Source organism: Carettochelys insculpta, chromosome 23, assembly GCF_033958435.1.
Source record: "Carettochelys insculpta isolate YL-2023 chromosome 23, ASM3395843v1, whole genome shotgun sequence".
NCBI lineage: Eukaryota > Metazoa > Chordata > Testudines > Carettochelyidae > Carettochelys > Carettochelys insculpta.
Window position 1 is genome coordinate 2602387 of NC_134159.1, and position 70902 is coordinate 2673288.

The 70902-nt window shown below is 52.2% G+C and overlaps 1 protein-coding gene across 1 annotated transcript; it reads right to left on the reverse strand.

Moving 5' to 3' along the window:
* Positions 1-20103: 20103 nt before the first annotated feature.
* On the reverse strand, positions 20104-50081 carry WNT4 (Wnt family member 4). Its single transcript, XM_075018020.1, has 5 exons — positions 49834-50081; positions 27290-27525; positions 22886-23017; positions 21899-22041; positions 20104-21631 (listed from the first exon to the last, which is right to left on the reverse strand). Exons 1-5 carry the CDS (start codon positions 49908-49910, stop codon positions 21164-21166), a joined length of 1056 nt encoding a protein of 351 aa, XP_074874121.1. The 5' UTR covers positions 49911-50081; the 3' UTR covers positions 20104-21163.
* Between the last annotated feature and the right edge of the window lie 20821 nt (positions 50082-70902).

A 70902-nucleotide genomic window follows, 5' to 3' on the forward strand; every position in this document is an offset into this window, starting at 1 on the left:
AGCTCTGCCCTCGTCTCCTGCCTCTGCCCCTGTGCTCCCCTCCCTGGCCCCTGAGCTGGGTGGAAAGCTGGTTGGGCCAAGCCTGGGGGCAGCTGGGCTGCAGAGTGATGTCTGGCAGCTGTCTCGCTTCCCTGTTGCAGCCAGAACCCCGGTCAAGGCTTCTGCTGCTGCAGGCCCATCCCCTGGCGCATACATTGTGAGCCCTGGTTGGGACTGCCCAGCCGCCTGCCTTCCTGGATCATGGGCCTGCTGTGCCCTGCACCCGCTGGGCCAGTCCTCCCTTCCCCTTCCCCCTCCGCTTCAGTGCCAAAGTCACTGTTAAAAGCCTGCCTGCCCGTTGTCCAACGTGGGATTAAGCACCATCTGTGAAAACTTTGAAGGCCATTAAGTAACTGAGAGGAAATGGATGACTCAAAGGAAGGTTGCGACACAAATCAGCTGTGACCCCGTAACAGCAACGCGAAGGTCTGGAGTGATGCTCTGCTAACGCTGAGGTCTCCATGCAGCCTGGCGGGGACTGCAGCAGAACAGGGCAGCCTCAGCCCCGCAGGGACACCAGGATCCCCTGGAGCTGGGGCAGGACCCCCTGGCTTTTCTGAACCCCGACCCATGGAGCTGCAGGGCCTTTTTTTTGCGAATTTGTTTAAATGTTACAATCTCGCCAGCCGTAGCGGATCACCCAGCAGGGAGGGAGGAAGGGAGGTGTCTGTCGGGCTCCCGTTCCCTGCTACCCCATGGCTGTTTCACTGTAGGACCCCAAATCACAGACCCTAGCAACGTACCCCGAAGATCTGGTGTCTTAGTGCTCAGCCTCTCCCCTCTCACCATCCTCAGTCTGACCCTTCCCACAGGAGCTGGAGCAGCCTGGGGAGTCTGCCCTGGAGTGGCGCCATTAAGGTAAAATTTCTCCTTTCCAGACCTATTCGCATAACAGTGAATATTCAAAATGTTCGCCGAGCTTAACAATTTTTAATTACAAACGCTTCGTTACTAAAGGAAGTAACATCATCAGTGCCGAGTGAGAGATCCTCTAAAGGATGGGATGGGATGGGAATTTTTTGAGTCACTATAGGGGCTCGTCTGCATACTTGCCTTAATCTAATTCTTGACCTTCCCCCCCACCCCTCCACTCTCTGATTTGCTCATCTTGATCATCTTTTTCTGATTTGTCCTCCTTGACTACTGTTTGGTTCTCTGCGCCTTAAATATTGAGTCGGTTCTGGTCTGGCTATGGTCTGAAGAAGTGGGTCTGTCCCACGAAAGCTCATCACCTAACAAATTATTTTGCTACTCTTTAAAGTGCTACTTGACTGCTTTTTTTTTGACAGGCACTAATGATCTTACTTCATTTAGTAACGAAACGGTTGTAATTAAAAATGGCTAAGCTCGGCGAACATTTTGAATATTAAATGGAATTTCCCGAGCTACCTGTTTTTACTTTTATTATAACACTGAATCCAGGAACGAGCCATTACACGGCAATGAGGCCACTTACAAGGCACGTGCCAACCTCGAGATATTTACTGCAGTTTCCAAACTTACTGACTTTCTGTCCAGCCCTGCTCTCCGTTCACGCCCCTGCTGAGGAGAGCTCTTAAAGCGACAATGTCTCATTTCGTCCAGCTAACCAGACAAATGATTTCCCTTTCTCTCCTTCTGACTATTTGATGATTTAGTTTTAAGGGAACCTGCCACCAAAATCAGTATCTTAGTAAGACATAACATCCTTTGGTGTGCCTAAAATCTTGGGAGACATATTTTTTAACATAAATGTGGTACAAGTTGATGCTCTAGAGCTCACACAAAATGTTCCTGTGTTCTAAAAGCAATGAACTTTTGTCATGAACACAGCAAACCACTCTTATAGGCTCAGCAGCAGTAGCAGCTGTGTTAATCTGTGAATTCACAAGCAGTCAGGTACTACGTCAGAGACACACATTTAGGCTGTGTCTGCACTACAAAAATTGCTTCAAAGTTGCTTACTTTGACATGCAACTTCTAGGTAAGCAACTTCGAAGTAGAATATCTACCACCCTACTTCGAAGTTAAACTTCAAAGTAGGGCACTACATTCCCGGGAATGGAGTAAGGACTTTGAAGTTGGGCTCCCTACTTCAAAGTTAATGTCGAACTAAGGGAAAAATGTGTGTAGACTCTCTGCTGGCTACATCGATGTAGTGCCTAACGTTGACGTTAACTTTGAAGTTCGTGTCTAGCGGAACCGCATTATTAGCTCATGCGTGAGTGTTCATGGGTAAGACCCACTTCTTCACATGAAAAAAATTTGCAGGAATGGACCACATCCTACGTAAGTTGTTTCACCAGCTGGTCCTGCCAGAGACAGGTGCCCCCCTCCTTTTTCCCTCCCTCCCACTGTGTAAACAACAGATTCTATGTTTCTGTTCCGTTCCTCTGAAGAAGGTTCTGCTTGGGACTCATGGATCACATCTCCTTGCAAGCGTGCAGTGTCTTGAGGACTGAACGGCTGAACTCAGTGATGCCCGCAGACTGTTGGCTCAAACAGGAGGAGCAGATCCCTGCAGGCAGAGAAGCCTCTGGGGGCACGTGGGCAGTGTGTCCGCAGAGGCTGCTTTGGGCTGCAGTGGGGTGGAATGGATACACTTGTGCTGCTACTGCAGAATTTTAAACCTGGGATGAGAACTTGCTCTTGGATTTGCTTTCTTTACTCTTTGGGCTCAAGGTGAATGCACTCTGCCTTGCATCGGTCGTGGCCCACGCTGGTGTAAGGTTAGAAGCTGCTGCTACTTGGCCATGTTGGGATCGTGTCTCCACTGCTGTTCCGACTATTACATAGCCAAGGCCTGTCCATGTGGAAGATGGAGCTTAACCTTGGTGGCTGACGCTCCTTCTGTGAAGGGCTCAGGGGCAATTTTCATGTCTATCACTGCTTTCCACTTCCATTGATCTGTGGCGCCTCCAGGCCCGCTGCCTTCCACCCTTGGAAGGTTCGTATTAGTGGTGGCTTGTGCTTTACATCTTCTTAACGTCTGCTCCTGGGGCAGCATGGTACTGAGCTGGTCTGGTTGTCTGCAGGGGACAATTGCAGGGATCTACTTGTGGCACAGGGTCACCTGTTCTAAGTGGACAACCAGACCTGTTCTGTTCACAGGATGTTTCAGGGAGGCCACCCCAAGCTTCCTGGTTTGGGGGGCCCTGTAGCAACTGCCTCAACTGTCCTATGGCTGGGAGGGACCCCAGAGGTTGGAGTGGCCCAGCAGCCTGCACCTCTCCACCATGCTGTCTCAGCCAGCTGCATCCCACTTCTCTGCAGGGGTGTGTGTTGTGTTGTGTTGTGTGCATGTGCGTGTGCATACCCCTGCTGCCGCATACACCCCATCCCAGCACCAGAGGCGGGGTCAAAGGTGTCAAAGTGGGCCTTTGCCCACAACTGCTTTTGCTCCACAAAATCTAACAAAAGAACCCAGCCGTCATGTAGCGCCTTAACGGCTCACAAACTACTCTGTCAGGTGATGAGCTCTCGGGGGCAGCCCCACGTCTTCAGATCTGGAGATCCGCCATTTCCAGTCCAGCATGGATGGGTTTATAAGACAGAGAGCAAAAAACGAAATTGAAAGAAGAGCTGAGAAATCAGATACACAGGCCTGGTTAATCTATCAGGTGCCACAGGACTTCTTCTTCTTCTTTTTATAATATCAATTTATGTTCAGAACAAAAAGCTTCAGCGTTCTGCAGGGGCGGGAAACTTTTTTAGGGTCCAGGGCCAGCGATCTACAGAAAAATTGGGGACCACACAAGGGAGAGGCACCCCCCCCCCCCAGAACAAAAAAGCCCAGCCCTCACTGATGTGGCTCCAGCTTCATGTCAGGGGGTGTGTGGAGGGAGGACCGAGTGTCAGGGCTTCCCAAAGATCACGTTTTGCAGTCCCTGGGTTAGCAGCTTTCATGAGCACCCCCCGGGCTCTGGGGTGAGCCCAGAAATGAGGCATTCAGGGTGCAGGCGGGGGCTGCCAGGGAGTGGGGTAGAGATGGGGGTCTGGGTGGGAAGAGGGTGCTGGAGCAGGCTGGGTGTGGGGGCCTGAGCTCAAGGGGGTGCAGGAGAGGATCGGGGGTTGGGGAGCTGGGCAGGAGAGGGGCATGACAGGGGGATGGGGGTGCGGGGGCTGCACGTGACAGGGGTGTGAGGGCACTTATCTGGCCAATGGGTGCAGCAGGGAAACCCTCCCATGAGCCATTTCCAGTGCTGCTCCCCCCCGTTAGGGGGATGGGGGGCAGTGTGCACCTCCACGCTTCTTCTCCCCCAGAGCTGGATCTGGCCTGTGGGGACTAACAGATATTTTGGAGCACTGGGGCAGAGAGACTCAGGGTTTGCCTCCCCGGCCCCTCCACAGCAGGACGCTGGTGCTGGCAAAAGAACCTCAGAAAGGCCAGCAAGGGCTCCCCGCTGTGGGCCAGGGAGGCAAACCCTGAGTCTCCCTGCCCCATTGCAAGGCGGCCATGGCCACCCATGGGCTGTGAACAGCAGTGTGAGAGCCAGGGCACTGATCAGAGCCAGCACGAGGCTGTCACCGGAACTGTGACCAAGAACCCTCGATTATGAGGCCAACTTGCAGTGCTGTGTGGGGCTGGGGAGCGAAAAGCCCATCAGTGTACAGAAGGCTCAGGCGGCCTGTTTAGACGGCAGCGCTGGCCAAGCCAGCCCCATGTGCACCCAGAACTCGCCCCGGTTTAACGCAATCCCTGTTTGCAGCAGCCAGGCGAAGCTGGTGCCCACCCTGGTGTGGACAGTACGGTTTATGCGGCTTGCGTTGCAGTTGCGTAGCGAGGCGCAAGGTTGCACTAAATCAGAATTAACCCCAGTCTGAGTTAAACCAGTGCAGCTTTGGTGTGTCCGCGAGGCCCGAGAGAGACAGGCAGAGGCGCCCCAGCGGCGGCTGACCACACATGCAGCTGTGCTGTACCGAACCGACAGCCGAAGTGGTCAGCGTCTGCTCTGCTGGAGGCAGGCGAGGCCGCTGGTGGAATGGAGCATCCTGCGGGCAAGGAGTCAGCACGTCTCAAGATATTTAGGAACAACAAGAAGTCCTGTGGCACCTTAGTCTCTAAGGTGCCACAGGACTTTGTGTTGTGTTTGAAGATACAGACTAACTTGGCTACCCCTCTGCTACTTGTATTACATTGTTTTTCTCAGCGCCCCAGCCCCTGGCTGCAAGTGATAAGCCAAGAGACTCAGCTCTCATATAAAAAGTAAGCAGCCAGTCCCGGTGGCTGCAGGGCAAAGCGGGAAAGAAAGCACTTATAGCATAGAATCATAGAACACTAGAACTGGAGGGGACCGCGAGAGGTCATCGAGTCCAGCCTCCTGCCCTCTCGGCAGGACCAAGCGCTGTTTAGACCATCCCCGATTGGCGTCTATCTAACTTGCTCTTAAAAATCTCCAGTGATGGAGATTCTACAACCTCCCCAGGCAATTTATTCCAGTGTTTGACCTCCCTGACAGTTAGGAAGTTTTTCCTAACGTCCAACCTAAACCTCCCTGGCTGCAGTTTAAGCCCATTGCTCCTTGCCCTACCCTCAGAGGCCAATGGGCTTAGCAGCAAGAGATTGCATGGTTTTTTCCCCAGTGAATAGCTTGTTTTTGGGGGAGGCCTTACTCTGGTTTGTGACTGCTTGTGGGAGGTGGGGGGATTGCCGCAAATGGGCTGGTGGGGCAGGGCCCTGGGGTTTGCAAGTAGGGCTGAGGTGGGAGGGTTGTGTCCTGGGTGAAGGCAGCGCAGGACACTTTTAAAATCAAGGGGGGATGGTTGGTTAAAAGCTGTGCACTGGGGCAGTGCTCTGGCCTGTGTTAAACAGGAACGCAGAGTGCATGATGGCAGGGCTCTTGTCTGGCCCTGAGATCTAGGACTAGCAAACTGGAGGCTGCTTTTGCAACCCTGGCCCATGTGGTGGCACCTAGATCACTTACACGGAGAACATAAGTGGGTGCAGCCTGGCTGTGCAGCTCCTGCAAGGTGTAGCTGAGGAGTGGCCCAAGCCAGCAGGCAATGGGGCAGGACCTGTATGGATGGTTACGTTACTTTCGCCCTTGCCCCAGGGTGCGGCGAGGGCTATGAATTTGGGGGTGTGCCCATGCTCCCCGGGGCTCTAGGCCCTGGCTGCACACATTGTGGAGAGTCCCAGAAGGGGCTGGGAGTGCAGGGCTGAGGGGATGCCATGCTCCAGGGAGAAAGAGGCAAAGGACCCTGTACTGCAGGGTGTGGCCCAGCTGCCTCCATCCCCAGTGAGTCACTCACTGCAGCTCTCTGTCTTTGCCTCCTGGCAGATGCCGCTGCCTGGGTTGGATGGGCTGGGCCCAACTGGAGAAGGAGGTGAACAGCTACCTAAGCTAACCGCCTTCTGTGAAGCACGCTTGGTGAGTGTGCCCCTGTGTGGATCAGGGCTTGAGGTTGGGTTTTAGTGCCTTAAAGAAACCAGAGAATAATCTTAGGAGGGGATAGTGGGAACAGGAAATAATAATATTAGCGAAACAATGCGCACTAGTCAAGGAGTTGCTGCTTAAGCTAGCTTTACACAGTAAGCAGTCTGAGCTGGGCGGTGATAATACCCCTGATGGGGAGAAATTTTGAGACAGAGCTCAAGTAAAATGATCTGAAGATAGTGATAAGGTGGGTAAGATGCTGGGCCCTTTAATCCATCAAGAAGAGAAAAAGAAAAGCTTTTCCACTCTTCAACTCTCAGCTGGTTCAGTTTCCAGTGACAAGCAAAGAGTTAAAGCAATCTGGAGGGAGTTATTAGTGTTTATCTAAAAGCAAAGGGGCAGGTGAAAGGGATAAAATGACACCCATCCTAAAGCAATGCAATATACTAGAATTATCCCAGGATCAGAAATGGAATTTGGAAGGTAATATTGGAAAGCAGGAAAGGTTAGATGCAAGACTGAAATACACCAGGACTTTTCTCTTGATTGTCATAAAAAACGTTGGAATTACTAGGACTTTACTGAATTTGTTCAATGAAGGGGATTTGGGCCCCTGTGCTAAGGGAGGGTTTTTTATTGTACTTTTAAAACTGAATCAAGACCTTGTGGTATGTGAGGCGTACAGTACAGGACTGTATCCCTCAGCCACATTTGGATGCAAAAATGTTGGCACAGATTGTTGCCTCTTCTAATAATATCTCTGAACCGGGCTTTGTGCTTGGCCAGCCTATAAAATATAACAGGGCCAATCCTGCTAGGTACTGAGATTCTTTGACTCCCCTTTAGCTGAGTTAGAGCTGAAGGTGCTCAGCACCTTGCAGGAGGTGGGTCCTGGTTCATAATTATGTTGAGCTTTCTTAGTGCGCCAAAGCGGATGTCTGATTGGGTGACAGGCAAGAACCTTCCCTTCTGCTGTGCAGTGTTTTCTTTATTTTCAGTTTGACATACCTCGATTTTGGGGCTAAACATGCAGCTGGGAAGAGACTCTTATAGGTATAGTCTGGGACCAGAGAGGGAGCAAACTTCCTCATTTGCACAGGAAACCAACACCCCGCATTGCTCCTGCACAGAAGGCCTCATTCCCGCCAGTTCTGTCCTGTAAGCGCCAGGACGTGGCCGCTGGGCCCAAAGGACCTAGAGAGAAGAAGCTCTTGCATTGCCCATGCTCAGAACCTGGGTTAAAGGAGAGGCATTGCAACTACTCAATCATGAGCATAAAGTCAGTCTGGTCGGGCCTACTGAATCTGAGTGGGATGGTTCACCTGACCAGCATGTTAAATCACTGGGTATGACCTATGTAGGACGGTTCAAGTGGGCAAAAGGGATGGGGGAAGACTCCACATTGACAATGGTATCACCTATTTCATTGTCAGTGATCACTTGGAAGAAAATAATCAGGAAAGCCTGGGGCTCAATTCCTAACTGAGGAAGCACAAGATGGAAGCTGCTGCAGACCACCAGCCATGCTAGGGAACCGGTTGAGCAGCTCTGTGTGTTCATAGCCCCATTATGGGTAGGCAAAAAAGCAGTATGATCACAGGGGACTTCAGAGTGAGTGACATCCTTGGAAGCTGTAACCATGACACTTGCCTAACCCAAAAAGCATTGCAGCCAATATGGCGGAATTCTTTGTTAGACCTTCTACTAACAGAAGAGCTAATCATTGAGCTAAAATTAATGAGAATTTCGGCCTGATCCCCTTTATAAGCAGAATAAAGTCCATGCCAGCAAGGCTGTCTTTACCCACACACACAATATGCAGCTGTGTAGGGCAACCGAAAATTGGGGCACCACCGGGTCTTCATGTCCACCACCCTCCTCTGCCCATCCCTGTTCTGTGGCTGCTGCAGCCTGGTGTGTCGCCGTTCTGAGAAGCTGCCAGACCTATTAGCCCAACACTGAACCTGTGAAAGAGCCACTCAAGTGGTAACCACAAACTCATAGAATCATAGACCTGGCAGGAGCTTTGAGAGGTCATCAAAGTCCAGGCCCCTGCACTCATGGCAGGACCCAGCACCACCTAGACAGGCCGGCCGATGGGATGGGGGGAAAGGGAGCAGCTGCCCAGCAATACTAAAGGGCTGGGAGCTCCCAGCTGCTGCCCCTGCAACTGCAGCAGCAGCAGTGGCGCTGAGGGCTGGGGTGGAAGGATGTGCTGAGTTCTGAGCAATGCTGAGGGCTGCCTGGCCCAGCGCCACCCCTTCTGCCACAGGCCCTGCCCCTTCTGGGAATGCAGACTAGGCTCCCTGCCTTGCCCAGGGGCCCATTGAGTCTTTTGGTCCTGCTGTGTCTAGACCACCCCTGCCAGGTGTTTGCTCTTAAAATCTCAGTGATGGAGAATCCACAGCCTCCCTAGGCAATTTATTCCAGTGCTTCACCATCCTGACAGTTAAGCTCCAACCTAAAACTCCCTTGCTGCAAATTAAGCTCACTGCTTCTTGTCCTGCCATCAGAGGTTAAGGTGAATAATTTTTCTTTTAGGTACTTAAAAGCTGTTATCATCTTCATTCTCAGTCTTCTCTTTTCCAGACTAAAAAAACCTACACCTCTTTCACAGCTCATGTGCTCTAGGCCTTTAATTGTTGTTGTTGCTCTTTTCAGGACCTTCTCCAATTTGGCCACATTTTCCCTGAAAAGTGGTACCCAGAACCGGACACAGTTCTCCTGTTGAGGCATAATCAGTGCAGAGTAGAGCAGACGAATTATATGATGTTTGTTTGTTTTTTTTGCAACACTGACCTTCTTTTTGTGGGACTTCTTTATTTTCGATCATTTAGGGTCTCCTGGATAAGCCAGGGTGGCCTCTTGCCATATTGCCTGTCTTTTGTACACACTGGAATAGCTTGCTTTTGTGCCCTTAATAATGTCTCTTTGAACTTGGGCTTGCATCCCTTCGGACCTTACCTCACCAACTCCCTAAATTTGCTAGCCTTTTGTCCCAAAATCCATCATCTTTATTTTGCTGTTCTGCCTCCCACCATGTCTTACAATCAGAAACTCTGTCCCTTCATGATCACTTTCCCCCGCGCTGCCTTCCATTTTCAGCCAGTTCCTCCCTATGTGTTAAAATCAAATGGAGAACTGCCTCCTGCCAAGGAGCTTTCTCCACCTTCTGAAATAAAAAATTGCCTCCAATGCATACCAAGAACTTGTTGGATACTTGGTGCCCCGCTGCGCTATTGTCCAGCCGATGTCTGGGTCGTTGAAGTCCAGCTCTTGTGCTTTGGATGATTTTGTGAGCTGATCACGAAAGGCCTTGAAACAGTGAAATAAGTGATTTCTGAAAAACCCCGCTGTGCAGACACAGCCAGAGGTGTAAGTGGTTCGGGTGCCACGACATGGGCAGCAGCAAACGGCACCCAGGAGATGTGTGGGCAGCAGGTGTAAGATAAAGGTTTCCTTGCAGTCCTTGCTCTTTAAAGATCTTCGGGGGGGGGGGGGGGGTGTTGCCTCCCTGCCCAGCCCATCTCACAAGGTGCCCACAGCTCAGTCTCAAACGCTCTGCATTCCGCCGAGCCCTCACGACGTTGGGTCGTCTCCCTCGAGCTATGCTACTATTCCGATGGAGTCGGAGCAGCGTGGCTGCGTTCCCGAACATCCCTTGTGCACTGCGCACCGCCCCATTGCCCTGCAGGCCCGTTCTGTCCTTGTCACGCCCCCCCCGCGTGTCTCCTCTGCTGTGGAAACACAACGGTAATGCTGGGAACAGAACTACATGTTCAGCAGCCGGATAACGTGAGCCGGCTAGCATGTAAGCCAGGCTCAGTCTTAATGAAGCCTTATTCCTAGCACATGAGATCACCCATTTGCGACCGGCCGTGGAAAGCCTGGTGCTCCGTCTGAAGAGCAAATACACGTCAAGCTGTCCGCCAGGCCTTTTACACACAGGCTGTTTGACCAGGCAGTGACATGACATGATACAGCCATTGGAGTATGGAAACTGTGCCAGCTGCTGGGCCCTGAGCCACAGATCACACTGGTTGTGATCCTTCACCCTTCCGGGGCTCGACGGAAGTAGTTCTCCAAGAGTCGGACACTGGAAAGAAACGGCAGCTGCCTCTTGGGACCAGACTGGAAAACCGACTGACAAGCAGGTCACCCACTGCAGGCCCCAGAAAGTGCCTGTGCTGGATGGGCACAAGCCACCTCAGACACCTGATTTGGGAGGAGGAAGAGGAGGTACGACCAGGCCAGAGCCTGGTTGACCTGCCTGGGCGACCTAGCGAGGCCTGCCGAGCCTGCACCTTACTGGGGGCTGAGACTTTGTGCTGTGCCTGGTGGGGGCCAGTGCTTGTGGAGTGAGCTGGTTCCAGGGGCTGGGTTCCCCAACCAGAGCAGGTGCAGCCCTGGCGATGACCCCAGCAGCAGAGAAGGAGGTGCCGTTTTGTCTCGCTCAGACTGACCTGGAGTTTCCAGCAGCACAAGACAGGGCCTGAGCCCAAGGGCTCTGCTGTAGCTGTGTGGACTGACTACTGGCTGGTCCTGGTAGGACCCCTGCACCAAAAGCCAGGGGCTGGCCAGGCTTTGTGGCTCCCATGGACCCATTCCCCCTGAAAGGGAGAGATGCCAGCTCCCAGCGGGGAGCTCTGGCCTTGCTCACTGACCTCCACCAGCCAGCTCGAGTTGTGGGCACCCTCTGGAGACAGGGCATTGCAGTGCTGCGTCCTTTCCAGCCCTTTGACAGCGGCTGTGTCCAGTTGTTACTGTGCCGTTACTTAGCTGCTCATTTATCTGGTACCTTGAAACCCCTGCTTTTTCCTTGGCCCTGCTGACTGCCCGGCCCCCTCTGTTTACTCTTAGCTTTCTCAATGGCTGCAGATTCTTGATGTCTTGTATTTGTGCACTGTGATAGCCCAGAGGCCATAGGGAATATCTGGTGGCTTAGGCACTAGCAGTCCTGAGTCACAGGCCACCACCCGCCCTGCGAGTCCCAGTGTGCTCCTGGGCTGAGTACTGCCACTCCCACACTGAACGAGGGCTACCACATTGCAAGTATAGGACACTGGCCGCCAGGGATGGGGGCTGGCTGATGTCCTGTGTCAGGGCTCCTTGGTGATGGGGCAGCTGCCCCACAGTGAGGCTCCAGGGATGGGGCTCTGCAGCCTCCTGATATGGGGGAGTGGAGGATGGAGGCTCCACAACCTCCCTGCAGCGGGATCCCAAGGAATGAAGAGGCTGCCCCATGGCACAGCTCACCGACAGCGGGGGCTGCCTCCATGCGGTGCCAGGGAATGGGGCAGCCACCCAGCAGAGGAGGTCCCTGGCAGTGAGGGCCGCCCCCCTCAAGACAAGGCACCAGCTGCCAGCGAACAGGATCCCCACCAAATACGGGACAATTAGCCCATTTTCTATTTCTCCCACCTCCTCGGCACACAAGGTTTACACTGTGGTAGATAGCAGAAGTTGTGCACAGGGGCCATGAATGTTTGTTTACTGTGTGCCCTGTCTATGCCTTCTACTAAAAATACCCCGGACTAAACCTTAGCCGGACTCATTGCTCCGAAAGACACTGCTCTGACCTGTAACCCCGCTGAGGGCATTTCTGCTGCCTTTCTCCACGCTGCTGCTGGGACTCCTGGAGAAACTCAGCTGATGAGAAAAGTGCAGGGTGGGACCGTCGGGGCTAACAGGGACCTGGAGTCAAATTCAGGTCTGGTGGCATTTCATTGACATGCATAGTCCTACAGCAGGGAGGAAACTGGCCCAGCAGTGCCAAATCCCATAGCATGGAAGGGCTGACTGGCCAAGCAGCAGTTCTGCAGAAGAATACCTGGGCATGACAGTGGATGAGAAGCTGAACATGAGTCAACAACGTGGCCTTGTAGCCTTGCATTTTGGGCTGCATTTGTTGGAGCACTGTCAGCAGATCTAGGGAAGTGTTTATTGCCCTGTATTTGACACTGGTGAGGCCACATCTGGACTATTCTGTCCAATTCTGCCCAGCCACACCATTACAGAAAGGGCATGGACGCATTGGAGAGAGGCCAGCGGAGGGCAAAAGAAATGGTTAAGGGGCTGGAGCACATGATTTACAAACAGAGGCTGAGGGATTTGGGCTTGTTTAGTCTACAGAAGAGAAGAGTGAGGGAGTGTTCTCAGTGGTGGGAGATGGCAGAACAAGCAGCAATGCTCTCAAGCTGCAGTGGGTGGAGGTCTAGGTTGGATATCAGGAAAAACTTTTTCCTTAGGAGGTGGTGAAGCCCTGGAATGGGTTAACTAGAGAGGTGGTGAGAGCTCCATCCCTAGAGGGTTTTAAGGCCAGGCTTGACAAAGCCCTGGCTGGGATGATTAAGATAGGGTTGGTCCTGCTTTGAGCAGGGGGTTGGACTGGGTGATCTCTTGAGGTCTCTTCCAGCCCTATCATACTTAGGTCTAGCAGCCAAGTGTTTACCGTTCCATCTTCTGCATAGGGCCCTGAAGGCATGTGCCACAGCCAATAAAACCAGCACAGAACAGGCACCTGGTCTGTACTGACCCTGCATGAATCACCTTCCTCACATGTATTCCCTGCAGCCCCATTACCTGCTGGGCTCCAGTGCCTGGCTCCCCTACTGCTGGGCACTAACACCAAGTAGATGCCCCATTAAACACCAGGTGTCTGAATGCCAGTTTGGAGCATGTTAACTCCATGGAGGAGCTGAGCTCAAACCATTGTTCTGCTAAAGTGCTGAAGCACATCACTGGCCTTTGTTCATCGTGTACCTATAGCAACACAGGTGAACCTGGTAGAAAGTAAGGCCCCAGACTGAGCCCCAAAGAGGCTGCAACTATGGCTTTGCTTGATTAGTGATTTTGCGGCTCCTGAAGTATTAGGCATCCACTGCAATTTTGATTTTAATTAACTGACTTTGCACAGGCCACAATTTTGCACACATTTTAAAGTTCGCTCTGTACTTTTTTTCCCATGGGTACAGTAGTGCAGCCGATGGCTGCAGGTGGGCAAGCTGCCAGCCCTGCATGTTAATAACTGTACTCTCTTTGCAGCACTATGTTTGGTTATCAAAAAAAAAAAAAAAAAAAAAAGAAAAGAAAAATTAGCAGGCATAATACTTGCGCGTTTATAGCCCCAGTACATTCTGCTTTAAAAACAAGTCTCCTCTGGCTTTTCCAAGTTGTGACAGTTAATACGGGGCCAGTTGTACTTTGCTGAGACTTTCCATGGCTTGTCCACAACTCAGCCACAATTACACGACATTCATCCCACAATTCAAGTTGGGTCTTATCATCATCAAATTGGTCCCAGCAAGGGAGCAGGGAACACGCACAAGTTGTGGAGCTGTTGTGTGCCCAGTCAGAGGTTGTGCTTTCCTAAGCGCTACGGGCATTGGTTTTGTTTTATTGTTTAAAGGGAACACAGGGTTGGAGTATTAATCTAAGCTCTAATAAGTAAAGCAATCAAAATAACAATTAATCAAATAGCAGCAAACAAGGAGCGTGGTGGGCCGCCCGTGAGAAGAGCTGTGCGTGGCCTTTGACAAGGAGGGGGAGATACTCGGAAGTCATGTGGAAAGGACATGACCAGGAAATCTGAGGCTTGGTCATCATGAGCAGCCACAGTGGTGTGTAGCTGGTGACAGCTGGCCTGCAAAGGGATAGGAGGGAGGGGGAAGATGGAGTGTAGTGGTCTAGCTCTCAAGAGACCTGCTCTGCCCCAGACTCCCTGTGAGACCTGACACAAGGCACTGGGGCCAGGGTTTTAAGTGGCTTTTAAAGTGCCTCAATGCTTAACACTGACAGGGAGCCTGCGGGCTTCTAGATCCCATCGCCCTCTTCAGGTGTCGAAATAACCCTAAAGATCTAGCCTTAGGCTCGCTGTGCCTCAGTTCTGCATAATGGGGATAAGAACCTGTCGCACATGGGTGCTGTGACAATAAATATAGTAGTAATGAGGAGGTGCTCAGGTATTATGGTAATAGAATCATAGACAATTAGGCTTGGAAAAGACCTCAGGAGGCCATCTAGTCCAACCCCCAGCTCAAAGCAGGACCAATGCCAACTAAAGTATCCCACCTAGGCCTTTGTCAAGCTGGGACTTAAAAACTTCCAGGGATGGAGATTCCCCCATCACTCTAGGTAATCCATTCCAGTGCTTCACCACCCCCACCGTGCTACACCCCTCTCCTAGAGAAACTTTCTCCTAACATCCAACCTAGATGTCTCCCACTGCAACTTGAGGCCCTTGCTCCTTGTTCTGCCATCTGTCACCACTGAGAACAGCCTCTCTCCCTCCTCTTTGGGACCACCCCTCACTTCAGACAGTTGAAGGCTGCTATCAAACCCCCTCTCTCTCTTCGCTTCTGTAGACTAAATAAGTCCAGTTCCCCCAGCCTCTGTTCCTCAGTCATGTGCCCCAGGCCCTTAATCATTTTCACTGCACTCCGCTGGCCTGTCGTAATTTGTTCACATCCTTCCTTAATGGCGGGGTGGGGCCCAAAACTGGACACAGTATTCCAGCTGTGGCTTCACCAGTGCTGAACAGAGGGGAATAATCACTTCCCTAGTTCTGATGGCAATGCTTCTACGAATGCACCCCAATATGCTGTTAGCCTTCTTGGCAACATATCCAGCTTCTCATGTATTGTAATCCCCAGATCCTTTTCTGCACAACTGCTGCTTCGGGACGATACAAGTGCCACGAGTAGATAGGAGCCAAGGGAGTCACGATTTCAGGCGGGAGGCAATAGCACATTTGAAGGAAGGAGATAAGAAAGTAGGAAGGAGGCGATTCCTGGATGTTGTGCAAGGGAGGGAACAAGGTCGGTCAAGTGGGTCCAACTGAGGGATTCAATGAGGAGAGAGGAGTCAGGAGACAGCTTGGAAAGGCAGATGGCAGCCGTGAAGGAGGAGCAGCCTCAGGCCATTGCCTGCAGAATCTGCACTGGTTGGATGTTCTATTTCTGCAACAAATGGTCACGCTTAAAAAAAAACCCCAAACCACACACAGATGCCAGAATGCAAGAAGTAATCATTTTTATAGTGAATGCCACCAAAATGTGACTCCAAGTATGTGATGGAAAATTACAGCCCATTATATAGTATAAAAATAGGACCCACTAATTCAAAAATAATAGTCAGAGCACCACACAGTTTGGAAAAGCAGCATCCGATATCCTCCATCAACCCAGCCATTAGGCCAGGGATGGGGAACACACATGGGAAGTGGGTTCTCGCTGCAGCCCCAGGACACACAGACACCTCAGCTGGGGCAGCATGGGTGGACACCTTTCCGGGATTACGTACATAAGTAACCGTGTCAATCAGAGATGCTGAGTGTGGTGATATTCAGAATCTGAGGCCTGATGGACAGCCCCACCCTACAAGTGGCCAAGACCCACGCGAGGCTAAAGAAAGCGCACGGGGGGCAGGGGGACTCATTCGCACCGTTGCCCAGGCAGCTGCAAGAAAAGGTAGAGCAGGAATGCTGCTCTGGGGCTAGTTCTCTCTGTGGAAGGATCTCATGGGATGGCAGCTTCCGGTGGCCCTAAGGCTCAGCCTCAGGGCTGGTTCTATAGCCTGGCAAAAGCAGCCCAGGGTTGTGTGTCAAATGCTTCCAGCAAAGAGCGCCACAGCCACTCAGACAGAGAAGGTGCGGCATGGGCCTGGGGCCTCCAGGGACCAGAAACACCTTGGGCCAGTTCTCTTGGGCCTCCACACAGCCCTCCAGGTGGTGGATTCTGAAGTGAGAGCACAGCCCCTGAGCTGTGTGGGAATCAGCTGTGCTTCCCTGGCTTGCTCAGCAGCTTGACAGCCCTGTTAGTGCAGGAAGAAGCCGAGGACACGTCCTCAAAACCAACCTCCCCTGCAGCTCAGGCGTGCCTAGAACAGCTGCTGCCCTTTCCCTGCTCAGCACCACCCCGGGGCCTCATCTGCAGCGCAGGGAGAAGCTCAGCTCTGGCTGCTCCTTGGCCCAGGAGAGCTGGATTTCAGCTTAAGTGGCTCTGGTGATCTAGGAAAGCCTCTTGCATGGGGCTGGTTTCCCTCTCCCCCAGCCACCCAGGGCATCCCAGGGGAAGGGGAAAGGAGGAGAAGTGGAGAACTAGCAACAGCTTTGAATCTCTGCCCCAGGACAAATGAGAGCAGCAAGAGACAGTGCATCAGGTGGAGAGAACTAAGCCACCAGGCACTTGAGCAACTACCACCCACCTCTCCAGCCCAACGTCTCCTACCCCAAGGGCTGGAGACGTCAAAGCTCTAGCCTGACTCCCCAGCTGGGACCCTAGCAGCCGGCTGGCCTGGCTTTCCGGCTCCCTGGCCTGGCTGCACAGCACAGTGGGAGTGGAGCAGGGCACAGAACCTGCAAAGCAGCAGCTGTGCTCATGGTCTGTGGGCTGAGACTGCTGGACCGTACAGGCCTGAACTGATCGTCATCCCCGTGCTCCCAACCACACGTCAGCATGGAGTTACTGAGCTGTACGCATGTGTGGGCAGGGAACGAAGGAGATACACAGGATGACTGGATTCAGTTCCTAAGTGCAGTAAAGACTGACTGGCCCAGTCACTGCTGCCCCGTGCCTCAGTTTCTCCCGCTAAAGCCGGGCTAATCCCCGGCTTTGTAGAGCACGCAGGGGGCTCAGGTAACAGGAAGGATGCAAGCACACTTGTGTACACAGTCAGCACGGATGAGAGGCCGTGGTGGGACATCAGTGATGGGAGAAAGCCAACAGCCTGGAACTCAGGACCCTCCCAGCCCCCCGAACATGCAGCTTCTCCCAGGGATGCTTATCAGGCGACCGGTGCAGAGCCCGCCCACCCCCAGGCATTTCAATGGGCACCAAAACCTCACCCCACACCTTTTTCCCCTTCTAAATGCAGGCGGTCCAGGAAGGAAGGGCTGTTTGCAGAGCTCCCTGATTTGAAATAGCAGCTCCATTGCAGAGGGGGGTGTGTGGGGTGGGGGAGATCCTGCACTAATTTAGCACAAAATCACCATTTAATAGATAAGCAAAACCAGAAAAAGGCACCTTTGCTGTGCTGGTGCTGACACGTACAATTGTGAGAAGCGCCAGAGAGCTGCGGAGCCAGGGGACTTGGGGGTGACATTTCCAGGGATCAGCTTTCATCGCAGTTTGAAAAAAAACCCCGTGCAGAGAGATTATCTCCACACTGATCTGGATTGTCTCGTTCAGCTTTGGCCCTCAGCCTAGCTGGACAACCAGCAGAAAACTTGGCCAACGGCCTGAGGTCAGTGGCCCCCCACTGCATTTGCTGGAAAACAGCACAAAGAATCTTCAGGCACTTGAGAACTCACAGCCTTAACGCTCTGGAGCCCAGCAAACTCAGCCTGGGAAGCCAGCAGCTTGACACGGGAGTTAAAGCGCCGATACCTCCAGGAGGTGACTGAATATCAGAGCACAGGCAAACCAAGGTGGCGCAAATCAGAAACCACTCCCACAGGGCAGGGCAGAGCAGGACAGTGGATAACAGCACCTGTTTAGATCAGAGCGAAGGAACTGAGGCAAGAGATGCTGCATCCCAGGTGGGAAGGGGCTTTAGTCCCCTGGCGGAAGTTTCCTCTTTACCTCTAGGCAGCCTGCACTGCCGGGCAGCAGGTGGGAACGGAGCTGCTGTCTGCCGCTTGGCCCTTCTGCAGGGCACCGAGGTAATTAGCTGTGACAAGACCAGACCCGAGGCTACAGAGGGGGCAGCTGGAGGGGGAGGAGCGTTCTGCCCCACGTTGGGGCTTCGCTCCGTGGGATCCTCTCTTGTCCCACGCTGCACGGAAAGTGCAGGGTGAGCTGGGGCCTGCTCTGGGCACTCAGCTCCCTCTCTGGAGGCGCATCTGCTGCTGCGCTGAGACAGCTGTCAGAAGCGTTCCAGCCGGACAGCGGCTGGAGGCCTTCCAACGCCTAGACACTCCCCCAGCCCATCACTGCCACGGCCCAGATGGGATGGAACGTATGGCTGCATTTCCCACTAACCTTTCCCTTCGCCTCTTCTCTGAGAGGAAGAAGACGACGACGACGACATAATGTGTAGATATATATATATATATATATAGGCCTAAGGTCTGTCTGGATGTAGCACTGAACCCCTGGCCCTAGGAGAACCGACAGAGGCCAAGCCGAAGAGCCTGCGCTTTTCTGGACTGGGGATGACGCGGTTGGCCACACTCCATGGAGGTGGTGGGCTGGCAGCACTGGTCCAGGGCTCCTCTCAGTGAGAGCAGGGGAGTTGTGAGCCAGGGGCAGGATCCTGCTTCCGTCTGGAACAAATGTCTCCCAGCTGGAGGCAGGGGATTCCTCTGCCTCCCTCACCTTCTCGCCCTGCACTTCGCTAAGGGAGGGGGGTGCTGGTTCACAGGCTGCCTCCCCTCCATGCCCCACTGGTTACAGGGCTCGGTCCAGCCCTGAGCCTGGGCGGAAGGTGCGTGAGCACAGCTGAACAGTGCATTAGCCCCCTGGCTGCCAGGAGAAGGCGAGAGTGGGGAGGTGGTCTCAGGTCTCTGCCTTAAGAAAAGCTGAGCCTGCTGGTGTGGGCAGGGCGCTCGTTTAATGACGGTGTTTGTCAAACAAATGGTTGCCACTGAAAGTGCCCCCCAGTGCCCTGCAGTGCCTGTGTCTCGGACTGCAGCCGCGGGCCACTATGCATGTAGTACCCAGGCAACGCTCCCCCCCGCCCCCGGGAGAATCTCTGCCCTCCTCCAAGCCAAAGGCTTAGAATGGCCACAGCTCTGGGCATGTCCAAGGGCACGAGGGTAGCCTGGGAAGCAGGCCCCTTGGGTAGCAGAGATGTGGCGAGCGAAGGGGAGGCCGGGTCTCGAGACCCTGGAGCCTGGTATCGATGCTGATTCAGGTGCAGCAAATGGGAAAACTGAGCCTCAGCTGGCTTCTTGCTAAATGGCTGGGGGCAGATTCTGCCCCTGTAAAGCCCCATTAGCTGCTCTGGACATGGAAATGGATAGAGACTGGCCCCAGAGAACAGCCCCTATGCAGCTGGGCTGCATCTTCCCCTGGTGCAGCCCTCAGCACAGAGGAAGAGCATTTATTGGGAGAGGAATGCAGCAGCAGCCCTGGGAACTGCTCCCACCTAGCTGGGTCCTGGCCACTCCTGCAGAACCAGGGAGGTATAATGTTCCCTTTGCCTACAATTGACCTAGGCTGCAGCTTCTCTGCTGCAACTCAAGTGACCCCAGGAGACACAAGTGAGCTTCAGGATAAGCTGCCTGGGGCCTCTCAGAGGTGTGGGGCAAACTTCCCTGGCAGGATCAGCAGAGGGAGGCTGGCCCCACTGGGCTCAGACCAGGGCCCATGCAGTAACGGCTGGGGTAGGGCTAGGGGCCCTCAGTGGTTCTGAGGCTGTGGAGGATGCGCAGAGCCCTGAGTGGTGAGAGCTTTGCTGGGACACAGTGTGGAGAGAGGAGCCCAGGGTAGTTCGAAGGCTGGGGCTGGGGCAGGAGCCCGCTGTGAGGCAAAAGCTGTGGTAAGGCAGAGGCAGCCCAAGGCAGAGGCAGGGTGGAGGTTGTGGGTGGGCCTGGCAGGCAGAGGCGCTCTTCCCTCTGAAATCAGTAGACACTAAGGTTGCAGTCCGGACGGGAAAGCTGCGAGGCCTCAGTGACCGTGCTGGAGATGCTGGGCTCAGGAATTTACTAGGGGAGAAGGCTGTGGAGGGGTGCGGGGGCCTGGGAAGTGCTCACAGACTTACTCATCAGCACAATTAGTTTTTCTTTTATTTCTAAGCAAGAAGATGCAACCACAAGAGGCATCAGAGGGGAGCGGGGAGAGCTGCCCAAGCCTTCAGGCTCCCCGGCGGTGGCACTGAACAATGAGAGCAGCTATTGGCCCTTGGAAGCAGGGTGACGGGGCGATGGACACCACCCTCACGTGCACATCTCGGGCCCTCATTTCAGCACCTTCGCGCCTGGCTCTGGCGGGGCTGTTAGCGAAACAGCTTCCCCCTTTGATGAAGTAGCTTCTGTGCAGCTGGGTCTCTGTTCCGCTGACTCCTGTGCAGACAGTTGCCCTCACCCCTTCCAGTGGCTTAGCCCCAATGGGAGAACCCAACCGCAGAACAACTGGAAGGGAAGGCAGGCGCCTGGGAACCGTAGCTCTGGTTTTGTCCTTCCTGACATTTTAACGTCTGCACGAAGATCTGTGGCCTGCAGCATCCGCTGGTCTCAGCACATCAGCAGCAGAGGTCGGTCCTGGCGACAGCGCAATACCCAGGGCAGCTGGGGGTACTCCTGGCTCTGTCCCCTCTCTTCTACCAGCATATGGTACAGAATAAGCCAGCAGGAGAACAAAGGCTCCTGGCACCTCAGGCCGGGCCTCTGGCTTGCTTTCAGTCTGAAGTGGCTTGTGATATAAAACACCAATATAAAAGTGCCTAACGCTAGGTGTGGTTTCAGTTTAAAATCTACACCACTTGAAACGCCCTGTCGGTCAGTCTGGGGGAGCCTGTCTGATGGAGGCAGGTGCTTGGGGGCTGGCACCACGAAGGTCCTTTGCCTGGCCCCGGCCTGCAGCAGCAGGGAGTGCACGCGTGACCCCACCAGCACACGCGGCTCGGGAGGCCTCTGGCTTCGGCAATAAATAAATCAGGCAGAAATACACCACTCATGTTGGGAACTTTAAATAGCTTTCTCTTGCACGCCTCGTCTTTGCGCAAGCCTCCCCTGGACGTGTCTGGGTCACCTCCTCCCGCCCTGGGGCGCCGGGCGGGGAGAGAAGGGGCACTTAGAGAGGGGCCGGATGGGAGCGACCATCCCAGCATCATCGGCACGCGTGCATTTCCACCACTCGGTGGCACTGTTTACATTTGACAAAGCAGCACCAGTGGAACTTGCAGCTGCACCTTTCCACCACTTCCACTTGGTCGGTGTGAAAGCCCCTTCCACAGCACATCAGCTCACAGCCATCGATCGCCTTGGAAGTCTTGTTGCACTGCCTGCCGCTGGTCCCCAGGACCCCATTCTTTAGGTCGTGGTCACAGAAGTCCGGGCTGGAGTCCAGGTAGACCAAGTCCTCGTCCGTGTGTGGTTTGAACTGAGAGTTTTTCGGCACCAGGACTTTAGTAGAGCCGATCTTCCTCTGCTCCACCTCTGTCGCCCCGTCGAATTTCTCCTTTAGCACGTTGCCCACTTTGCGGAAAGGTGGCATCGCTTTCCAGCAGGTCTTCACCTCGCAGGAGCCCGACACCCCGTGGCATTTACACTCCACCCGCATGTTGGTCAGGATCGCCTGAAAGAGCACGCAAGCAGAGAGAGAGCTATCGGCCGGCTGCCTGAGGCAGGTGCGCCCACTCCCGAGCACACCATGCAGCGCAGCAAGACCAGGGAATGTGATGCAAGTGGGTGGGCTCGGCCTCTGCCTCCTGGAGGTGAGAGGACAGGGCAGTGAGCACTGGTGTGCAGGAGCCGTTCGCACAGGGGATGAAGGGGACTGGAGTTTGGGCAGCAACCACAAGCCGAGACTGGAAGCTGCCCTGGTGTTCTGAGGAGCGATTACCTTCCTCCCAGCCTCATTATTGTGGAGGTTCATGAGCGCCCTGCTGGAGGAGGCACCTTTGCTTCTCTCTCGGACATCAACGAAAGACTGTGAGAAGGCCACGCCGTAGGCGATGTTATCGGAACAGCCAGACCACTGGAAGCCTAAAGCACAGCAGGGGTTGGCAGCAGAAATCAGGCTGCGGCAGAGCAGCAGGAAAGGGCAATCTGTCAGTTCTGCGGCCCGCCCTCTCCTCCAGTCCCCACCGTCTCGCTATGGAGGAGCTGGCCGCTTCTGGGTCCTCCCACCAAGGGCCTGTTTCCCTTTGAGGTCACACTGGACAGCTGCCCTCACCTCCTGCCTTCAGTGTCTACTGAGGAGGCTTCCTGGACCAGAGCTGCCACTGCGAAGACTGGCTCCCCCACTAGAACTTGGCCATCTATGCACACCTGGGGGCGGGGAATTACCAATGCACCTGCAAAGAGCCCCACAGGCAAACAATCGCTCCGAGGCGACCTCTGACGTTGTACACCTGTGGCACAAGGATGATGGATGATCTTTACCCCGCCTGTGGCTGGCCTGCCTGCCATGCCGCCCGGTGGGCTGTGGCCTTCCCTGAAGTCCCTCTGGTCCCTGGATTCTCATGGAAGTGGCTAGCTGTGCAGTTCTGTCTGAATGCTGGCTTAGCAGGAAGCGCGTGTGCTCTGCTTACCCTGCAGGGCTGGATCCCACCCCCGCCCCCGGAGCACCCAAGCAGAGCCGTGGCATGTGCTAACCAGACCCCCCCGCAGCGTTCGGCAGCGTGGCAGGCCTGGAGCAGTGGCACACCCAGCAGAAAATCACTCGAGGTCATCTGAAAACGAGGTGGTGGCCCGGGAGAGCCGATGTGCCTGAATGGCTGAAGTGTGACCTCCCCACCAGAAAGGGGCACATAGGGAGAGCCTGCCATGCGCCCGCAGGGCCTCGCGCAACCAGCCCCTCCACCCTTCCAGTCCCTGGAGGACTTACCCTGCGGACTGACACCGTGCACAGTCCGATCACAGCCACACTTCTCCAGCTCCCCGCTGCTGCAGGCCCGAGTCACTGCGAAGGCCACGCCTGCCGAGGAAATGGCGTACACAAAAGCTGCTTCCCGCGTCCCTGGGATGACAGTAACAGCGGGGCCTCGTGGGTAAAGACACAGGCACCGCAACAGAGGGCACTTCCCCGGCCAACCAGAGGTGCACCCACCACACTCTCAGGCATGCAAGCGCCCCACGGACAGTGCCGCCTGTCCAGACCCCTCCGCCCCTCACGTGGCCGTGGGGTGCAGAGGAGGCTGCAGGGTACTTGTACTTCGGGCTTACCTGAAGATCCCATGTCACACAAGGGGATATGAGCTGCATACCCCTCCCTGGGCCGAGCTGCAGAAATCCCTCGGCTGCCCCATGAGCCCTCTGTGCAGAGCCCAGCGCTGAGAGCTCGGGGTCCTGAGCCCCTGTCATCCCATGCAGAACCTCCCAGAAGCTCCTGTCCTACTCTCCCACACATACGCCCCACAGCTTGAATCCCTCCCACGCCCCTCCCACAAACACTTTCCAGAAACTAGCAGAGAGAATTTTTGGGACTAAACCACAGATGCCGACGGGGCTGGCCGACGTCTTCCCTCTCACCCCAAACCTGAGGCACAGACGTCCCCCGTCCCCCCGCTCAGACCCCTTCGCCCCAAAACCCAGCACAGGACACTGCTGCTCACTGATGCCTGAAGCCCAAGCCCTGCACAGAAATCCAACAGCTGGAAACCCTGACGCAGACCCAGAACTGAACTGCAGGCAGCTGCTCACTTTTCTTAGTAGCCAGTTGGAACCAGGCAACTGAAGCTCATTGCAAGCAGCTCAACTTGACCATGAGAATCAAAGAGAAGGGACACAGGAATTAAAATGGTGAGAGATCTTTTCATCACTTGGCACCCAATCTCCCAGAGCAGGCCACGTGGCGCCCTCCCACCCCACCCCCCAAGCATCTCCCCAGCAGCCCCGAGCAGGCTCACCCCCGGACAGCCCTGCAGAAGCTCCAGGACTCAATTTGCCCCGACGTTAAGGACCAGCGCAGAAGTGCAGCACCTAGCTAGCAGCCTGGGGCCGTGACGGAGACACGTCAGTGCTCCAAGAGCACAAAGAAGTAACGAGGCAGAAAAGCTAGTCCCCTGTGGCATGAAGGCACCATAGAGCAGCAGTCCTCAGCAAGGGGGCTGGGGCCCTGAGCAGGTTTCAAAGGGGGTCTGCCAAGCAGGGCTGGCTTTAGACAGAAAGTCAAAGCCCTGCCATGTGGGGCAGAAGCCCAGGGACCCAAACCTCGCCCCCTAGGCGGAAGCTGAAGCAACGTAGCTCTAAGGGGCCCACGGCGAGGTAGGGTTAATTGTCCCATTTGCTGTGCTAATGCTGGCCCTGGCTTTGGCAGAAAGCCAGCTCTTGTGGCCCAGGAGTTCTGTAAGAGTGGAGAACCCCCTGCCGGAGAGGGGCTCCTAGCCAGAACGGCTTTGCGCTAATCCCCTTCCGGCCTGTGCTGCGCAGGAAGGTCTGGGAGCTGGGCTGAAGCAGCTCATAGGACACAGGCACCCTAGGGCAGGTAGGTCTGCAGGATCTAGCCAGCCCCAGACAGGCCCAGCTCAGCAGGCCCACCCCCTACCCACCCAGTTCCTGCACTCAGAGCATCTCAGCTAGAGCCCCACTCCATCTTCTCCTCGAGCCCTCACATCCAAACCGCTTCCACTCCGACCGAACCCACACCCAGCAAACCCCACCCGGAGCTGCCTCTGCAGCCTAAGACGCTTCCTTCCCCCGACCAGCGCTAAGCAGCATCCCTGCACACGCCGTCCCAAAAACCCACTTGCAAAATCCTCCTGTGGCTCTGCTCCAGGCCCCAACCCCACGCCTCTGGGCTCAGCGCCCCTTTCCCGCGGCTCTTTCCGGTTACCAGAATGGTTCCCGCACTTCGAGGAAGCAGTTATTTGGGAACGTCAAACCTCTAGCGGGGGAGAAAGCAAACAAGCAGGCCACATGGCCAGGTTGCTGCTGGCTGCTTGCCTGTGCCAGCAGAGACAGGCCTGTGTGAAAGCAGTCACAGAAGAGGGAGCTTCCGCTCCTGCCCCCGGAAAGGTGCATGTCTGAGGTGTGCAAGGGCTCTGTGGCCTTTCACTCCCACTGATAGTGTCTCTCTGCTTGTGTGCGATGACTGTGGGTTTGCGGTTGTCAATTAAGTCTTGCAAACACACAATTCCCTGGCTCCTGTCGCGCTCCGAAGCCAAGGCAGCCAGAACATAACAGGCCCCTCTGTCTCACAACATGTCCCGTAGGCTGAAGGGATCTGCATTTAAAGTCCCGGCGATGCTACTCGGACGCTTGGGGCAGGAGGCCCAGGGTCACTTCCATGGCAGCTGGAATACACTTCTCGTGGACAGAGGCTTGCCCTGCACCTCTCAAGCCCTGGCTCGCAACTGACTGCTCCCACTAAGGGGAGCTACTTTGGTGGTCGCAGGCAGCAAGCTGGCCTGCGCAGCAGTGGCTGGTTAGTGCCCAGCCAGCATGGGACTGAATCACCTCCAAGTTAATCGAGGTTAATAGTAGGATCATGTTGGTTGGTTTGTTCTGTGGCTGTCTAGAAAGAGACGACTTCAGTTTCTGGTATTTCTGGTATTTCCAGTCCTGAACCTTCACAGGCACAAACCTTCACCCCCAGGCCGTGGCAAGCAAAGTCAAACAAGGAGCTGAGGCTTGACTGGGGGAGGCTGGGCCCCCGGTCCTGGTACCTCGGAGCAGAGAGAGCCTGGAGCTTCCGAGACCAGGGGACAGCAGGAGCCACCTCAGAGAAGAGGACGCCAGGAGCTAATCTAACCCACAGAGCAATCCCCCGAGGGAAGGGGGACACTGGAGATGCCTCTGGGAGCCTGTGGGCCAGGAGAGGGACATCTGAGCAAGGGGAAGTCACTGCACCTCCCTTGGCCATCGACACTAGACCTGCCCTCAGGAAAGGGCCACAAGGCTCTGGAAACAGGCCCTGTCAGGCAGCCCTGGCCAGAGCTCACCACTCATCCCGAGCTCAGCCGCAGCGCAGCTACGCAACCCCCTGCTGCTCTAGTCCTGGTCCCAGGCACTGGGGTGCTCATTTCCACCAGCTACAGCTAACTGGGGCACTGCCAAGCTGCTGCTGCGCGGCCCAGGGAACAGTGGAGAGCACAGCGCATGGGAGAGGGGCCAGGAAGAGGTACGGTGAGGCTGGGCCTTGGGAGAGGGGGCAGAGTTGGGGTGCAGGACCCCTAATCCGTGCCTATGGTCCTGGCCGTCTCCTGCCCTGCCACCCCCGGTGCTCTGCTCCTGCGCCTCGATACGGACATGCCTCCCTCCTCTCTGCTCTAGTCCCTCAGCCCTACGGTTTACCCCCTCCCTGCTTTACGGGCACAGCGTTGCCATGGAGTCACACAATGCTCCCAGAGGTTGGGCTGGAGAGAACTTCATTAAGATAGATGGCTCTGGGCCTCCCTAGCTGCTGTGCCGGAGAGCCGTGAGGTTCTTTCTGCTCTCAGGCAGCAGACGGCAACCTCCCCAGGGCTCACCCCAGCCCTCCTCACTCCGGAGTCATAAAGGGCCCAGCTGCACCTGCTGACAGGTCTACCTTATGGCCGATTCACGGACCAGAGAAGAGCCCAAAGAGCTGAAGTACCCACTGGCGCTCCGCGCCCTGGCAAGAGGAAGCTTCTTGGTGAGGCAGATACAGCTGCAGAGCTACTCAAGTAGCTTTACAGGGCCAGTTCCAGCTCACACCCCCTGCACAACAGAGCTCAGCCTCCAGCCCTGTGCTCTGACCTGCAGCCAGGATCTGCAGCACCAGGCAGGGGATGGGGGTTCACCACAGCAATGCAGACAGTTGCTCAGGAACTGGGCAAGCTTAAAAAATGCCCCAGCAAACCCACCCGTTCGGGTGCATGTAGGGGAGCTGCAGGACCAGGCGGTAACATGCATTAGGACCCTCCCGCCTACATCCTCCACAGCCATCGGAGCCAGTCCAGGAGCTGCAAACAGGGCCTGCACCGGAGCACCATGGCTGCACTACTTGGCAGTCCCTGTGGCGGCTGCTTGCTGCCTCCAACCTGCGGCGAAACGGAGGCGTTGCCTCTTGCGTGTCCTTCTCCTGGGAGAGCAAACACGTTGCCCCCCATAACACGGGTGCAGGGCAGGGAGCAGTAGGATTCGGGGCTGAAGAGAAAGGACGGCCTTGGGCAGCTCTGACGCTGCAATGCCCACGCGCGCCCTGCCGGAGCCGACAGAGGGCTGCCCTTGCCCCGAGCTGTGCCACTGCTCCGGCCCCAGCTGGACACTCGTTAGCTCCCCTTACGTTCTCTCCCTTTCCCACCCCCGGGAGGAGGGGACCTCTCACCTTGCGTCACCACCTTGCCGAAGACAGGCAGGGTGTCCAGCGTGGAGCAGTTCCAGCGCCGGCTGCGGAACTGGTGCTGACACTCCTCGATGGCCAGCTGGGCTCCCCGGCGCACCGAGTCCATCACCTCCAAGTTCCTCTTGCAGATCTGCACTTGGCGCTGGATTAACCCTTTCAGCTTCTCGCAGGTCTCCTCCTCCGAGATGCTCCCCACCGAGGACAGCTTTGCCAGGTACCTGTCAGCACACCCGCCAAAAGCGGTCAGAGCTGCTTGTTGGGCAGGAGCCAGAACCGTCCCCGCCTCTGCCCGGGAAAGGCTGCCCCTTCCGTCCCCTCCCCGGCAGCTGCGCGGATTCCGGGACAGCCTTGGTGCAGACCCCCAAAGCCCTGAGACCAGAAGACCCCTGGCCCGGGTAGTGACAACCTGTGAGGCTGGTGAGGTCTCCACCACCTCCCTCCCTTCCTGGATGAAGACACAAGCCACCCTCCCCTCCTCCTTCCTCCCGAGAGCTGGAAGCAGGCGCCTGACTGCGTCCCTCTGCATCCTCGGGCTGGCTCCGACGATGCGGCAGAACGGCCTTTCTGCGTCGGGCCAGACGTGACTAACGCCAGGGGGAGAACGTGGCCCCTGTGCCCGGACACAGCCTGGAAGGCTTTTCCCCACCTCTCAGCAGGGCGGCTGCTCGACATCTCCGCTCTGCTGCCTGGCATGGAGGGGGATATTCTCAGCATGTTCTGAATATGCCCTGTCAGGTCTCCCGAGCACCAGCACATCCGAGTGCAACTAGGAAAAGCCAGAGGTCTCTCGAGTCAGCCAAAGCAATCAGTGCAGGAGCTCGCCTGCCAGCAGCAGCTGCCACACTGCTCCCTCAGCGCCGGCTGTGTTCTCCTCACGACAGCCATTGCCCGCAAACCACTTCCCTCCCCAGTCCTGCTTTTAGCTCCCCTGCCACCCTCGCAAGGGGATCCAGCCCTGGGGATGGTGGGGGGGCTGCCAGACCCACCTTTGTGGGAGGTTCCAGCCCTGGGGGTGGTGGTTGTGGGTTGCCAGACCCACCTTCGCGGGGGGTTCCAGCCCTGGGGGTGGTGGGGGGGCAGGGGCTGCCAAACCCACCTCTGTGGGAGGGTTCCAGCCCTGGGGGTGGTGGTTGGGGGCTGCCAGACCCACCTTCTTGGGGGGTTCCAGCCCTGGGGGCAGTGGTGGGGGCAGGGGCTGCCAGACCCACCTTCTTGGGGGGGTTCCAGCCCTGGGGGCGGTGGTGGGGGCAGGGGCTGCCAGACCCACCTTCTTGGAGGGGTTCCAGCCCTGGGGGCGGTGGTGGGGGCAGGGGCTGCCAGACCCACCTTCGTGGGGGGGGGTTCCAGCCCTGGGGGTGGTGATTGGGGGCTGCCAGACGCACCTTTGTTGGGGGTTCCAGCCCTGGGGATGGTGGTGGTGGGGGCGGGGGCTGCCAGACCCACCTTTGTGGGGGGTTCCAGCCCTGGGGGTGCTGGTGGTGATGGCAGAGCTGCTGGGTCTTTCACCACTCCGATTCCAGTGGACATGAAGGGGCAGGCTGCGGCCAGGAGCCCATCATGGGCAAAGCACCTTGATACTGGCCCCTTCCAGGTTCCCCGACACAAACCCAGCCTCATGGGCTCATCAGCCTGAGAAGGCAGCTGCCTTTGCTTCCTGCCCACCCTGGGCCCCACAGGCTGCACGGAGGCTGTGTCACGGCCTGGCTCAGGGACGGCTCGGTGACAGCGTTTGGGGAAGGGTTGCACACCCCCGCGACCCAGACGTACAGCGACGTTTCCCCCTGCCTTGCTCCAGGCCCATCCCCTCTCCGGAGATCCCGGCAGGCGGTGGGCTTACTCCCCAAGTGGGGATGGGATGGACTGACCCTAATGTTACCACAGGTGTCCAAAGCGTGACCCCACGGCCGCTCCCTGGGCTCCCCCACGCTCAGGAGAGAAGGGTGAACACCTGCTCTTGGACTCAGGATGGTGGGTTCTGATGATCCCAGCTCTGCTCAGCCCAGGAAGGGGAGGGAGTTACCTGCTTCCTGAAGGACCGTTATTTTACCCTCATCCCTATGCCCATTCTCTTGCCCTAACATTTGGATCTGCTCAGCCATGACTTCTAAGTAGCTCGGTATGTGGGTATATGATCCACACAGGAATCTGACTAATCCCAGACCCTCTGCACCTGTGTGCCTACCAGAGCAGATTCAGCCAGGCACCCCCTCGGGCAGCTAACCTCAGCGCTCTCCAGTCTGCAGCTCCTGGCTCCAGCTACCATGCTTGAGATGGCGTTGCCAGGAAAGTGCTGCATTTCCTTTCGTGGTACGGGGCTCCCACAGCTTAGGGCAGAGTTCCAGACAAGTTAAAATCCCTGAAACGGGAGTTGGGACTAAATATGTATCAACAAGTGTGGGGGGAAGTCCTGAGTACCATTCAGTGCTTGGATAGGCAGTTTAAAGGCACCCAGGAAACAGCAGCTGGCCAGAAGAATTCGAAGACATGCTTTCAATAGGAAGCTAATGAGACACAGGAACATGTGCAGTGCTTTGCTGCCAGTCACTCTTTTACAACCATAACCTCAGCTAAAGCTCCTGTGCAAGAATGTGCCTTCTTCCAAAGACAGTTCCTTGCTTCTGTAGAAGTGGCTCAGTAGCTCCTTAATGCGTATTATCAACTTAGAAATTCTCCAGCCGCCAAACCTAGCATTGCTGCCTTTGTCAGAGCCTCGCCTCCTCCCACCAAGCCAGCATCCTGTGACGTCTTTAGCAGGCTACAGTGCTGGGAGGGACGTCTGCTATTCCCATGCAATGCTGACTGCTGTTTCAAGAAGATGACAGCAGATACGGCATCACTTCTGAAGAGACATAAGCTTCCCTGGAACCCCCACCTCCCACGGCCCTGAGGTCAGGAAGAATTATTCCTGTTTTACAGACACACAGAGCCACAGCGCAGGTATGACACTCGCGCAATGAGTGTGCAGATTGGTGGAGAAGGCACAGGCACAAGAGTCAGGAAAACTGGCTTCTAACTGGAGCACCACCTCCATGCCAGATGTCTGCACCCTGGTTTTCTCCCCTATGCCAAGGCCACAAAGCTGGGTATGGAACTCCTGCTCCTACACCACCCCAGGAAAATGTTCTCCTTTGCCTGTATTTAGGCCATGCTCTCACACAGTGTGTTGGGCACCTCCTAGTGACTTAGAAAAACCCTCTGAATTAACTCTTCCCCCAGCCGTGCAGCCAGCATCAGTGATGCTTCAGCAACTGGTCTGAATACAGCCGAGCTGGCCAGAGAAAGCGGCTGGCGCAGGTGAAGCAGCTGTCGGAGCAGCCCTGTTTGGCACGCGAGGCAACACTGTTTAGCACATGGGAGAGGAGAAAAGACCCAATGTTCCTTCTAGCTCAGCAAACTTCTCCAGGCGCTGGAGAGTTCGAATTCAAAGCTGTGCCGGGAGACAAGCGGGACGCAGCCCTTTCAAAGTGTTCCAAGGAGATGCGCCTGATAAGAGGCTTCCCAGACACAGAGTTATGACTGTCTAAGAAGATAAGATGAGGAGCACCCTGAGCAAGTGAAGTGCCTCCCTCACCGAGAGAGGAGCTGCTAACCTGATGCACAAGAGACACAGGCTGGGAGACACCGTCCACAATACCCAGAGCAACTCCCGCCCCAACTGAGACCAGCCACAGGCTTCTACCTCTGCTGGCCACATCTACGCATCCCTCCCTTGGTGCCGTTCAGGGGTGCTCCATACATGAATATTCCCCTGGCCCCATCCACAGCCTAGAAACCCACCACTGCTGGCTGCAGCACAGTCAGACTGCCATTGTCCCATGGACCTACTCTATGCCAGGATGGCCTCACCTCTGATCACACAAAACCGGCTTTCCAAATGCCCTGCCTGCGTGGTGCCTTCGGAGACCTCACTGTAGCACCAGATCTGTGGCTGAAGGAGTCCAGCCAGGTCAGTGACATAACAGAAACCCTTGCCAAAGCGCAGAACAGTCCCCAGGAAGCCAGCCAGAGAGACTGAAGAGAGAAACGTGAAAACACATCTTCCTCTCTTTGGAAGGAGGAGAACGATGAAGTGTGGTGCTTTGAATTACTGCCTTAGACAGCCCACGAGGGGCCTCTTGGAAGCCAAGGAGAAGGTCTGTGGGCAAGAGGCAGAGCTCTTCTTTCTATAATGTCAAACTAGTGTCCTGAATCACATCATACATCCCTGGCAGCTGCATGTCACACGGGCTTATGGCCTGTAACCATGCCCTTGGTCACTGGTGCGCACAGCTCAGTCATTGGGGGCCTCACCTTAGGGGAAGCAACTTCCCATGAGGAGAACAAACCCAGGGAAGGAGTTTCTGGAATCACTTGTTTCCTGTCAGGACTGGGCTCTGTGGGGTCACAGCAGAGCAATGTTCAGGGGCCCCAGGAAAGCAGCCATAAGTAGTAGCATGTTGCAGCTCGGAGATGGGGAGGTTGTGCACGCTAGACTGTTTGATCTGGGGATGCTGCCTTAATTCACGTCCCTATCTCTGCAAGCTCTTCTGATCTTCCTGGCCTCCCCTGCTTTGACTCCATCTTGACCTGCTCTCCAGCCTCCCTCTCCAGTGTAAATAACATGATGCTCTTCAGCTCTCACTGCCTTCCCCCCTCTGTGCCTTTGTATCAGAGAGTTGCTTTTCCTCTGCCCGTAGCACACGGGGGTGGTCTCCTGGCATTCCTTCTCAGTCCACCCCCCTCTTATCTTCTGCACACAGAGTGCGGCCATTGCAAAGAAAGCCATGCCCCAGCAGCTGGGCCGCTGGTGGACCGGGGCAGGTTACGTGCTGCCTTCTGGAATCTGGCAGTGAGGCCAAGGGGCCATTTGGTGCCACCACACTAGACAAGAACTGCAGAGGCCTGTGACGGCTGATGGGCAATTACTACAGTCACAGAATCATAGAATCCCAGGGCTGGAAGGGACCTCAGGAGGTCATCTAGTCCAGCCCCCTGCCTAAAGCAGGATCAACCCCAACTAAATCATCCCAGCCAGGACCATGTCAAGCCAGGACTTAAAAGCCTCTAGGGAGAGGAGATATTATGCAGCCAGCATGCAAAAGCACCAGGAAACAGCTATGGCTTTACACAGACAAAGCTGAATGAGCGATGCTGGCTTTGGCACAGGTACCTGCCTCCGAGGAGAAAACAGGTGTAGCTCACTCTTCTTCTCCTGGTCCTTGGCGGACACAGGTTAGGAGGGGAAACAGATAAATACCTCTCTTCCTTCTTGCCTTTAGCAGAAGAGGGCAGCCCCCCCCGCCATCTCTGGGGCTCTTGTCAGCACATGTTCTCATGATCACAAGGCCCCAGGTTTCATGTCTACATTTTTGGGGGGATCAGCCCTCTTGTTCCAGTAGAGGCTACAGAGCATTTTCAAACCATTTTAAGGTGGGGACCCAAGCAACCCTAGGCTGAGGCACAGCTTCATCACTTCCCCTCACTGTGACCATGGAAATGAAATAAACCATCCAGTCCTTGCATTCTGCATGACCACTTTCCACCCTCATTCCAAGTACCGGTTCAATCTCTTTAGCTTGGCACTCTCTCATCCGGTAGCATCTGTATAATCCAGCATGATTTTAGTCAGCTGGATGACCCCTTACTATGGATGTGGCCAAGTTTCCCATAAAGTTTGTTTACAGCCACCAGTCCTGGCTCTCAGTGTTCTGTGCTGTTATTGAGCTCTAATTTACCCCTAAGCGTCTTCTAAGAGCCCAGTAAGCAGTGGAAATGTTGGCAATGCTGCTAGAGAATATTGACCTCCCATGGTCCAGCAAGTTCTCTCATTCAGCACCAGTCATGTCTCGAAGGTGCTGGACAAGAGAGGTTCAACCTGTAGTGCCTTACCTAATGTGCAGGATTGTGCCTGGACAACCCGCCTTGCAGTCTTTTCTACAATACAGTTGCTTTTGCTGCTAATAGCTGTCTTTGAGATGCTGTAGAATTTTTCTTCCTTTGCTGTAGCCTCATTCTCCTACTGTCTTCCAATTCAACTCCAGTTGCACTGGCCCACCAATTCTCAAGTCTATTAGGATATTTTCAAGATGCTGGCCTCCTAACCCTGGCATGCAACTGTACTGGAAACTGCTGGGCCATGAACGAGCACATCTTCAGAGAAAAAGAGGCAGTGTACTCATTGATGGCTACCTCCTAACGCCTTCAGAGAAGCCCTCTGCTTAGAAGGCCATTTCGGGCAGCAAACCCACAACTAAGAAACCCTGTTGAGATGGAAGGACTGGATAGTTGTAGGCTTGTCAGCCTGACAGTCTCAAGCGAGATAGTGGAGCGGCTGATATTGGACACGACTACTAAGGAATTAAAGGAGACTAATGCAATTAATGCAAATCAGCATGGGTGTGTAGAAAACAGATCCTGTCAAATTAACAAATAATCTCTTGTTAATAAAATGAAATTACAAGGATGATTGCTAAAGGTAACAGTACTGCTGTGACAGACTTTTGAGGGCGTTTGACTTGGTATTGCACGGCATTTTGATTATAAAAGTAGAACAATATCACATGAACATTAAATAGATTAAAAACGGGGTAAGTAACATGTCACAGTATCTAACTGTAAGGCTACGTCTACACGTGCAGCCAACATCGAAATAGTCTATTTCGATGAATAACGTCTACACGTCCTCCAGGGCCAGCAACGTCGATGTTCAACTTCGACGTTGCTCAGCCCAACATCGAAATAGGCGCAGCGAGGGAACGTCTACACGTCAAAGTAGCACACATCGAAATAGGGATGCCAGGCACAGCTGCAGACAGGGTCACAGGGCGGACTCAACAGCAAGCCGCTCCCTTAAAGGGCCCCTCCCAGACACAGTTGCACTAAACAACACAAGATCCACAGAGCTGACAACTGGTTGCAGACCCTGTGCCTGCAGCATAGATCCCCAGCTGCCGCAGAAGCAGCCAGAAGCCCTGGGCTAAGGGCTGCTGCCCACGGTGACCATAGAGCCCCGCAGGGGCTGGAGAGAGAGCATCTCTCAACCCCCCAGCTGATGGCCGCCATGGAGGACCCAGCACTTTCGACGTTGCGGGACGCGGATCGTCTACACGGTCCCTACTTCGACGTTGAACGTTGAAGTAGGGCGCTATTCCTATCTCCTCATGAGGTTAGCGACTTCGACGTCTCGCCGCCTAACGTCGAAGTTAACTTCGAAATAGCGCCCGACGCGTGTAGACGCAACGGGCGCTATTTCGAAGTTGGTGCTGCTACTTCGAAGTAGCGTGCACGTGTAGACGCAGCTCAGATGTGCAATCATCATTGAGCAGGTGTGTTTCCAGTGGGGTCCCAAGGGGATCGGTTTGTGGCCCTGCCCTATTATATATTTGTTTATCGAAGACCTGCAAGAAGATATAAAATTGTCAATGATAAAGTCTGTGGATGACACAAATTAGAGGACTGGTAATAAATGAAGATGCCAGGTCACTGATTCAGAGCAAGCCAGGTTGTTTGGCAAATGGAGCACAAGCAAACAAGCAGTGTCTGTTTTAATATAGCTAAATGCAAATCTAGGAATAAAGCATGCAGGCCATACTTCCAGGATGGGGACTCTGTTCAGGAAAGCAGTGGCTCAAAAAGATTTGGGGGCTGTGATGGCCAGTTCGCTGGATCTGAGCTCCCCATGTGGTGCTTCAGTCAGCGTGATTCAGGGATGCATGAAGAGGGGAATCATAAGTAGCTAGAGAGATTATTTTACCTCTGGATTTGGTACCAGTGAGATGGCTGCTGGAATCCTGTGTCCAGTTCTGGTGCCTACAACTCAAGATGAATGTTGACAAATTGGAGAGGGGTCAGAGAAGAGCCACGAGAATGAACAAAGTATGAGAAAACCTGCCTCAGAGTGACAGAGCCAAAGTTTTAGAAAGAGACGATTAATGGGGATTGGATGAATCTGTACAAGTGCCTGACATGGAGAACAGATATCGCACAACGGCTCTTCAGTCAAGCAGAGTATAACACATTCCAAAGGTTGGAAGCTGAAGCCAGACACATTCAGACTGGATATAAGGTGCACATTTGTAACTGTGAGAAAAGATGCTGGAATGAGGGGCACAGCATCTCCAGGCTTGACGTGGTTTCCATTATAGGCAGGGTTTACAATTTGATTTGGTGGCTCTCAGCACCAGCACTGCACAAATTGTTTCAGCTCCCTGACTGTGTGTAACAAATGGCCAAGGGTCATGGTGCATCCTCCATCACTGACAATTCTAAAACCAAGTCTGGGGGCTTTTCTATAAGATCTGCTCTAAAAATTATTATGGAGCTGTTCTCAGGCCTGTGTTATACATCAAGCTGAGCTAAATGATCATAATTGTCCCTTCAGGCCTTGAAATCTATGAATTTCCTTTCCAGTAAGAAGTGTCTAGGGCAGGTCTGTTACTCAATGAGAGAGAAAAACAACAGAAAGTGTGGAAATGTGGAAATGACAGAGGTGGTTAATGACATCTTTATTTCGGTTTTCACCAAGAAGGTAGTTGGTGATTGAACACCAAAGACGTCTAACCATGTCTAACGCTAACAGTGAATACCAGTGAACATGGGGTCAGTTCCGAAGCTAAAATGGGAAAAGAAAAACTTAAAATTACTTAGACAAGTTAGATGTGTTCACGTCACCAGGGCCTGACAAAATGGACCCTAGACTACTCAGGGGGTTGACTAATGAGATATTAGCTGAGTCATTAGCTATTATCTGCGAAAAGTCATGGAAGATGAGAGAGGTTGCAGAGGACTGGGAAAGGGCAAATACAGTGATCATCTATGAAAAGAGGAATAAGGATAAACCAGGAAACTACAAACCAATCAGCTTAACTTCATTAGCTTTCCCAGTGCAGAAGCAAATAATTAAGGAATCCATTTGCAAACATCTGGAAGATAATAAGGTGATGACTAACAGTCAGACCAAACCATGTCAAACCAACCTGATAGCTTTCTTTGATAAGGCAACAAGCCTTGTGGAGGCGGAGTGTGGTGGTGGGGAGCAGGAGATGCAGTATACTTAGACATTAGGCTCTCTCATTAATACACTAGGGAGGCTATTATAAGGTGGGGGCACAACTAGTGGGATAACCATTCCCAGAAAGTAGTTGTCAATGGTTCACAGTTAGGGGGCAAGGGCACCAGTGAGATTCCACATGGGTCAGTTTTGGAGCCAGTTGTGTTCAACATCTTCATCTGTGATATAGACAATTCCACAGAAAGTGCGCTTCTCATGTTTACAAGCTGGGAGGGATGGCCAGTGTTTTGGAAGGTAGGATTATAATTCAAAATTATCTGGACAAGAGAAATGGCCTGAGGTAAATAGCATGAAAGTCATTAAAGACAAATGCAAAGTACTCCACTTTAGAAGGAACAATCAGTTTCACACATGCAAAACGAGAAATGACTGCCTAGGAAGGAGCCCTGCAGAAAGGGATCTCAGGGTCTTCATGGACCACAAGCTACATAGGAGTCAATTGTGTGAAACTGTTCCACAAAATGCAAACATAATTCTGGGATGTATTAACAGGAATGTTGTAAGCGAGATATGAGGCGTAATTCTTCTGCTCTTCCCCACGCTGAATAGGCCTCAACTGGGTTATTGCAACCAGTTCTGGTCACCCCATTTCAGGAAAGATGTGGACAAGCTTGAGAAGGTCCATGTGAAAGGTCTAGAAAGCAAGGAGCAATCAGCTGAACTTGCAGCAAGGGAGGTTTAAGTTGGACATTAGGAAAAAATTCCTGTCCACCAGAAAATCTCCGTGCTACGGGCCAGAACCTCCAAGCCTTGGGTTTTTTTTTCTGTCCTGCTTTGTGATAGTCCATAACAAAACTTGGCTTTCACTTGTGTGTGGGCTCCAGCTGATTCTTCTGTGGGCCAGTGGCTCCAAACACCTGACCTAGGGTGCATCTCACAATTTAAATATGCCTGTGACTCATCCCTCTGCAGTCACTTTGTTTGCAGCACTGCAAGATCCTTCCTAACTCCAAGGCTCTTTTAAAAATTAATTTTGTTTTTATTTAAAATATACCCAAGAATAATAGCAACTTCAGGGGAAAAAGATTCCTGGAACAAGAACAAGACAGAGAAAGCCCTGCGGGAGGGCAGATTAAGCAGGAATCAAGGGAGATGTTTTCCCTGTAGCGCGAAACACAGACGTTTGAGTCACTGGGGTATTCCCTAAACACGGAGATCAGGGAAGACGTAGGAAGTACCTTAGAGAGAAGAAGTGATTTGAATTTTTAAACAATTCTCCTTTGGGTGTGTTGGTGTCTCTAACGTTCTTTGTTTGTGACCGTTCTAGAGACCAAGAAGGAGGCCATCTCCGTGACTGTAATGCCACCATGCTTCATTGACAGAAGCATACCAACGAGCCTGAGGGAGCTTGGAAGAGCCACAAAGATTAGCAGGAGGGTGGATGAAGTTAGGAAAGAGTCCGAGCGAAATACACAATCTATACCTTGGTTTAGAATTCAAAAATGAGTTTGACAGACATTCCAAGAGCAAGGTTAGTTAGGCTAGTGCTTGGAGCGTGCAAGGAGACCAGGCTGCCAGAACTTTTTAAAAGCCTGGGCAAAACGCTAGTGAGTGTACAGTGGAAAGCACTGACTGGTCTTAGATAGTGCCTCGGATTGTTATCTGCTTTAATTGTTCTGGTTTCCTTGACTCAGATACCTTCACCAGTTACTGCCCAAGCCCCATCCTTCAGGGTCTGCAAAATGCTAAACATTGCCGGTTCCAATCTCCCATGGGTGCACAACAGGCTGCCCCACTGCCAGACTGGTTCTCTCTGGCCAAAGCACAACAGCTGCCCCCTTTGCTAATGGTGGGTGTTACACTGACTACGTGTCCTTTCCTCAACACAGATGCTCTCTTACCCTCCCGGACATCCTGTCACACTGCTGTCAAAGGCCGAGGCACTCTCCTCAGGACCAGTTCAAACCGTCTCTTTCCCCTTCTTTGTGTGAGTTTTCAAAGTGAAATTCACAGGGGCAGTTAGGATCAGGTAGTCTGGCCTCCTGTACAGTGCAGGCCAGAGAACTTCACACTGAGCACTCCTCTGGAAAGCCCAGGCCTTCTGCTCTAGCTCCATGGGATATTAGACAAAGTGAGGGAGATTCCACAGCACTGAGAGCTAAGCTAGCCCAATGGTTAATCACCATCCCTGTTATAGATCTGTCCCTACCGCCAATCTGAACCCATTTTGCTTCAGCTTCCAGCCACCGGAGCTTGTTTGCTAGATGCAAAAGGCCTTCGCCATCAGAAGCCTTCTCCCCATGTGCCTACATCCTGCCCAGGTCACCCCAGACCCTGCCGTTGGCGAACCTCCATAGACAGAGCTTCAGGCTCAGGCCGTGACTGAGCCGCGGCACAGAGAACGCAGGAGCCCGAGGACTGCACGGCCGCTGGCCGCCGTGGGGAGCAGCAGCAGCACCTGGGAGCAGGGAGGGGTTTGTGCCTCAGGGATGAGGCCCCATGAAATGTGGGGGAGAGACCAGGACCTCAGCCCCTGGAATCAAAGGAGCAGTGACAGTGACCCTTTCCAGAGTGAAGTACAGGACCTGAGAAGGGAACCCCTCACTTCCCCTGGTTTCCTGATCGGATTCTGACAGTGGAGAGAGGCAGAGGAGAGGGTCCTTGTGAACAGCTGGAGAGCCCACAAGTGCATTCGGCACATTCTTTAGGCGTGTTCATGGGCTCCCCCACTGCCATACAGAGCATCACTGCCACTGCCCGTCAGCCACGCCACACACCTCCAACGTCCATCAGCCCGCACAGGAACTCTGCTGTGCGGTAGCAGTAAGTGCCTTGCCCAATACGCAGCACGTTGCAATATCTCCATGCTACTGTGCAGCTATAACACGTCAGGCACTAACACAATTGAGCAACTCTGGGTTAGCGCAAGCAATTGCGTTTGGTGCCAGAGCCTGGAGGACAAAACACAGGGATCTGTCAGAGGGGGATACAATACATCAAGCATCTGCCTAAGGTTTTGCAGGTAAGTCTGGGAGCTTTTGCCCATGGCCATAGGTGCCCTTGGCCTCTGTGGTAGCACCACACTGTGAAGCGTTCTGCCCAGGCAGACCATATGCCACGTCCCCAGAGTCAGATGTTTTGCTCTACTTATTAAACTGAAATAATCCCTGAATCTGCCTAACTGTTTGAGGCATTGGACTGGGATTTGTCTCTACCTCAATCTTCTTGTCACATCAGCCACACATCTGTTCTTCTTCACTCTTGCACTGTGCTTTGCCTCTCCCAAAGCCATAGACTCATAGAAGATTAGGGTTGCAAGAGACCTCAGAAGGTCCTCTAGTCCAATCCCCTGTTCCAAGCAGGATCAATCCCAACAAAATCATCCCAGCCAGGGTTTTGTCAAGCCTGGCCTTAAAAACCTCTAGGGATGGAGAATCCACCACTGTCTTGGTAACACATTCAAGTGCTTCACCACCCTCCTGGTGAAATAGTTTTTCTTAATATCCAACCTACTCCTCCCCCTCTGTAACTTCAGACCATTGCTCCTCGTTCTGTCATCTGCTGCCTAATCTGCCACCACTGAGGCGCCATCTTCTTTTGGATCCCCTCTTCAGGTAGCTGAAGGCTGTTATCAACTCTCTTTCCTGCATATACTCTTCTCTTCCACAGACTAAATAAGCACAGGTCCCTCAGCTGCTCCTCATAAGTCATGTGCCCCAGCCCTGTAGTCATTTTCATTCCCCTCCTCTGGACCATCTCAAATTTGACTACATCCCTTCCCTGGTGAGGAGCCCAAAACTGGACACAATACTCCAGATGTGGCCTTGCCAGTTGCAGAACAGAGGGGAATAATCACTTCCCCTGATCTGCTAGCAATGCTCTTACTAATGCACTCCACTGTGCAGTTAGTTGTTTTGGCAACAAGGGCACATTGGTGACTCATATCCAGCTTCTCATCCACTGTAATCCCCAGGTTCTTTTCTGCTGCACTGCTACTTAGCCAGTCAGTCCCCAGCCTTCTTCCAACTCAGGTGCAAGACTCTGCATTTGTCCTTGCTGAACCTCATCAGATTTCTTTTGCCCAATCTTCCAGTTTGTCTCGGCCATTATGGATTCTCTCCCTAACCTCCAGCGTATCTACCTCTCCTCCCGGGTTACTGTCATCTGCACATTTGCTGCGGGTGCAATCCATCCCCTCGGCCAGGTTATTAATGGAGATGTTGAGCAAAACCAGCCCCAGGACTGGTTCCTGGGGCACTCTGCTTGACACCAGCTGCCAACTAGACAATGAGTCATTGATCACTACCCATTGATGCTGATGATCTAGCCAGTTTTCTATCTACCTCTCAGTACGTTCATCGAATCCATACTACTTTAATTTGCTGACAAGAATCCTGTTAGTGACAGCATCAAAATCTTTGCTAAAGTTAAGGTATATCACATCCACCATCTTCCCCACACCCACCATCTTCCCCACATCCACAGAGCCAGTTATCTCATCACAGAATACAAACAGCTTGCTCAGGCATGACTTGCCCTCGGTGAATCCATTTTGACCATTTCTGATCATCTTCCTCTCCTCCAAGTGTTCCCAAATTAATCCCTTGAGGACTTGCTCTGTGATTTTTCTGGGGATTGAGGTGAGGCTGACCAGTCTGTAGTTCCCTGGATTTTCCTTCTTTCCTTTTTAAAAGATGGGCACCACAGCGGCCTTTTTCCAATTGTCTGGCACCTTCCCCAGTCGCTACAAGTTTTCAAAGACAACAATCAGTGCCTCTGCAATCACATCAGCCAACTCCCTCAGCACTGTCATATGCATTAGATCTGGCCCCATGGACTTGTGCACGCCCAGCTTTTCTAAATAGCCTATAACCTGTTCTTTCACCTCCGAGGGCTGCTCACCAACTTCCCGTACTGTGCTGCCTAGGGCAGCAGTCTGAAGCTGACCTTGTCTGTGAAAACTGAGGCAAAAAAACCATCGAGTACTTCAGCTTCTTCCACATCATCTGTCACTAGGTTGCCTCCCCCATTCAGTAACAGTCCCACACTTCTTGGTGCTACCATACCTGTAGAAACCCTTCTTGTTACCCTTCACATCCCTTGCTAGCTGCAATTTTCACCTCTAGTTAAAGTCTCCAAGTCAGTCTTTCATTGTGATGCCTCCACACAATCATGAGCTTTTGCCACATTGGGCATCACACACATACCTCCTCCACGCCTGTCACACCATCACTCCTCCAATATGGCCTAGCTGACTGCCTCACTCCCCAACTTGAGGGGGAATAAGCCAGACCTGTCCCATTGCAATGCTGGCAGCTGGAAACCAGGGCCAGCCCCATGGGATAGAAGTGCAGGAGAAGCTCATTCTCCAACCAGCAGGCCTGTGACACACTAGAACCTTCCCCAAGACCCCCGGGGAGACAACCCTGGGAAACACTGCTCTCTCCTACAGCACACAGGCACTGTCGCCTGTTGCGCATCTTGCAAACGCTTTACTGCATGCAGGCAGGTGCTGCCATGCCCGCCCACGCATATTCCACTGTTCTGGCCCAAGCTGTCTTTGCCGCAACGGTCACAGAGTCTGAGAAATGCCGTCACTGCTGATCCTGTTGCGATGCCGCTGATGCTGCCGCAAGCCCGTTGGGCTGTACTGAATATGGGCCAATGGCTGTGATTCTAAAGGAGAAAAGAGCCATTGGCATGGACTTGCTCTTGTTGCTCAACCTTCAGATCAGGAAGCGTACCGCAGCAGGGCCCAGCCGTCCCACACCGTTGCCCCAGCGTGCACACTGGCTGGTGGACAAGGAGACCATGAACGGGTTTAATGTAAGATAAATGCACAATCTCACACCATTGACTCTTCACTGTAGCTTCCTCAAGACATGAGCAGAAACTGCTCCTCTGCTGGTGGCAGCATCCAAGTGCTGAAAACTGCAGCAGCTATGAGAAGTTGCTGTGTCTGCTGAAAGCTGCATTTGTCACCACAAAACCACTGCCCACAATTTTCTTACAACCTTCAATATTGCCAACCCGAGTGTTTAAAACTCCTGAGTCAGGCCCCCCCGGTCATCAGATTTTTGTAAAAATGAGCACATTTGGGTTTTTTTTATTTGCCTTCTGGGAATACTTGGGTCATGTTTTCAAGCTTTCCTCTGCAACAAGAGGACTAGGACCTTTTTAAGGGACAGCTGAGAGTCTCTTGTAGTCACATGACTCCAGAATCCAATGCTCAACAATCCCCGACCACCTTCACCTTCCTGAACGTTAATGACCCTGCCTTGATAAAGCCAAATTAAAAAACAAGTAAGAACAGTTTCTTTAGTTTGCTTGGCAGTTTAAAGCAAGTCAGTAGACTGCTTCCACATATGCCATCCAAGAACTCAAGTTACTGAAGGGATGACAATGAACCAGAAAGGCTGGAACCACCAAGGTGGAGGAGGGTGCTTCAGAGCTCCCTGGCGTGAAGTGGTTTCCCTTATAAACAGGTACCAGAGGGGTAGCCGTGCTAGTCTGTATCCGCAAAAACAACAGGAAGTCCTGTGGCCCCTTATAGATTAAGACACATCTTGGAGCATAAGAGATTATTCCCCTCTGTTTGTGGGCAAAGACCCACTTTGTCAGATGCATTTGATGAAGTGGGTCTTTGCCCATGAAAGCTTAATTCCAAAATATCTGTTGGTCTATAAGCTGCCACAGGTCTTCTCTCTCTTTTTTTTTTTTAATAAAATAAACAGCATTTACAGTTTGGTTTAATGGCTCCCAAACCCCCATTATAAAAATTGTTCCAGAGCCCTTGTGATGATCTTACAGCTCAGTGACATGAATAGCAGCAACCAGAACAGTCCATTGCAGGCTCAGAGAACAGCGAGGTCCATTATAGGCTCAGAAGAACCAGCATCCCAGGCAGCACAAGGAACAAGTCCATTTTTCTTGCCGTTGTTTGGCTTTGGAGCTCACAGGAATCTTCCCCTTCTCAGCCCAGAAGACAATCCTTTCTATCTGCTTTCGCTGCGCAGATACCTTCCTTCACATCCACATTCATAGGGATTCCTTCTACTAGCCACCAAGTTACCAATCTACCACCCACTCAAGAACCCCATATAACGCAGTTCCCCATCACTAGCTATCTGAATATGATAGACCAAGTTACCTCTTGTGTCCTAACAAACAGTCCTGGAGATTCCCTGCCAGCTAGGAACTCATTATCTGTGGTGTTACTAGCATCTAACAGGAGCTCAAGCTCTGGGCCCTGCTAGCTCCTCTAACTCCCTGGTTTGGGAGATTTCCAAATGCTTTTTCTGCCACCAAAATACAAACCCTTAAGCCATTTGCCCTCTTTTTCTTTGTCTAAACTAAAGTTGACTGGGCTCGTCCTAAGTTGTTGCAAGATTTAGTGTCTATTTTGAAATATAAATGTCCGACGGAGCAATTTGTAGCTTTTAGATCTTCCTCCTCCTGCCCTCTGGGAAAAGGTGACCCTGGCACACGAGGCTCTGGGGAGAGCATGTGGCAGGGACAACACAGTGCCTGCCTCAGGAACAAGGAACAAAATATGAAGAGATCATATAGGGGTGGTAGGTCTCAAATGGAAGCCTGGGGCAGCACGAGGGAGCTCCCCATTGCACTCAGGTCCCAAGCTGGGTCCTCACATCCCTTCTCTCCTGCAGTGCTCCTAGTCAGCCATTCGTTCTGCAGCAGGATGTTGGAAGGAAGAGAGACTGTGGGTCTGACTCTCTGTTTTATGTGGCCACAGGGGTCCTGGGTCTATGTAAGGTTTGGAATGGGGGAGTGGCCAGGGAAAAGGGACATGGCAAGATGCCTCTACGTTCCAGCCATTCCCACCTGCACCAGGTTGGTGCCTTAGGGTCTCAGTGGCCAGCCATCAGCTAGTACTGCCTAGGGCTGCTCTGGACCAGGGACTGGACCAGGACACAGCTAGGCTGAAATATCTAGAGCCGCAACCATAATGTACAGGTCAAATTCACCAGCAGTGGATTTAAGCCAGACTCAAGAATCACAGCCTCTTGGTGCTGTGGAAACCCCTAACAGAAGAGAACTCTGTCATCCACATCAAGATGGTAAGAGCAGAGGCAAACAGACAGTCAAGTGAGGGAGAATTATCAGCACAGGGCCCAGTTGCCCACCACCCTGCAGCATGGACAGCCATTTGCACCAGTACCACCAGAGGAAGCACTGCCAAATTAGAATTCTGCCTCACGACAGCACACGCTTTGCCAAGGTGCGCACGTGATGAGGTGCCAGGCAGACGAGCACTGGGGCCTGTGTTTGCAACGCACTGGGAGATCTCCCGATGAAAAGGGCTGTAGAAATGCAAAGCATTATCCCTTCCTTTCTGGCCCTTTAAGACAAACAGAATGAAACCACAGAGAGCCGCTTACAGCCAGCCTCATTTTGTAACTCACAGGTTTTAAGTATTCCTAGCACAGTCAAATCCATTTTCTTAAAGTTTAAATGCCTCCCAGCTCCCATCCACTCAAACAAAAACACAACAATTGGGCTTCTGGCCCTTTAAGCAAACTCTCAGCCCAGAAGGAGATGTTACTGTCATGTTTGAACCCCATTAAAATAGGGGGCAGAGGAGCTGCTGGTGGCACACAGCAGCGTAACCACATCTCAGACTATTTACAGCACATGCAGAGCCTCCTGCAAAGCTCCAAGAAGCCAGCACAGTTTTAACCAGATAACAGCATGAAAATGAAGATAGTTGATAATGGTGCCCACATGAGCGGGGGCCCAGGGTTCTTCACCTACAAGGGACCTTTTCTCTAGGGTATTGAGAATATTATCCAAAGAATCCAGCTTACCAGTCATATCTTAGAAGCCAATAATATCAAATACACACAAGAAATAAGGCTTCAGCGTGCTGGTTAGTTTACTGGCTATCTTTACCTTGTTAGACTGGAACTTGCCAACAAAGTTGTTCTGCGACAATCTCCTTTGCACAGTCCGTCAGAACTCAGACCATCCTTTCTGACTTCAGAGAAGCATTTGGCTGCTACGTTGCTGAGAGCTTGGATAAGCACCCCTTTAGAGAAAGGTCACACACATCTTATTTGCACCACCTAGAAAAAGACTGTGCACATACAAGCCACGTTTCTCAATGCACGCACATGGTGCAGGGTTTGGAATATTTTAGTGCAAAACAGCAACAAAACAAGAATTGAATTCAGTCCCACATGCCAGTCACAGGAACACCTGCAATGCAATGTTTTGGAAAGCAACAAAAACCATTACTATCCAGGAGTGAAACTTTTATGCAAGTAGCAAGCTTCTGTGCTCCTACATAATTTGTAATGAAAGAGGTGCCAGGGCTCAAGCAATTTTTTTTACATTCACAACCTATGCAGCAAGCCCAGAGGTGCTGGAGCTATGAGCTGGCAAACCTAGAGTGCCAGGTCATAGCTCTGGCACTTCTGGGCTTGCTGCATGGGTGGAAACGTTGCTGGAAATAATGTTGCTGGAAATACGCTCATTCTGAGCCTCAGAGCTACTGGGCACTGACCTGGCACTTCAGTACAGAGGGTTAGGAAGAGGCTTCCCCTGACCCTGGAAATGCAGGAGGAGAAGCAGAATTACAGGTGTCATCAAAACGGAGGAAGTTTCTAGTTGCAAATCTGGAAATGGCCTCAGGACAGAGATTTCCAGGACCTAACAGCAAACCCAGCAGCAACGCCCAACATCCAGAGGCTGAAAACATATGCCTGAGGTTGACTTCCTAGCTAGATATAAAGTTTCTTGGTTTGTTTCACGATCAGATTTTGCAAACTCCGTTCCAATTGCGAAAGCCTCCACAGCAGAGTGATCCCTCTGAGGGACTACAGATCAGTCATTCCCAAAGATCCCAAGCTCCTTTACAGACTATAAAACGCACCAATGCCAGCATACAAACCAACCTTAACAGCCTTCCCCCCAGCGACCCCCTCAGAGCTCTTCCTCGCAAAACAGGGAGTTTGTGAAAATGTTCAACTCCACTGGGACAAGCTGCCTGTCTCCGAAGCGTTTGGGGAATGCGAGTTCCAACAGGTTAAAAGAAGCTTTAGAAAAACTCTTGTCTTGTGAAACGCTCACTGAGCTTAATCACTAATCCAGCAGGTTTCTGGAAAAGCAAACTCTCTATAGACCTGTGCCATTGAACCTACACACCTACACACAAGCCTAAAGAAACATGAACACAAACAGTACACAGCTGGGCAGAGGGGAACAGACATACCAAACAGAACCCCACGCTGTGTGCCCAGGCCAAATCCAAGGGCCACAGGCCACAGGCCCTGCACATACACACATTATACACAGGCCTAAAGCAAGGCACAACCTATGATATAGCATAGCACTACTACAGAACACACGCTGGAATGTAGAAAGGAGGATAGTCTGAGACAGAGAATATCTGAGAGCTCCAGGGCCCTTTTTTGGTGTCTACTGCCCGAGGGAGCCCTCTCCTTTTGGTATCAAGTGCAGGACATGCCTGAGCCCAGCAGGCGAAGAATACAAAATTGTAGATTTTCATTTTATTGGACTAGCTACATTTGTCATCTCAGGCACTGTTCGTTGCTTCCACTTTCCTGCCATGCTGTTGGCAGGAGCCGGTGCCTGGAAGTAAGCGCTTGGACTGAGCCCCTCACTCCCACAGAGCTGCATCCCCATATGTCCATCCTCTTAGCGAGAGCCACTATAACCTGGAAAGTACAAAGTGCTGCACACAAGCCTCCCGTCACTGGCAGCTAACGCCGCCTACACTTTGTTTTTCCAAACATGAACCAAGTGGGCTGTAATGCTCCAACACACTCAGCTCCGGTAACTCAGTGTACAGAGGCCGAGGTACCAGGGCGACACATCACAATAAGGCATTTTTCAGCCTTGCTGTAATACAAATACACAAGTTAATGCATAATCCCACCCAGCCAGTGGAAATCCCTCTTACTACAGCCAACCCTTATTAAAACACAAAAAATCTTACTCCCGAGGGTGGTTTTGCTGAAGGCCATTTTCATTGGTTACAACATAGCCTCTCCTGCCCGCTACTCCTGTGAGCCAAGCCCATTTTGTCCAGAGGACAAGCCCTGGAGGGAAAGCAGCCTCCATTCCCACCACTACATCTCCACGCTGCCCTCTTGCACACATCTACTCTTACTATGCAAGGACAACCTTCCTGTGACACACCAACCCCACCCGCTGGCAGAGAAACAGCTACACATTCACTGGCCCTTCAGTTTTTGGTATCTTTGTGCACATGGGCAACCCTAATTCAGTGGTTTCTGATTGTACTGCATTAAAGCAGAGGGCAGAGAGCCACCTGAAGTGCTCAGCACTCAGGGTTCCTGTAAAAATCCCCAAATAGCATGATGAAGCCGCCTACAGAAGCAACCCCTTTTCCCAAAAGTCAGCCTGGCAGCATCTGTACCAACTCCCACACGAGGTTCCTGGTAAGGCCATTCTCCTCCGCCAGCACTTCTCCTTTCAGTCTGGCCCACGGCAGAAACCACCACCACAGGGCCATGCCATGCCTTCACCAAAGCTGGGCCAGCTTACAGGCCACCTGTTTACGTGTTCTAACGTGCCCTGCGCTTGCAAGAGAGCCAAGCCTCACACCTCTGTCTCCCAGGCCAAAGAAAAAAGGAGAGGTCAGGAACACAGCTTGGGACAACTTAGCCCATTTGAGCCAAACCCCCTTCTCACCAGCTGGCCACTTGATAGATGACAGAGGCCACCTCAGGCACAGAGCAGCCAGCACTTTGATTTCCTAGGGTCAGTCAAGCAGCATCCTCTACAAACCACTCAGCCACTACTGGCTTAAGCAAGGGATAAAGCATTGGCACTTGTGGGTCACAGAGCAATGGTGGTGCTGGTGCGGGGGGTGTGTGTGTGGTGGTGGTGGGGGGGCTATGACTGACTGGGACAATCCCCGACACGGGAAATGTTTGTGGGGGAGCATAACCTAGACATACAGCGTTGAGAGGAGGCAGAAATGATGAGGTCCTATTTTGTAGCTGAAATGTAATAGCCCCAGAGATTAATCACAGTTCCTGAAACACTCATTAGTCTCATTCATGGCCATGGGCCATTCAGGTACAGAGGAAGAGGCAAACTGGCCTAATCACATTTATTGCTATAGCACAAGTGGTAACATAGCCAGGGTGGCTCGGGCTGCTGGTGTGAGCCAAGCCACAGAGTCAGGCTGTGCACCAGTCAGGCTGCTCCAGAGAACAGCCCTGGAAAGCCCTTGAGCCCAGCTCTGCTCAGACTTCAATCTGCTCATGCCACAGCCTGGGAGGCTGAAAGAAGCTGGGGGCAGCAGAAGCCTCCTCATCCCCCCAACCCCCACCCAAGGACTAATGTGTCAAACCGACAGCTTAATTCAAGGCCATGGAGGAAGATGCTGCTCCTGCCTCCCCTTGCCCCAGCAGAGCCCCCCATGGGGCTGTCCTGTCAGGGAGCTCTTCCCCTAGCCTTGGCCAACTTCTGGAGGAATTTTCCAGAACAAGCAGCAGTTTCCCTCTGTGTTTACCTTACAACCTATCTCCCTAATCTAACCGGGCCCCTCCACGTCGCAGCCTCAGACGGCGCATTTCAATAGCACCTCAGCCCAGAGCGCCCACGAGGGCGCTGGTCTGCAGGGCTCTGGGACACGGGTGCCGGCCAGGTTGCTAATGCCAAGGGAGAAGCAGCATTGTCCAAGGGCAAACCCCTGCTCTTCTAACCCAGCCCAGGAGGGAGCCGGTGTCCCCCAGCGCAGCCAGGGGAAGAGAGGAGCTGTCTCGAGGGGGCTGCGGGTTGGTAACGCTGCCAGGCTCTCTCTCCCCATCGCCAGCCCATCGGCTCACTTCTCAGGACGGCGGCAGAGCCCGGGCTGCCTTGGGACTGGCACCCTGAGCTCAGGCCCCCGCCACCCCCGGCCCGACACAGATTAGGGACTGAAGAACAAAGGCAGATGCAGCTTCGACTTCCAGAAAGTTACACTGTAACCAGCCTCCCCCACAACTAATAATTCTGCAGGGGGAGAGCTGGGCCAGGCCGCAGAGCCGCTCACCCGGCGAGTGACCCCCAGCCCAGAGGGCGCTCCCCGGCTCCGAGCAGCAGCAGGCCGGGCCCTGGGTCTTCCCTGCCCACCCCGGCACCCCGAGCTCGCCGGAAGCCCCCGCAGCACACCGGGGAAGGCCGGGCCGGGCCAGAGAAGCCGGCGAGGGGCTCAGCTGAGCGCAGCGATCAGGTGGCGCCCGGCGGCCGAGCAGAGCCCGCTCCCTGGGCAGCCGCTGGGGGTCCCCGCCGGCCCCGCTCGCCGGGTGCCCCGGGCTTTCCGCCGCCGTGGGGCCGGGCTCCCCGGGAAGGGAAGGGAAGGGAAGGGCCAGCGGGGCCCTCGCCCGGCACATGCTCCGCGCCCCGCACCTGGCGGGCTGGGAGCTCCGGGGCAGCCACCCCCGGGCCGGAGCCGCCCGCCCAGCGCCCCCGCAGAGCCGAGCGGAGCCCGCAGGCACCTGCTCGCCGCCCGCCCCCAGCCCCGGCCCCGGCCCGCACTTACAGCCAGTTGCTGGCGTGGGCCGAGAAGGCGGCGAGGATGACCAGCAGCAGCGAGCGCAGGGAGCACCGCGGGCTCATCCTGGTGCAGCGCCGGGCAGGGAGCCGCGGGCAGCCGCCCTGCCCGAGCCGGGAGCCCCGCTCCGGGCTGCGGGGCGCCCCGCCGGGCAGCCGCTGGCGAGGCAGGTGCGGAGCGGGGGCGCTGCCCGGCTGATGCGCCCGCGGCTGCCGCCGAGCCAGACTGTCAGCGCGGCCGGCCGATCCCGGGCTGGAGCCGCGGGCAGAGCGAGCGGGGGGCGGGCCGGGGGCGGGGGGAGGAGCGGGGGCGGCCCCAGGATGCGGCTACCTGGGCGGGTCCGCGGGCCGGGGACACCCCCGGGGCGGGACAGGGACGGCTCCGGAGAAGCGCTGCGGGCGGCTCCGCCTGGGCCTCCTCCCGGCTCGGCTCGGCTCCCCAGCCCGCCGCCGGGGCCAGCGCGCCCCGGGCCGGGACCTCTCCCGGGCTGGCCCCCTCGCCCCCTGGCTCAGCCGCCGTCGGGGCCCGTGGCGCGTGGGCGGCCGGCAGCCGAGCCGAGCCGCCTGCCTGAGTCTGCAGGGCGCCTGCCCCGGCAGCTCCGAGCTCCCCTTTGTTTCAGTAGCCGCCCCCCGCAGGAGCCCTCCGATGTAACCCTGTGTGGCTCACCCTCACCCCCATGCGGCACCACCCTCACCCTCACCCTCACCCTCACCCCCATGCGGATCCCAGGCGCCTGCAGCGGCTCCCGTTGCCTCTGTGGGCGGTCAGGGCCCTGTCCTGCCGGAAGCCGCGTCCGCCTGCCTCCTGCAGACCACAAGCCACAGAACAGGAGGGAACTGATAGCAGAGGGGCGGCTCGGTTAGTGTGTATCCGCAAAAACACCGAGGAGTCCCGTGGCACCTGGTAGCCCGAGAGAGATGTGGGAGCACGGCTCTCTCGGGCCCAGACCCGCCGTGAGGCGTCCGACCAAGTGGGTCTTTGCCCAGAAAAGCAGAGGAAACTGAGGCACAAGGTGACAGCATTTGCCTGAGGTCACCCAGCAGGACAGTAATGGAGCCAGATTTACATGCCAGGCGGGTGGGGGGAATTTACTGGCATGATTATACTCGTCTAGGTATACCAGTGTGCACACTCTCATTCTGGAATAAGTGTGCCCACAGGGGGGGATGACAGAACAATGATGCCGGTAAATTTCCCTGTGCCCCTAAAACCTCAATCCAGCTTCTTCATCGCTGGCCGATATTGTTTCTAATTTCCAGAGCGACACATTCCAGGCTGGCCGTTCACTCTGGCGCCCTGAGTGGGTGACTTGGGGAGATACTGCCATTGCTTTTTCTCTTTCTTACCCTTCTGCCAGTCAAGGGGCTCAGCCAGCCCATGGTTATAGTCAAACCTGAATGAGAGAGAGAGCAGCTCAAGGAGTCCAGAGATGCCAGGTGGATTTTGTTTTGAAGGCCTGCACAAGCCACATGCTTCATTTTGGTGTCAAGTGGGCGGAGCATATGTGTGGGTAGAGCATGGAAAGCCCCACTACCTTCTTCCCCCACCCCACCGCAGATCATGATCCCTTCATTATGCTGCTGTCCTGAGTTTCGGTGTCAGGAGTTTGGTGTTTATGTTTGAAAGTGAAGAAAATGTGGGAATATTCTGGGTTTTGGGGGGTCTCAGACCCGTGGTGAAAATCCACGGGAGACTTTCTATTCACGTCAGTGGAGTTTGAATGTAGGGAGTCTAAATGCAAACAATTCTTCAAGGACTGGAGAAATAGAATAGCCATGTTTCAGGGTACAAAAATAGTTGATATGGATCTGTGAAAAATTATAATGTGTGGTTTAATGCCCTTTTGGTTTTCAAGGACAGTTATGAGAACAGGCCCAAAAGCCGTTTAACCCCATTGTTTTCAGAAATTTCCGAAACTACAGCCAAAAGTCCCAATTTGTGTGCTTTTTAACCTTTGCTGGGTTTGCAAATTGCTAAATGCCATTAGCTAAAAATCGTTACAAATACTGTTGTCCTAGACAAAGGCTCTCTTCTTTTTGACAGCTTTATAAATAGATACTAAACTTCCGAAAATAGTGGTTTATGGTGCATCTATTGATAGAATATAACTGTAGCATAAAAACAAAACGCCTCCAATTAATTTTAAATGTAGATTCTGGAAAAGACAGGGAGAATAGTGTGAGATTATGGGAATGGGAAAGTGGAATCTGTGCTTAGAATTACTGAGCATAGAAAGTTTTCATTCTTGTTAAAGTAGAGGGGGATAGAGTAAATGGCAGCTCCTGGGATATTTGTGGGCAGCCCTCAGTCCCTGGCTGGCTTTCACCTTCTGTATTTTAATAGGCTTAGAAAGTCACAAACCAGTGGAGTTCGGGGAAATGCGGTAACTCTGGTGGTTTTGTTAGCAGGGAAGAACTATACAAGCTAGCAGTTTGTTCAGCACCACCAATGACCCAGGTGTTCTGCAGAATTGTCACTGTGCCCAACAACCAGTTAAATTCCTTGGCTGATAGGGTTTGAGTTATGTCTCATTCGGACAGGTAGTGCTGCTCCCAGGGTGATTAGCAAGATGGCTGTCAACTAGGTATCAAGAATTAAATCTGAGTCTGAACTTGTCTGGAGAAGTGAATGATTCAAAATCCAGCCAGGGATACCCAGTCACCTTGTCTGCCTGGGTTTCACCTGCAGGAGCCTTCTGCCCATTCATAGCATCCTCCTACATCACTTACCACCCACACATAAGAGACCTGGTACAGGAGGCGGTGGCAGAAGGATATTAAACTGCAGCACAGGAAGGTGTCTTTGACATGCAAGCCAAGATGCAGAGCAGCCAAAGAGCATTCAAGGAGAAAATATTACTGAGGTCCATTATGAAAACCTCTTTTTACCACCAAGGAAACCTTACCAAGCTGGTGTGGAGCTATTCAGGTGAAAAAAATAGAGCACCCTCCATTTTCAGGAGCACCTGCCTGCAGTGTAGCAACAGGATGTGGGCATCCTCCGAGGCACATTTGTCAGTGTACTGCTCCTATTTTGAAGTGTTGGAATAAATTCCCAGTCAAATCAAATATTTGAGCTAAGAATTCTTTGACTTGTAATCAAGACTGTGACTGGCTGTATGCAACCCTGCTCAGCCACTGATCCACCTTTACATTCCTGCTGATTGTCAGCCTCTGAACCAGCAGCTTACCTGTTTTGCCCTGCAAATAAACGTGAGTGAGTGGGACGTTGGCTCTTTGAAATAATGTGCCCCAACTATGTAATTCCCTGCCTAGGGCAAGCAGAGATGCTTACTTCATCTCCTCCTTCAAGATAAGACTGAAGAAATGTAGGGTTACCATGGCTTGTGAGGGCTTTCCAGTGCTGAGCCCTGTGATGGGAAGGTGAGACCTACTGCAAGGGCTAAGGGGAAGGGAGAGACTGGAACTGGGGCAGTATGTGCGGTGGGAATGCAGAGAGCCATTAAACCAAACTGCAAACTCTGGAATTTATAGAAACCAGTGCAGGCCAAGGGGTGCAGGAGCACCTAGTTATAGCACCCGGGCCTGAGTGTCCATGGGATACGTGGGGATAACTCCCCACTCAAACACCCACAGTCCCTGTAGTACAGGTCAATCCCATGGCTCTGCAGGAGGCGCATTGCGACAGACCACTGAGAGCAGTCCCAGCTGTTTCCTTCCCCTGTAGCTGCCCATCGTGCTTCATGGACACAAGCTGGGCCGGGGGAGGTAAGTCATGGCCCCTGTCCGGTCACGCTCGGGGTGTTGCATGGAAGTGGTGGGTGTCCTGAGCATGTTGCACAGTGCCACCTTGTGGCCACTGCGTGCACAGGTCAGGAAGTGCAGAGGCCCTGGGAAGTCTGGGGAAAGACTTGGGCTGTGTCTACACTACGAGATAAATTCGAATTTAAGGTATTTAGCTCGATATTACCATGTGACTGTCTTTCAGTGCAAATCCCATTAGCTCGATTTAGGGAGCACTGATGTTGATATCACAATACAGTCGGTACCTTCTGGGTGTAGTGTGAAGCTCAAATTCAAAAGTTCGATTAAAGGCCAGCGTAAAAGCGCCACGTCTTGAAATCATTGACTTTATTAGCCGCCAGAGGTGTCCTGTCTGTGCCCCACAATGCCCCTCAGTGCTCTGCTCTGGCTGCTGCTCTCCAGGTGCACTGGGGTTAGGTAACAGGAACACCGTGAATTTCAGATCGGGACCAGGAAGCCTGTGGCTGTGGGCTCATGTTTGTATGAGAGCCTGAGAAATGTCTGTCTTTCTTTGCTATTAGCGCTGTGAGTGCATCTACCTGCTACAAATAGCCCTTGCAGGGAGTTCGTGGTGCTGTCTCTACACTTGGTATTTTTTTCTGCGCTGCCTCGTGCCAGCCGCTGCCCCGCCGCACCATGTGGCAGCAAGGCTGTGGTGGGGGTCGTGCTTGCATGAGACGCTGAGAAACTTCCTCTCAGCAGTTTACATTTGTGTGTGAACTCCCCTCCCTCCTCCACAGGCACCACGCAGTCGGGGTCTTTCCCATGCTCAGCCACATCATGTGGGTAGCTCCTGCCCCAATAAAAGGACCTGCCTGCCGTTCAGTGCTGGCCGTACTGCCAGGCACCACCATGTCCTGGCTTGTGCACATTTAGGGCTCCAAGGGCAGGAAAGAATTCTGGGGGCTTGCAGCCGCATGGGGGAAGTCTCCAATTCAACTGGCCCCCCATAGAACCCCCCACTCACACCCCAGCAAGGGACCAGTGGTACTTGCTGCTGCTGCTGGGGGAAGTCTCCCCTGGTGGCTAAGGTATTCCGGGAGGACCACTTCAACTGGTCCCCAATAACGCCCCCCCCACATCCCAAGCATGGGACCACTGGGGCTTGCAGCTGCCGGGTGGAAGTGTCCTCCAGCGGCTAAGACACATGGGGGGACCACTTCAACTGGCCCCCCACTGAACCCCCCACTCCCCTAGCAAGGGACCTGTGGGGTGCTTGCAGCCACCGGGGGTAGGTATTCCCCAGAGGCTAAGATAGTTGGGGGACTATTTCAGCTCCTTCAACATTGCAAGCGGCTCTGCAGCCACAGACCACAGCACCCCGACACACCCCACTACAAATATTTTCCGGGGCTTGCTGTCCATTGCAGGCACCTGCTGGTTTGATGTTTCTGTTATAAAAGCTTTTTGCTAACATCTCCCATCTGTTTTCGTGCTTTGACCCCCTCAGGAACACGGGGAAGGCCAGCTGAGATTCCTGTTTCCCTTGTAAGTTCCGTGTATGATATTGCACTGGCATAACCCCTGTTTGTGACGTCTGTGTAGAGAAGGAGAAAGTCAAAAGTCTTTTCTCCTAGACTTTTCTATCCTCTTTCTTCTCACTTTGAGTATACAGTCCGGGTCCTTGTGTTATTTTCAGGGACCGGCTGCAATCATGGGAGTGGGGGTACTCAGTGCATGGCCAGCTGAGAACACAGCCTGTGGACAGAAGCCTCATAGTGCACTGGAAATCCAAAGACTCTCCCCACAGCAACTCTCTTTTTTCAAAAACTTCCCTATCTTCTCTTTCTTCAAGCTTTTCAGGGTCCCTGTGTTATTTCCAGGGATTGGATGAAATCATGGGAGGGGGGACCACTCAGAGGATGGCCAGTTGAGAAGTCAGCTACAGAAGAAAGACATTTCTGTAACCTTTTTCGCCATCTCTGTGGATGCTCTACTTTTCGTGCCTCCAACGGGAAAAATGGACATTTGCTTAGCATGGGAGGGAATGAGGAAAATGCAATGGGAGAAGATGATCTCAAAGACCAGTGAGCATACACAGAATGCTACGGGGATGAGGGAACTTGGGCTAGGTCCCCACAATGCCCTACTGCAAGAGTCGATGTTTGCCAGTTGAGAGTGGCTGCAATGAGTTGACTGTGAGGAGCACGTGGGAGGTGAGGATGGTCAAATTTGAATTTATTAATTCCAGAATTACAAAATCAATATTAATAAATTCAAGTTTATCTCATAGTGTAGGTGCAGTGTTGGAGTGGAAACCTCCCAGAGTGGGGACTCTCTGTGTAGGACTCTGAACCTGGTTTTATCCATTGCAGTGCTGATGGGACACAGGCAGTGTGCTGGGCTGAGACTCCCTACTTCATTGCTGGTACAGCACTTAGCCAAGGAGTGGTGGTTTGGTGAAGATGTTTGAGGAGGACAAATGCCCCTGTTTCCCATGCTGTGCCTTCCATCACCACAGAATCACAGAATCCTAGGGCTGGAAGGGACTTCAGGAGGTCATCTAGTCCAGCCCCCCGCCTAAAGGAGGATCAACCCCAATTAAGTCATCCCAGACAGGACCTTGTCAAGCTGGGACTTAAAAACCTCTAGGGATGGAGATTCCACCACCTCTCTAGGTAACACATTCCAGTGCTTCACCACCCTCCTGGGGAAATAGTTTTTCCTAATATCCAACCTGCTCCTCTCCTTCTGTAACTTCAGACCATTGCTCCTTGTTCTGCCATCTGTCACTACTGAGAACAGCCTCTTGCCATCCTCTTTAGAGCTCCCCTTCAGGAAGTTGAAGGCTGCTATCAAATCACCCCTCAGTTTTCTCTTCTGTAACCTAAATAAGCCCAAATACCCTCAGCCTCTCCTCATAGGTCATGTGCTCCAGCCCCCCTAATTATTTTCATTGCCTTTTGCTGAACCCACTCCAATGTATCCTCATCCTTTCTATACTGGAGGGCTCAGAACTGGATGCAATATGCCAGATGAGGACTCACCATTGCCAAATAATAACATCTCTAGATCTGCCAAAAATTATTCTCCTAATACACTCCAATATGCCACTAGTCTTCTTGGTTACAAAGGCACACTGTTGACTCATATCCAGCCTCTCATCCACTGTAATCCCCAGGTCCTTTTCTGCTGCACTGCTACTTAGCCAGTCAACACCCAGCCTGTAACAGTGCTTGGGATTCTTCTGTCCCGGGTGCAGGACTCTGCACTTGTCCTTGTTGGACCTCATCAGATTTGTTTTGGCCCAATCTTCCAATTTATCTGTCACTCTGGACCATATCCTTACTCTCCAGCATATCTATCTGTCTCCCTAGCTTAGTGTCATCTGCAAATTTGCTGCAGGTGCAATCCATCCCCTCATCCAGGTCATTAATAAAGATATTGAACAATATTGGCCCTAGAACTGACCCTTGGGGCACACCACTTGAAACCCACCACCAATGAGAATTTGAGCCATTGATCAGTACTGACTGGGCTTGGCCACCTAGCCAGCTTTCTATCTGTCTTACAGTCCATGTATTCCATCCATGCTTCCTTAATTTATGGGCAAGAAAGTTGTGGGAGACTGTACCAAAAGCTTTGCTAAAGTCAAGGTGTATAACCTCCATTGATTTCCCCATGTCTACAGAGCCAGTTACTTCATCATAGAAGCTAATCAGATTGGTCAGGCACGACTTGCCCTTGGTGAATCCATGTTGACTACTCTTGATCACTTTCCCCTCTTCCAAGTGCTTGAGGATCCCCTCCAAGATTTTTTTGGGGACTGAGGTAAGGCTGACTGGTCTATAGTTCCCTGGATTGTCCTTCTTCCCTTTTTAAAGATGGGCGCTACATTTCCTCTTTTCTCATCTTCTGGGACCTCTCCCAATCTCCAAATGTTTTCAAAGATATTAGCCAAAGGCTCTGCAATGACATCTGCCAATTCCCTCAGTACCCTTGGATGCATGAAATCTGGACCCATGGATCTGTCTGCATCTAGCTTTTCTAAATAGTTCTTAACTCATTCTTTCCCCACTGAGGGCTGCTGACCTCCTTCCCATAATGCATTGCCTAGTGCTGTAGGCTGGCAGCTGACCTTGTCTGTGAAGACTGGGGCAAAAAAAGCATTGAGTACTTCAGCCTTTTGCACATCATCTGTCATCAGGTTACCTCCCTCATCTAGTAATGGCCTCGCACCCTCCCTGATCCATCTCTTATTGTTACCATGCCTGTAGAAACCCTTCCTGTTGCCCTTCATAGTCCTTGCTAGCTGCAATTCCAATTGTGCTTTTGTTTTCCTGATTACTCCCCGGCTTCTCCAGCCATATGTTTATACTCCTCCTTAGTCATCTGCCCAAGGTTCCACTTCTTATATGCCTCCTTTTTGAGTTTAAGCTGGCCAAAGATTTCCCTGGTAAGCCAACCTGGTTGCCTTTCATATTTGCATTTTTTACAGCACATTGGGATGATTTGTTTTGTGCCTTCAATAAGACTTCTTTAAATAATAGCCTTTGGCTACTATCTTTCAAAACTCATGGAGATCAGGAGAGGTCCCAGCTGATTGGAAAAAGGCAAATGCAGTGCTCATCTTTAAAAAGGAAAGGACAATCCAGGGAACTATAGACTGAATAGCCTCAACTCAGTCCCCGGAAAAATCACAGAGGGGATCCTCAAGGAATCCATTTTGGAGCAGTTGGAAACTGATGAAGAGTAGTCAACATGGATTCACCAAGGGCAAGTCATGCCCGACCAATCTGATTAGCTTCTATAAGGAGGTCACTGGCTCTGTGGTCATGGGAAAGTCAATGGATGTGATATACCTTGACTTTAGCAAAGCTTTTGATGCAGTCTCCCACAACATTCTTGCCTATAATTTAAAGAAGTATAGATTGGATACATGGACTGTAAGATGGATGGAAAACTGGCTCGATGGATGGGTCCAAAGGGTAGTGTCAATGGCTTAGGGTCTGGCTGGTGATCGGTTTCAAGTGGAGTGCCCCAGTGATCAGTTCTAGGGCCGGTACTATTCAACATATTTATTAATGACCTGGATGAGGGGATGGATTGCATCCTCAGCAAATTTGAGGATGACACTAAGCTAGGGGGTCAGGTAGATATATTGGAGGGTAGGAATAGGATCCAGAGTGGCCTAGACAAATTGGAGGATAGGGCCAAAAGAAATCTGATGAGTTTCAACAAAGACACGTGCAGAGTCCTGCACTTGGGGCAGAAGAATCCCAAGCACTGTTACAGGCTGGGGACTGACTGGTTAAGTAGCATTACAGCAGAAAAGGACCTGGGGATTACAGTGGATGAGAGGCTGGATATGAGTCAACAGTGTGCCCTTGTAGCCAAGAAGGTTAATGGGATTACTGGGGTGAATTAGGGGAAGCATTTCCAGCAGATCTACAGAAGTTATTATTTCCCTTTACTTGGCACTAGTCAGGCCACATGTGGAGTACTGCATCCAGTTCTGGGCTCCCCAGTATAGAAATGATGTGGACGCATCGGACAAGGTTCTGCAGAGGGCAACAAAAATGATTAAGCGGCTGGAGCACATGACCTGTGAGGAGAAGCAGAGGGATTTGGGCTTATTTAATTTACAGAAGAGAAGACTGAGGGGCAATTTGATAGTAGCCTTCACCTTCCTGGAAGAGGGCTCTAAAGAGGATGGAGAGAGACTGTTCTCAGTTGTGACGCATGGCAGAACAAGGAATAACCATCTGAAGGTACAGAGGGAGAGGTGTAGGTTGGATATTAGGAAAAACTGTTTCCCCAGGTGGGTGGTGAAGCACTGGAATGCGTTACCAAGATAAGTGGTGGGATCTCTATCCCTAGAGGTTTTTAAGTCCTGGCTTGACGTGGTCCTGGCTGGGATGATTTTGTTGGGGTTGATCATGCTTTAGGGTTGGGGCTGGACTAGATGACCTCTTGAGGTCCCTTCCAGCCTTAGAATTCTATGAGTCTATGATTCTAAAATACTGCTAGTTCTCCTGAACTCCTTTGCCCTTCATATTAGGTATCTAGGGGATCCTGCCCATTGGTTCTCTCAGGCAGTCGAAGTCTGCTCTTCTGAAATCAACGGTCTGTACTTTACTGCTCAACCTTCTTCCTTTTGTCAGGATCTGAAATCAACCATCTCATGACTGCTGCAGCCCAGATTGCCACCACTTCTATTTCTCCTACCAGTTCTTCCCTGTTTGGGAGCAGCCGGTCAAGCTGTGCATGGACCCTTGTCAGTTCCTTCAGGACTTGTACCAGGAAGTTATTCCCAACATTCTTCTAAAGCTTCCTGGATTATCTGTGTGGTGCTGTATTGGTCTCCCAACAAACGTCTGAACAATTGAAATCTCCCTTGCAAACCAGGGCTTGTGCTTTGGAATCTTCTCTTAGCTGTCTGAAGAAATCGTCGTCCACCTCATCTATCTGATCTGACGGTCTCTAGCAGACATCAACCACAACATCATCTCTGTTGCTTCCACTTCTAAGCTTAACCCAAAGACTCTCAACTGGCTTTTCACCCTCCATATGCTGGAGCTGGGAGCAATCATATTGCCATTTAACCAGCCTCTAGGCAGACTAGAAGGTGCAGCTGGGCTCCCCCAGGGAGGCTGCCAATGGCTTGTCTGAAACAAGCAATGGGACGCTGACTCTCTCATCCAGCTCATACTTCCTCACAAGTGTCCTCTGTCCTTTGTCTTCCTTGAGGGTGACCATACACCCTGTTTTGGCTGGGTCAATCCCTTTGTTAATCCCCATCCCAACTTTTTGGGCAGACTAGGCCTTTGGCGTAGCAATTGGGACACATGCACAGTATTGCTGGAAAAGTGGGGGTGAATATTAGGCATATTACGGTGCATTAGGAGGAGCACTGTGAGCGGATCTAGAGAAGTGGTTGTTCTCCTCTGTTCGGCACCAGTGAGGCCACATCTGGAATATTGTGTCTAGTTTTGGGCCCACCTGTATAAAAGGATGTGGATGTGCTGGAGCAGGTTCAGCAGAGGGCAACAAAAATGATTAAAGGGCTGAAGCACAAGACCTATGAGGAAAGGCTGAGGGACTTGGGCTTATTTAGTTCTCAGAAGAGAAGAGTGAGGCGTGATTTAATAGCAGCCTTCAACTTCCTGAAGGGGAGCTCTAAAGAGGAAGGAGAGGAATTGTTCTCTATGGTGACGGACAGCAGAACAAGGAGCAGTGGTTTGAAGTTACAGAAGGAGAGGTGTAGGTTGGATATCAGGAAAAACTACTTCACCAGGAGGGTGGTGAAGCACTGGCATGTGTTGCGTAGTGAGGTGGTAGAATCTCCATCCCTAGAGGTTTTTAAGTCCTGGCTTGACAAGGTCGTGGCTGGGATAATTTAGTTGAGGTTGATCCTGCTTTAGGCAGGGGGCTGGACTAGATGACCTCCTGAGGTCCCTTCCAGCCCTGGAATTCTATGATTCTATGATTCTAAAAGTGGGGTGCCTCCCCTACTGCAGAGGAGGCAGAAGAAAGTGGCAAAGCCAGCCCTGCCGGGGAGGAAGAACTAAGCACAGCAGCTTGGGCCGGGACTGGTCTTCATGGACAGGGTTCTTGGGCTGGGCTGGCAGGTGAATGGCAGCAGGGCTTTGGCTGGTCCCACATGTAGGGGGTAAAAGGGATGCTGGGATGGCCCTATGTGCAGGCAGGGGGATCTTGGGCTGCCCCAGAGGTGGGAGGGCAGTGTGGGAGGTTGGGCTGGTACCATGAGGGGTGGACAAGGGGAGCTCTGGTCAGTCCTTTAGGTAGCTGGCATGGTGGTGTTCCTCCTGCTTTACCCAGTGTCCTGTTGTGATGAGGGTGAAGCCCTTCTAGAATGAGGAGCGAGGGGAGGCGAGCTGGTTGGCTACACAAACTGTCACTCATCTGCAGAGCTGGAGACAGGGTTTGCCTTCTCAGTACAGGGTTCCGCATAGGGAACTCTTCTGCAAACCCCCTGGGTCCTGAGTCCCCATTCAGCTCAGGAGTCAGAGGTGTAGGGCTGGTGCAGAAAGAGCCCCTGGAGAACTAGGGGCTTGTGACACTTTTGGAGCGCTTGGGACAGGTAAACGGGCTGATGCTTTGTGTGAAAAGGCATCTCCTGGTGTTTTAAGTGCTGCTAACCAACCCTGACCTGGGTACAGCTGACTCGCTGTCACAATCCACACTCCCCCACATGCTCCTAGGCCTCTGTTTGTCCAACTGGAGGGAGGTGGCAGAAGCACCTCCTGTTTCACGTGTTGGAGGACAAGGCCTGTCCGTTAACATAGGTGGAGAAGGAAATGGGGCAGGACAATCATTCTCACAGAGAAACCCCTTTGGGTGAATTTTCCCCTGTAGACTGATAGGAGAGTTGGAAAATGCACAGTCTCTGGGGCACAGTCATAAAGCTGGTGTCTCTGTGACCGTGGCTTAGCAGGGACTGATTCTAGCTTCCTCTGTGCTGCGCCTGCAGCCACAAATGTTTGCAGCGTTCTCGTCCACTGCGTAGCTGCCACCTGCTCCCATCACAGAGTCATTCCAGCACAGGCACAGCATGTGGGTTCGATCACTATAGATGATGAGAGCATTTCCGGGTGGAGTGGCCTGTCTGCATAGCTGCAGATAAATGTGTGTCTGCCAAGGCCAACTGGCTGGGGCTAAGCGGGGCTGCTGGGGCGTGAGGGTAGAAATTAGGGAACAAAAAGGTTGGGCACAAAAATTCTGAGGGTAAGCTACCCCACTGGAGGCAGGCCAGGCCAGGCGATGCTCTGAGGTGCTAATAACAAGGACTCTGTGGCAGAGGAGTTTATTTTACAAACTTGCTAGTATGAGAAATTATCAGTGTTAACCGAGAAGACCTGGAGATGGACATTGATCTGGGGAGGAACTCTTTGTTTTCCTTCCCTCTTTACAGAACCGCGTTTGTACCCGGGCACATTATTATCCAGCCAAGCAAATGTTTTATCTAGATTTGGACAACGCAGGTTCAATGTACGCAGGATATTTCAATGTACAGATCAGTTGCAAACGATATAGGCTCTGATTCAACAAAGCGTTGTGGCTGATGCTTCGTTTTGTTAATACTTATTAGACTGTAAATGCTCCCTGACAGGGCCTGCAGTACAAAGCCCATCCTGAGCTGGCCTCTAGAGAAGTGATGATACTCAAGCAGTTCAGAGGCTTTGTGTCCATAGATCTTAAAGCAGCTTGCCAAGGATATCGTTATTGCTGTTCCCATTTCACCAACGGCGAAAGCAAAGCAGTGGGAGGAAACGTGGTTCTCCTGGGTTATCAAGATGGTTAATAGCAAAGTTGGGAGTAGAAATCCAAGTTTTTGCAGGATTAGTCTGGAGCACAGACCAGTAGACCATGTTACTGACCTAGCTATTGACGTGTTAAACCTCATTAATAGTAGCCTTACCCACACCAATAGCCCTACTGATGCCGAGCTGTGCTGAATCGGGGCATTAATTAGTCTGTGAGATGATACCTGTGTTACCGAAGGGACCATCAAAGCCCTTTTTGGTGAGAAAACCACGTTGGTATATACATTTCCCAGTCAGAAGAGGGAGAAGGAAACAGTAAATCCCCAGGACCTGCCCAGGTACCGGATTTGTTATTTGTTACCGAAAGGGCAATGACACAGGAGATGACAAAGCTGTAGCAGTAGCTCACTGGCTTGGTGTTCCCCTCCCTTGGTGTTCACACCTCCAGATCAACTGCTGGTAGTGAGCCTCACCCTTGCTGACTGAACTAACCTTGTTATCCCCACCCTTGCTCCGGCTTATTTATACCTGGCCCTGCAGATTTCCAAGACCAGCATCTGATGAAGTGAGTCTGTGCTCACGAAAGCTCACGCTCAAAACTTTTCTCTTAGTCTATACGGTGCCACAGGACCCTTCGTTGCTGTTACAGATCCAGACTAACATGGCTACCCCTCCGATACTTCACTGGCTGATGTGTTCCACTCTCCCTGACAGAAGCTGTGACCCTGCAATTGGATAACATGCAGGTGACAGAGCTACTGAAGAGCAACAGAGGACATAGTGGATATAAAATAAATGGTGCAAGGCAACTAAGGAGATAAAGCCGTGGTTAGAGAACATCATTTTACATTAACATGTGATCGTATTCACCACCCCAGACACTGCTCAGAAGCTTTGCAAAGGCAGCAGTAGTGCCTGATGTCTGAAATTTGATGAATTACTCGCTATGGTGGTTACAGATACCCTAGGACTTCCCAGGGCTCCCAAGAGCCTCAGAGAGCTGTGGATTCGGAGCCGTGCAGTTTACCTGGAGCCATTTGTTATACAGATGGAGGTGTCATCTTTGTGACAGCGAGTAACAGCTGGAGAGAAGGCTGAGATCTTTTTGATCAATTTCTAGAAAGGGGCTTGAACTGCAGCTCTGTAGAAATCAATGTTGTTTTAAACTGAATGAAACACAAACATTAGAAGATTTCATCACATTTCGTGGTATTAAGTTTGTCTTAAAGAAAGGGGAAGTTGTTCCTACTGCCTCAAGGCCAGGACAATTGCATTCCTTTATAGGAAAGTGTGGTTTGCTTATGACATTCATTTCAAACTATCCAAACATTATAAAGCTATTCCGATGACCGGTCAGTGAAGGTGCTGGACGGCAGTGGAATTCTCTTGCTGCAACAGCTTTGCAAGGATTCAGAATGCTTTAACAAATAAACTGTGTCCGGCCCGTTATAAACCAAATGAAATGAATATTTGCTGTAAGTGACGTTAGCTTGGTTGACGTACATGTGTTCCAGGTGCAAGATGATGGTTCCAAGAAACCCGTGGCATATGCCAGTCATTACCATATACGGGAAGAGGCTATTTTTCAGACTGAACAGGAAGCCCGTTGGCTCTGCGTGGGTCCTGGGATGCAGAGTTTAATGTGTGTGTTTGGGGATGTACATTTATTTACCCAACTCACCATAAACCCCTGATTCAAATGTTAAATCCTAGCTGATATAATTATGCCACCACCTAAAATCCAACCCCTGACCTGGAATATTCTACCATTTGAGTTTACTGGCAACCACATCAAAGGCAAAAGTAATGTGCTGGTGCTTTGAAACCTCTCCTGCTTCCAGACACTGTCTCTGCTCTGATAGCAGGTGGCTTAGCGTGAAAGACCTGCTTCGCATAACCCAGATTTACAGGCTTTAGCTGCGGAGGAACTAAAGCTGGCTTTTTAGCGACACAAGCACTCTTTGTCACATTGTACAAATGAAGAGAAAAACGCCACGCTGGACAAACTTATTCTGTTTCAGAGAACTGCAAATGAACTGGGTACTCATGATCCTACATGAAAAAGCTACTGAGTCATGGTTCCAGCTGCTAAGATGGCTTGAGGGACTCAGCCAGATAAGGTCCAAACCTGTAATACCTTTCCGAGGCAGAGTGCCAAAATTTGACCTTTTGACTCCTATGTATGGTTCGAGTGCCAGTGATACTTTTTAAAGTCACTAATAGTCCTACTTACAATAGTTTGGTTAATAAACAGGGTTTTAGCATAGGCACTATGGCCGCTCTCTCACACACAAGAGGCTTGAATAGCATGAGCAGCCCTTAGAATCGTAGAATCACAGAGCTGGAAGAGACCTAAACAAGCCATCGAGTCCAGCCCCCTGCCCTGGGCAGGACCAAAACCATCAGATCAGCCCTGCCAGGGCTTTGTGGAGCTGAGACTTAAACACCGCCAGGGACGGAGACTCCCCTACTTCCCTGGGTAGACCATTCCAATGCTTCACCACCCTCCTAGTGAAAAAGTTTTTCCTAATGTTCATCCTGGATCTTCCCAAGTGCAACTTGAGACTGTTGTTCTGTGTTCTGCCATCCGTGACCACTGTGAACAGCCTCTCTTCCGCCTCTTTGCAACCTCCCCTCAGTAAGTTAAAGGCTGTTATCAAGTTCCCCCTCAGTCTTCTCTTCTGCAGACTAAACAGACCCAATTCCCTCAACCTTTCTTCGTAAGTCATATGCTCCAGCCCCCTAATTATTTTGGTCACCCTCCACTGGACCATCTCCAGTGTGTCACACAGAATCACAGAATCATAGGGCTGGAAGGGACCTCAGGAAGTCATCTAGTCCAGCCCCCTGCTTCAAGCAGGATCAACCCCTACTAAGTCATCCCAGCCAGGACCTTGACCAGCCAGGACTTAAAAACCTCAAGGATGGAGAATCCACCACCTCTCCAGGCAACGCATTCCAATGCTTCACCTCCCGCCTGGTGAAGAAGTTTTTCCCAATATCTAACCTACACCTTCCCCTCTTCAACTTTTGACCATTACTCCTTGTTCTGCCATCTGACACAACTGAGAACAATTTCTCACTCTCCTCTTCAGAGCTTCCCTTCAGGAAGTTGAAGGCTGCTATTAAATCACCTCTAAGTCTTCTCTTCTGTAAACTAAACAAGACCAAATCCCTCAGCCTATCCCCATAGGTCTTGTGCTCCAGACCCTTAATCATTTTTGTTGCCCTTCGCTGAACCTGCTCTAGCAAATCCACATCCTTTTTATACTGGGGGGCCCAAAACTGGACACAATATTCCAGATGTGGCCTCACCAGTGCTGAATAAAGAGGGATAACTACTTCCCTAAAGCTGTTCAAAATGCTCCTCCTAATGCACCCCAGTATGCCGTTAGCTTTCTTGGGTACAAGGGCACACTGTTTACTCATATCCAGCCTTTCATCCACCATAACCCCTAGGTCCCTTTCCATCGTACTGCTGCTGAGCCAGTCGGTCCCAAGCCTGTAACAATGTTTGGGATTCTTCCGCCCCAGGTGCAGGACCCTACACTTCTCCTTATTGAACCGCATCAGATTTCTTTTGGCCCAGTCCTCCAATTTATCCAGGTCCCTCTGGATTCTCTCTCTACCCTCCAACGTATCTACCTCTCCCCCTCGTTTTGTGTCATCCACAAACTTGCTGAGGGTGCAACCCAGTCCCTCATCCAGGTCATTAATAAAGATGCTGAATAACACCGGCCCCAGAACCGAGCCTTGCGGCACTCCTCTTGAAACAGACCGCCATCCAGATATTGAGCCATTGACCACTACCCGTTGGGCCCGACCATCAAGCCAGCTTTCTATCTATCTTATAGTCCAAGGATCCAATCCATATTTCCTTAACTTATGGGCAAGAATGTTGTGGGAGACCGTATCAAAAGCCTTGCTGAAGTCAAGGTATATCACATCCACTGACTTCCTCATGTCCACAGAGCTTGTTACGTCGTCATAGAAGCTGATCAGATTGGTGAGGCAGGACTTGCCCCTGGTGAATCCATGTTGGCTACTTTTGATCACTTTCCCCTCTTCCAAGTGCTTCAAAATGGTTTCCTTGAGGATTCCCTCCATTATTTTCCCAGAGATTGAGGTAAGGCTGACAGGTCTATAGTTCTCTGGATTGTCCTTCTTTCCTTTTTTAAAGATGGGCACTACATTTGTCGTCTTCCAGTCATCCAGTATCTCCCCAATTTCCAAGACTCTTCAAGGATAATGGCCAAAGGTTCAGCAATGACCTCTGCCAATTCCCTCAGTACCCTGGGGTGCATTAAATCCAGACCCATGGACTTGTGCACATCAAGTTTTTCTAGATAGCTCAGAACTTGTTCCTTCCCCACAGATGGCTGCCCTCCACCTTCCCGTACTGCATCATCTAGGACCGCCATGTGGAAGTTGACTTTGTCTGTGAAGACTGAGGCAAAAAAAGCATTGAGTACTTCAGCTTTTCCTGCATCATCTGTCACTAGGTTACCTCCTTCATCCAGTAATGGCCCCACACCTTCTCTGATAACTCATTTATTGTTCACATGCCTGTAGAAACCCTTCTTGTTACTCTTCACATCCCTTGCCAGCTGCAGTTCCAATTGTGCTTTCACTTTCCTGACTACTGCCCGGCATTCTCCAGCCATATGTTTATCTCCTCCTTAGTCAACTGTCCTCGTTTCCATTTCTTGTATGCATCCTTTTTGAATTTAAGCTGACTAAGGATTTCCCTGTTAAGCCAAGCTGGTTGCCTACCATGTTTGCATTTCTTACTGCTCAGTGGGATTGTTTGTTCCTGTGCCTTCAGTAAGGCTTCTTTAAAATACTTCCAGTTCTCTTCAACTCTCTTCCCCTTCATCTTCATTTCCCAAGGGATCCTGCTCATCCGGTCTCTTAGGGAGTCAAAGTCTGCTCTTCTGAAATCAAGGGTCTGTATGTTACTGCTCACCCTTCTTCCTTTCGTCCGGATCCTGAAATCTACGATCTCATGGTCGCTGCAGCCCAGGTTCCCCCCAACTTCTATTTCTTCTACTAGTTCTTCCCTGTTTGTGAGCAACAGGTCAAGTTGCGCACGGCCCCTGGTCGGTTCCTTCAGCACTTGTACCAAGAAGTTATCCCCAATAGTTTCCAAAAACTTCCTGGATTGTCTGTGTGCTGCTGTATTGGTCTCCCAACAAATGTCTGGATGATTAAAGTCTCCCATGAGAACCAGGGCCTGTGATTTGGAAGCTTCACTAAGCTGTCTGAAGAAAGCCTCATCTGTCTCCTCTCCCTGCTCTGGCGGCCTATAACAGACACCAACTACAACATCACCTCTGTTACTTCCACCTCTAAGCTTAACCCAAAGACACTCATCTGGATTTTCTCCTTCCTCATACTGGAGCTCTGAGCAATCATACCGCTCCCTCACATAGAGTGCAACTCCTCCTCCTTTTCTCCCCTGTCTGTCCTTCCTAAACAATTTATAACCATCCACGACCGTGCTCCAGTTATGCAAATCGTCCCACCAAGTCTCTGATATTCCAACCACCTCATACTTGTGTGACTGTGCCAGGGCCTCTAATTCTTCCTGTTTGTTCCCCAGGCTTCTGGCATTAGTGTACAAGCATCTTAGAGAAGGGGCCGATTGGCCCACTTTCTCCTCTTCACCCAGGAAACCCACATCCTTCCTATAACTGGGGGCCCAGAACTGGACACAGTACTCCAGATATGGCCTCACCAAAACCAAATAAAGAGGAATAATCACTTCTCTGGATCTACTGGCAATGCTCCTCTTGATGCGACCTTCTTGGCTACGAGGGCACACTGTTGACTCATGTCCACCTTCTCGTCCACTACAACTCCCAGGTCCTTTTCTGCAGAACCAATAATAAGCCAGTCAGACCCCAGCCTGTAACAATGCTTGGGATTCTTCCGGCCCATGTGCAGGACTCTGCACTTGTCCTTATTGAACCTCATCAGATTTCTTGTGGCCCAGTCTTCCAATTCGTCTAAGTCACTCTGGACCCTATCCCTATCCTCCAGCATATCTACCTGTTCCCCTAGCTTAGTGTCATCCGCAAACTTGCTGAGGGTGCAATCCAGCCCCTCATCCAGGTCATTGATAAATATGTTGAACAGAACAGGACCCAGAACTGAACCTTGGGGCACTCAACTAGAAACCGACTGCCATCTTGACATCGAGCTGTTGATTGCTACCTGCTGGGCCTGACCTTCTAGCCAGCTTTCTATCCATCTTACCATCCATTTATCCAATCCACATTCCTTTAACTTGCTGACAAGAATATTGTGGGAGTCCATATCAAAAGCTTTGCTAAAGTCAAGATAAATCACATCTATTGATTTTCCCCTATCCACAGAGCCAGTTATCTCATCTTAGAAGCTAATCAGATTGGTCAGGCATGACTTGCCCTTCATGAATCCATGCTGACTATTCCTGATCACTTTCCCCTCCTCCAAGTGCCTCAAAATGACTTCCTTGAGGAGCCCCTCCATGATTTTTCCAGGGACTGATGTAAGACTGACCGGCCTATAGTTCCCTGGACCATTCTTCTTCCCTTTTTTAAAGATGGGCACTACATTTGCCTTTTTCCAGTCATCCGGGATCTCTCCTGATCTCCACGACTTTTCAAAGATAATGGCCAAGAATTCATCAACAACATACGCCAACTCCCTCAGAACCCTCGGATGAATTAGGTCCGGGCCCATCAATTTATGTACATTTAGCTTTTTTAGATAGCTCCTAACCTGTTCTTTCCCCACCGAAGGCTGGCCACCTTCACCCCACATGGAAGCATGAGCAGTGCCTGGGTACTAGCCTTGGGGAGAGGGTGAGGGCCAACAGTACACTCTGAAGATGTGGAAGAACACTGGTGTCAGTAGAAAAATGCCATCATTGGAACTTGTGCAGAAACCAGGAAGCATCAGGACTGGTTTAATGAGAATGATGTGGAAATTGAATGCCTGATTGAGGCCAAAAGGAAAGCCTTTAAGGCCTGGCAAAGTAACATCAGCTGTGTGACAAAGAGACAAACACATGCCAAGGCTAAGGCAGAAGTGCAACCTACAACGAGGACTCTGAAAAACCAGTGGTGGAGTGAGAAGGCATGAGAACTCCAGCATCACACAGACATCAACAACACAGAAGGTTTCTTCAATGCCATCAAAGCTGTTTATGGACCAAGAAACCATAGAATCAATCCCTTGAGATCAAAGGATGGTACCCAGCTCTTGAAATACAATGAAGCCATTGCGTCGCATTAGATGGAGCACTATAATGAGCTCTTGAACCACCCTTCCACCATGGTCCTAGAATCCCTTGACAAAATCCCTCAGCAACTACCTAGGTATGGTCTTGCAACACCTCCTACCCACAGTGAGGTCGAAGATGCCATCAAAGAGATGAAGTGCAACAAGACAATGGGACTAGATGGAATCCCTGCAAAAGTCTGCGAAGAAGGCAGGTCAGAGGTCCACAAACAGCTCCACCTCCTGATTCTCAAGATCTGGGGTTTCAGAGACACATTGATCATCAGTCTCCTCAAGAAGGGTGACAAGCCAGACTGGAAACTATCGTGGTAGCTCCCTCTTGGCAGTGGCAGGGAAAATCTTAGCTGGAATCCTTGCAAAGAAACGCCTGCCACTCTCAGAAGAAATTCTCCCAGAACCCCAGTGTGGCTTCCGACCATTCTGAAGAACAGAGAACCTGGCAACTGCAAGAAAAATGTGAACAAAACCAAGCCTTATACATGAGTTTCATCAACCTGGCCAAGGCATCTGACTCAGTCAATTATATTGCACCCTGTGGACCATCATCTCAAAGACTGGCTGCACTAAGAAATTCATTAGCATCTTGAGGCTGCTTCACAACATGACTGCCACAGTGTTGAGCAACAATGGATCCCAAAGCAACCCCTCTGAGGTCAAAGCAGGAGTCAAACAAGTCTGTATCGTTGTCCCATCACTGTTCTGCATCTTCATCACCATGACCCTTTACCTCGTTGATGGCAAGCTTCCAGATCACATGAAGATTGAAAAGCTTCCCATTC

Coding starts and splice junctions, on each gene's coding strand:
- WNT4 (XM_075018020.1), bottom strand. CDS start 49,910: ATGAGCCCGCGGTGCTCCCTGCGCTCGCTGCTGCTGGTCATCCTCGCC. Junction 23,018..27,289: donor CGGCAAGGTGGTGACGCAAG/GTGAGAGGTCCC, acceptor CTGTCATCCCAG/GGACGCGGGAAGCAGCTTTT. Junction 21,632..21,898: donor ATAATGAGGCTGGGAGGAAG/GTAATCGCTCCT, acceptor GTGCTCTTTCAG/GCGATCCTGACCAACATGCG.